Below are 71,380 nucleotides of genomic sequence, written 5' to 3' on the forward strand. Positions count from 1 at the left end.
GGGGCTTTGCAGTGAAAATGAGCACGTGAGAGAGGGTATTGGAGAGCAAGTGATGGAGGGAGGGAGTGTGGAGTGAATGGGGGATGGGGCCTCAGGAAGGGGCAGGGCAGTGGGTGGGGAGGGCTGTTCAGTTTTCTGGAATTAGAAATTTGGCAACCCTATCTGGGGTTTGCCTTAATCTAGGCAGTGGTGCCCACTGAGATAACAAGGGTTAGCTGTCCTTAATAGTGAGATTTACAGCCTCAAAGAGTAAGAATTTACAGGGTGTGTCAGGTCATTGCTTAGTACAGGGACTCTCTTTTTTGCTCCTTGGTGACATCCAATAGCCCAGGCTTTTAATCCAACCAGCACTTAATAACATTTTAAAATATACACTGCTTAATATTGCATCTGAAACACTTCAGTGTCCTAGCTCATACTAAAGTCTAGGGCAGGTGAGATTTCTCCATGCAATAAGAACATAAAAACGTCCATACTGGGTCAGACCAAAGGTCCATCAAGCCCAGTATCCAGTCCTCTGACAGTGGACAATGACAGGTTATCATCAAGTGATCCATGCCTTGTTACTCAATCCCAGCTTCTGGCAAACAGAGGCTAAGGACACCATTTCTGCCCATCCTGGCTAATAGCCACTGATGGACCTATCCTCCATGAATCTATCTAGCTCGCTTTTGAACCCCGTTATAGTATTGGCCTTCACAATACCCTCTGGCAAGGAGTTCCAGAGGTTGACAATACGTTGCATGAAAAAATACTTAATTGTGTTTGTTTTAAACCTAATAACCTATTCATTTAATTTGGTGGCCCCTTGTTCTTGTATTCTGAGAAGGAGTAAATAACACTTCCTTTTTTACTTTCTCTATACCACTCATGATTTTATAGACCTCTATCATATCCCCCACTTAGTTACCTCTTTTCCTAGCTGAAAAGTCTCAGTCTTATTCATTTCTCCTCATATGACAGCCGTTCTATACCCCTAATCATTTTTGTTGCCCTTTTTGAACCTTTTCCAATTCCAATACATCTTTTTTGAGATGGGGGCGACCACATCTGCACACAGAATTCAAGGTGTGAGTGTACCATGGATTTATACAGAGGTAATGTGATATTTTCTGTCTTATTGTCTATCCCTTTCATGATGATTCCCAACATTCTGTTCGCTTTTTTGACTACCGCTGCACACTGAGTGGATGATTTCAGAGAACTATCCACAATGACTCCAAGATCTCTTTCTTGAGTGGTAACAGCTAATTTAGACCCCATCATTCTATATGTATAGTTAGGATTATGTTTTCCAATGTGCATAACTTTGCATTTATCAACATTAAATTTCATCTGCCATTTTGTTGCCCAGTCACCCAGTTTTGTGAGATTCTTTTGCAACTCTTCACAGTCTGCCTGGAACTTAACTATCTTGAGTAGTTCTGTATCATCTGCAAATTTTGCCACCTCACTGTTTACCCCTTTTTCCAGATTGTTTATGAATATGTTAAAAAGGACGGCCTAGTACAGATCCCTGGGGGACACCACTATTTACCTCTCTCCATTCTGAAAACTGACCATTTAGTCCTACTCTTTGTTTCCTATCTTTTAACCAGTTGTCAATCCATGCGAGAACATTCCCTCTTATCCCGTGACTGTTTATTTTGCTTAAGAGCCAATGCAAATCAGTGGGTTTTAGCAATTATTTGCAGGTTGGAATAAAAACCTGGATGGTTGGAGAGCCCAGAGAACATGAATTTGTCCAGTATGGCTTAAATTTTGAACTGTATTTTCAGAACCCGCAAACTTTCAAAAGCCCTGCTTGGTTTTGGGGCAAACTTGTTTTCTTGACTATCAAATATTCACACACACACACACACCCCTCCTGCATAGTCTCCTCTCATGGCGGGCTTGTAGTCTCCATAGTTACCACAGTATGCAAGCTTGGAAAGCAGTTTTGCAAGTTCTAGGCCCAGTGCCTGAGGGCCCGGATGTATTGTTGTTTATTGCAGTGCCTGAGTAAAAACATTATCTATTTACTCAAAATGAATAAGATAAGCTTAGGAATGTGTGTGGAGAAAGAGATAGCATGCTAATGAGTGAGGCTCATACCCAGTGAGCGAGACTTGGCATGTCTGTGCCCAGCATCCCCAGCACATGGAATGGAGATTCAAGTGACTGAGCGCAGCAGGACACTGGACAAACACAGACTTTTGGCATCCCCCTGGTGGATGGAGGGACCCTGATGGGGCACAGCAATCTGTTCTCATTGCCACACATGGGGCTTCCCAGCAGGAATGGGCACAGGTAGAGTTACATGTTTCAAGTTCCAAAATAGAGGACACTACCAGGGGGAAAGGGGAAGGGGAACTGGAGGTGTATGTGTGTGTACCTGAAGGGAGGTATTTGGAAGGTGCATGTGTAGTGGGAGGGGGTATATGGGGTACTGAGGGGGTACCTGCAGTCTCATTCTCAAGGTGGAGGGCATGTCCAGGACACAGCGTCAGTCCATCAGCGCCTCCCTGCAAGGCTCTCCTCCAGGTGTGGAACCAGGGCCTGGCTCTTTCACCCCCGTCGGCCAGGATCTGAGGCCCCATGGCAGGACAGGCAGCCAAGCCAGAGGCAATGGTAACTCCGCTTGCCTGGCAGGCCAGGCTAGGGCAGGTTATATGCTCAGTACCACACAGGCAGCAAATTCTGACAGGGAGCAATTTATGTTGCTGGCAGCTGTGGCTGTATGGGAAGGAACAATAGGGACATGGAGACAGCTCTTTCTGAGCTGCAAGGTCTGCTCTGCAAGGAAAAGTCTCAAACATTGCCTCTTATTTGAAAATCCTCCCGAACACAGATAGGTAGATCAAAAAAAAGAAGTCATGTACAGGAAAATCCAGATGTAAAGCAGGGCCCGGGCCCAAGCCTGGCCCCCTACATACTGCAGGCTGAGGCAGGCAGCCTGCAAACGGGAACTCGGCCTGTTCAGGCCCTGCAGCCAGCTGCTCCCTTCCCCCAACATTAGCCTGTGCCGCCTTCGCAGCAGTAGAAACTTCCTGTAGCTCCTCCTACCTGCAAGTCACACAGAGAAAATGAAACTATCTGTGGTGCTTCTGCTTCGCAGGAAGCTCCTTGTTACTCTCCCTTGGCCACAGTAGCAGATAGACCGTCCCCGGAGCTCTGGCAGGAGCTGGCCGTGCATCCGCTCTCAATGCAGGTATTTTATCTTTTACTCATCTTTGGGTGTTAAGAGTGCCACTTGTTTCCCAACTACACAGAGGGGGTGGGGGAATTCCTACATGAGACTACCCCAGCTCCCCACTGTTTGGAGGCCATTTCTGGGAGAGACCCACTTTGGGGGCACGCTCTGCTCCGGATAGGATGGCGCAACAGTCATCAGCATTGTGGCACAGCCTCAGCACGTAACTGTCCTGTGATACCGGTCTGCCATGATGCGAGAGGGCAAAATGCTATGGTTTCATGCACCTCTGTATTTCTGGAGGGTCCCCTTAACTTCCTGCACATGAGGCAAGCAAGCCATGAATTTGGGACTATCCCAGAAATATTGAGAAGGCTGGATCTAGTGCCCAGGATAGGACCATGAAGTTAGCTCTCAGAGTTGGCATCCTACTTGTGCATGTTCCTCTATTACCTGTCTGCCTCCCTCTCTAGCTGATATCTCAAAGACCCAACCTGACAAAGTTGCATTGTAATTCACTTCAACAGGAACTGGTTGCTAGATTTTTCAACAACCACAAGCTGAAATGGGTCTGAAAAGCAGCACACACCTCTGAAAACAAACCCACACAACACCCCATAGGCCATACTCCACTCACCTGGCAACCCACGTCCCTAGGGCTAATATTCCCAGCAGGGGAGGGGCTGAAGTTTGCTCTGCAAATTTGCTGACAAGGAACAGAGACTAATTTTTTTGTAACTACTGCATTGCCAAGGCTGGAGCTTCAGCCCCATCTCCCACCCATCTGCACAGCAGTGTAAAATCCTTGTTGTTGCACTTGTTGGTGTGTCTGTTCTATATTAATTCTTATGCTGCGCTCATTGCCATAGTATCTGAGCACCTTTCAGAAGTGCATTAAGTGACTAACGTATGTCATGTGGTGTTTGAAGCTAATGCTGCCCTTCCAGCAGATCTTAATACAGAGGTGAAGAGACTCACACGTGGCATGACAGTATGCTCGGGCTGAAGGGTAGCATTACAGCCCTATCTGGACTGAGATTCCTTTCTGCTGGGAGAGATGGCTCTTCTCCATCTCCTACCACTAAGGGATAATTGGAGTCCTCCTCCAAACTTTGTCCAAGGCACAGAGTCCTGCCTCTGCTTTAATAGCTGGTGACTAGTTGGCAGACACAGTAGGGAAGAGGGGTGTGGTAAACGTCTGTCTCAGATCTGGACTTTAGCGTCCAAAATCTGGGTGCTTACCTGAACCTCCCCCAAGCTCACTACCAGCTTGGATTTTACTTCGCTGCCACCAGATAAGATTTAGGCTCTTATCAGCCTGGTTCCCCAAATACTCCTGGGGACCCCTCTGTGGCCTCCAACATTCTTGGGAAGACCCCCCGACTCAGAAATCTGAGTCTACTGTAAGAAGGAAAACCCGGCTCCGGTTCGGTCCTCTCTACCGGCGTCCTGCTCTTGAATGGGGGGAATTGAATGGGCGGATCTCCTTACATCACAATACCCCTCAGAAACCTTGATCTCCTTTCTCTCCAAAGAGACGTTTCAAGGCACAGGGAAAACTAAAAGTGATTCTTTCTCTCCTTCCCGTAGCCTGTTTCCGCCCTGCGGGATGATAGGAAAATAACCACAGCCTGGCTTTCCCTCTCTTTGCCATCACTAGGATAGAAACTTCCGACAAGTGTTTAAAAAGAATAACTCTTATATAAAAAGAACAGAAATTACAGAACAATAATTCTTGGCATTAAAGATCAATACAGGCTCTTGCTTATAAGACAGATATTGAGATAACCAGTCTGATTTAAAATTAGCCAATTCAGAGATCGAGTCCAGCAAATCAAACAATTCAGGTTAATAAACCAAATCAAAGGGGCACATCACAGCCGACTCTTAACTTTGTTCCCGGTTTTGCTAACTACACGACTTTTAGTAAATATTTGAGCGTAAGATGGGCTTAGAAGAAAAGTTGTTTTCTCACAAGCGAGGAAAACAAAGAAAGACAGAGAACAAAGCCAAAAACCTCCAGAGGTTCCCACCCTTACTTTTGAAAAATCCGGTTTCCTGATTGGTCCTCTGGTCAGGTGTTTGGTTCCCTTTGTAAACCCTTTACAGTAAAAGAAAATTAACCCTTACCTTACCTATCTACTTATGACAAGGGTGAGATGGTTTTGTGGGAGTTGGGGAGTTGTGAGATCTCTCCATATTAACCCCTGGGTGGCTTGGGCGAGTCACTGAACTGCGCTGTGTCTCAGTTCCCCATCTGCAAAATGGGGATAATAATTTTGCCCTGGCTCCCAGGACTGGATAAAATAATCTTTCCATGGTGAGGTTTTATACTTGAGGAGTGGGGACAGTGTAGACACCCAGGAGAGATAGGCATGCAGCCCTGCTGCATGCAATGTCACTGTGAACTGTGTTCTGTAATAAGCCAGTTTGCATGATGTTGAGGGCCATGAATTCGCAATATGTAGGCACAGACATATGAGTGCAATATTCAGGGGCAGGATCCAGCAGCCTCCCCTAGGCCTCTAGTCCTGGTCCACCCCATCACACAGGCCATATTCCACACAGCACAACATTTCATAGTTCCCTTTGTTCCCCTTCACCCTTCCTCAAAACACAGAAACAAGGGGATGCCTGGGGAAATTGAAAGGTGGCAAATTTAAAATGGATAGAACGGATTTAAAAAAAAATACACTACATGGTTAGCTTGTAATATTATTACTGTTACACAGAGACATCTCTGCCCTCCCCCTGCTCCGCCCTCCATCACTCACTGGGGCTCTCAGCAGAGCAGCACAGCATTGGTGACCCCCAGGGTCTCTTTCTCTCTCCCAAAGGTGATGGAGGAAGAATTTCAATTCCTGCTTTGCCAGCGGTGCCAGAAAGAACCCAGGAATCCCAAGCTCCTGTCCTGCCTTCACACTTTGTGCACCGACTGCCTGGAAGAGAACAAGCCCGTTGGCCACTGCCCCATCTGCCAGTCTCCCATCCCACAAGTCAGCGGGATCCCAGACCAGGACAACCTGCTCTTCGCCAATCTGCAGGCCAAGCTGAGCACCTACCAGAAGATTGTCAGCAGCAGCAACTTGGTCTGTGACCGCTGCAAGGATCTGGCTGAATTCTGGTGCTCTGAGTGTGAGGAATTCTTTTGCATCAGATGTTTTGAGGCCCACCAGTGGTTCTTGAAGAAGAAAAGCCATGAAACCAGGAAGGTGGGAGATCTGAAGGCAGAATCTTCCAAACAGTTTCTGCAGGGAGCAAGGAAGTCCAGAATCCTCTTCTGTTCCAATCCCACCCACAATGACCAGAACTACATTGCAAGGTAAGAACATCAATCTGCTATGGTTTATTCCCACGAAGTTGTGAGCACATTGGAAAAGGGTATGGGAAGGGAGGGTCTGTGGTGAAGCCAGGTCTGGGAGTCTAGGGAATTTAGGACCCTTTCTTCTTGCACCAAGATATGAAGGTAATGCCCATTGACTTCCGGAGGAGCTACTTGAGTCATGTAGCAAGAATATGGCCCTTGGGTTCTATTCTCAGCTCTTCCACTGACCCACTATGTGACCTTGAGCAAGTCAGAGCTGTGATGAGTTGGACCCCTCTTCTGGGATGCCGTCTGATGTACTGGGGTTTCACTGAGCCCTCCTGCTCCACCAGCCTGGATTCTCTCTCCCTGTTTTGTTGAATTAGGCTCTCCAGTCTCTTGCAGCACACACACAGAGGTAAGGCCACACCCAGCTGCAGACACAGACTGAAGCCAGCTCTGTGTGAGAGGATTCACCCAGCACTCATGTGCACACCCCATTTGGGGAATAAACCCAAAATAATATTGTCTTGCGCTGTATAGAAAGGTCTGCACAGCACAAGCTCTAAAAATTCGCCCTCTCCCTCAATGTGAAGAAAAATATGCACAACTTCTTGCCGTCTCCCTGTCCCCAGGTAGAAATTGTACAAACTGAGTTTAATAATAGACAAAACAAATGTATTAACTATAAAAGGCAGATTTTAAGTCATTATAAGGGATGGCAAACACAGCAAAGCATATTACTGAGCAAATAAAATACACATACTAAGTGTAAGATCTTAAAGAAAGTAGTTTCAGGAAGTAATTTCTCACTCTAAATGTTACTTTAGGTAAGTTGCAGAGTTTTTGTAGCTTACAGTTCCAGTTATTTCTTCTTACAGACTGGACCCCTGTCTCAGTCTGGACTCACCCCTGCCTTTCTCCTCAGGATAGTTCGTCTGTCCCTTCAGGTACTTTCAGCAGTCTTTCTTCTTGGGTAGGCAACGGAGGAGAGTCAAGCTCAACCCCCTCCCCAACCCTTAAAAAGGATTTCCCTAAGTTCGGAATCCTTTGTTTGATCCCCATCCCACTACAGTGGAAAAGTACCAGCAGTGTCCAAGGGGGTATTTTTCATCAGGTGACATTATCACCTGACCTTATAGTGTCAATGCAGCGTCCCAGGAAGCACCTCAGGAAGGTGGGAGATTAGTATCTTCAGAGTTCTATTGTCCTTCTTAAATGGGTCATTCAGGAGGATTGCCTACTGTTTGGTGGACGTTCCTCCCACTTACACACACAGATGTAATTGTTACATAGTCAATATTCCTAACTTTAGATACAGAAATGATACATGCATACAAATTGGATAATCACACTCAGTAAATCATAAACTTGCCAATGGTATATTACATGAGCTATCTTACATAAAGTATATCTTAGTTATGCCGTATTCATATCATAACCATCTTTCTATGCAGAATATAGGGTGTAACGTCACAACAACCTCTTCCTGTGCCTCAGTTTCCCCATCTGTAAAATGAGGCCAGCTCTTTTTCAAGTGGCCTTTGCACATTCCCACCCTTGCTTCAGGGTGTCAGCAGATCGCGACAGGGTCAGGCTTGAATTTGCATCCCCCTGCAACTCTAACAGTGTCCCAGGGCTGCTCTGCAGCAGGGACCTTTGGGGGGAGGAATAGCTCAGTGGTTTGAGCATTGGCCTGCTAAACCCAGAGTTGTGAGCTCAGTCCTTGAGGGGACTGTTTAGGGATCTGGGGCAAAAATCTGTCTGGGGATTAGTCCTGCTTTGGACTAAGTGACCTTCTGCTGATATTCTGTGATCTAAATTCATGAGCCCTTACTGCTTGAATTAAAAGACCAGGGTCTTTAGTCTGGAGGCAAGAGGAGACTCAAACTTCTACATGTGGTTCAGTAACAAGGGTGACAAAGTATGTGTCACACACCCCATTGAGCAATCAGCCAGGTACATTTTGGGATTTCCCTCCCACACACACTTCATCTGACACAGGGCCCATTGACCACTGCTGGAGGCACTGGCTTGACACACCCTCTGGGTTAGTATGAGAAAGCCTCTATTCCTAAAGATCCCATGGAGTCTTACAAATTCCTTATGCATGTGTCACATGGAAAGGGATATAACCATGGGTGGCAGGTACAATAGGCCAGGAGGGACTAAGGCTCCCCAGCGCAGCCGCTGCTGATCCTGCCACCAAAACCCTAGGCCATGGTGGCTCTACCTCTTCCCCTCACTGCTGGGAGTGGGCTTCTGCAGGAAGAGTTTGCTTATTTATTATGCACCATGCAAGTTCCCAGGCACCTGTCTGCTTCCGAGGTCCCTGGGACTCTCCAGGGAGATTACTGATGAACCCAGGAAGCTGAGTAGCAGATACTGCCTCCTCAGCTGCCCTGGAACTTGCATGGCTCATATAAAAGCTCAGCATTCTCCACTTAGCTGCTCCTCTCCAACACTCTCCGCCCCGCCCCATGCCACCACTCATACATTCCTCCTCTCTGCTCTACTCTGCTCAGCCCCCACTCCCACTCACCAGTCCCTCCTCTTCCCCTACTCAGCCTCCAATAGGAGGAGGGATGTGGCAGGGAGGTGGGTGGGAAGAAGAGGGAGGATGTGGTGAAGGGGTGAATGGGGAGAGGAGAGGAGGGATGCACAAGGGGATGGGGATGACTAGGGAAGAGGAAGGGAGGAGGGACCAGCGAACAGAGGTGGGGGGCCTAGTGGGGACAGGAGACAGAACCAGTGGGGCTGACTGGGGAGGAGGGGGGAAGGAGAAGAGGGTTGAATAGGGTGAGCAGGGGAGCCAAGAGCGGAGAGAAGGGACTGGTGAGCAGCGGCAAGAGGACTGAGCAGGAAGTGGGGAGAAAAGGGACTGATGAGTAGCGGCAGGGGCCCAAGTGGTGAGGAGGAGGGGGGATGGAGAGGAGGGATACCTGCAGCAGGGGAGGAGGAGGTGGGCCTGGGACAGAGTGGGGGTGCAGTGTGGGTGAGGCCACAGGCAGAAGAGGCAGGACAGGGAGCTAGCCTCACCGAGGGGAAGCTTCACCTGCCAATCTTGCATATAACACATGTGTAGTAATCTATTGTTGCCTGTACCAATCACTAATTAAATTCCCGGTTCTCTTAGAGAACAATGGTTTGATTATTCCTCCCATCTACCCAGCCCTGTTTCTTTGGTTGCCTGTAGCATTTTAAATCACACTTTGGGGTGGAATTAATTGGGATGCCGTCAAACTGAAAAGTGACAGGCATGAAAAGAAACAAGACTGGGCAAGAGGAGAGAGAATCTCACCTCACATTTCTCTGCACGTCTCAGATTTGCTCAGGCTCTAGGTGTCTGTATCCCAGACCCCACAGTTTTAACCTCAGAATGGGCCAGATTCAGATCCAATTTGCCCTATTATAAATGCAGAATGACTTCATTGTCACTGATGAGTTATGCTTGGCTTTATGCAACTCTAACAGAGATCAGAATCTGGCCTGGTGAGATTACTGCAAATGAGAAGCATGTGTTGCATAGACATCCTGGATATTCTGTCTTGCTTACTCACTGGGTGCAGCTGGGCTAATGACTGCCAGAACAGTGCAGCTGAAATCAGTGCTAAGATATTAGGGTAGATGAGACTAAAGCATTTTCACCACCAAGTCATGGAAATCTGCTCAGCATAACCTGCACGGTGAAAGTAATGACTGAGTCCTGGGTATGCTGCAGCTGACACCATTAGTACCATTCCTGCAGCTGCACCAGTATATCCTTGCAAGGAGGGCTGGTCCAGTGCTTAGGGGACTAGGCTAGGGTCTGGGAGATTGGCGGTGGGTGTCAAATCCCTGCTTTACCACAGACTGTGTGTGACCTTGGGCAAGTCTCTTAGCCTTTCTGTGCCTCAGCTATTAATTTAGCTGGTACCTACAAATAGTTGAGTGGGAGGAGAAATGGAATCAGAGAGGCAGGGATATACCGTTTCTCATCAAGAGCGAATTGCCAGCTTCTACAAACAGCTCCTAATGAATCACCTTATAGCCTCTGGGTGGCTATGGTGGGCTGCAGATTTTCTCCATTTGTCTTCTCTTTGCAGACTGTCCCTTTTCTGGACTCCCTGAAAAACAAAAGGCATCATCCTCAGCTGGTGTAAATCACCAGCACAACTATTCCCATTAATACCAGCTGAGGAGGATCTGTCCCAGAGAATCTCTAAGGAATTCCCCCGAATGGGAAGGGAATTTCCACAGGATGCAGCTATTATCCCATTATCTCTCTGCTCTTCTTCTCTATGTGCCAATAGGGAATGCTTTGTTAAGGATATGCCAATGGCCAAATATTTGAATCAACCCTCATAAGTCTGACTGCCAGTGGGAAACTTTGGAGATCTTATTTCTCCTTCTCCTCCTCTCCTCCACTTTTCACCTTTTCCCCTGCACCTCACATCACAATAGTATTGGGTGGAAATGGTTTTCCATTCCACTAAAATCTTTGAGAGTTTAAAACTTTTTCCACATCTGAATCAGGACATAAAGTCAAAATCTCAATGATTTTTCCAAATCAGAAAAGGTTTCTGTTTGCGTAAATCAAAACATTTTGTTTAATTTTTGACCTTTTCTTCTATTTATAAAGTTCTCTCTTTTTTGACTGCAATTAGCTTAATTTTTTTTTAGATTGTTTTGGATCAGAAAACCAGAATTTTTCATTTTGAAAATGTTGAAACTAACCCTTTTGAAACATTGCTTGACATTTTGTCGAGTCATGAAATTCATTTACATCGATCCTGTTTGTGAACGGTTTCACATGGGACTAATTGGCATTTTTTGATGAAAAAAAATTTTATTTGAAAAAATCCCAACCAGCTCTAATCACAAGGCTCAGGATGTGGCTACAACCAAAGGCCTTGCCCCAGCCCCAACTGTAGCCCAAGCAGTGGGTTGTGGAGAAGATGGACTTCTTAGTATGCATTCAAATGAAACTGTATTATGTTTGCATCAGTAGTATCTACTGCAGAGGATGTTTAAAGCCCCTCTGCTGTTCCTGCGCGCTCCTGGATAGTGAGCACTCAAAACTCTACTGCAACATCCGGACGGAAATCGAGCGGAGGCAGGAGGAGCTGGGGAGCCTGAGCGAAGAGCTGAAGAGGAAGAAGGCCCACTTTGAAGATGTCTATAAAAACTTGAAGGGCAAAGCTGACCACATGGACAAAGTGAGGACTGAAAATCAGGAGCTGATCCAAAAGAGAGTCGAACAAATGGTGAAGCTGATTCGAGAGAAGGAGCAGGAGCTGCTGGGGATGGTGGACAGGCAGCACTGCCTGGGGAACGAGGACCTGGTGGCGAAGCTGAACCAGATGGAAGCAGTGCTCAAAAGGATGGGGGCTGGTGAGCAGCTAGTGGAGAAGATGCATCTCTACGCGTCGGACCAGGAAGTGATGGATATGCAGCCCTTCATCAAGGAGTCCTTAGAGGAGCTCATGAAGCTGCAGCCTCTGGCAGTGGGAGCCAGTGTCCAGGCTGGAGACTTCGCCAAGTGTAAAGCCAAACTCCAGGCTCTGTTTGAAAGAGTGACTGGGGAGAAAGGTAAGACGCTTTCACAGACCTGATCTATGTGGCTCCTGCTGGAGTGAGATGGGGTGGTGCTGGGTGGGATGGAAGAATGGCTGCATGATGCCATGTCTAATTGATGGTCCTCAATGTACCACCTGCCCTGCCTTGCTACCTACTAATTACCCTACCTTGAAAATGGCGCAAACTATTTTCCCTCTTGCAAAATGCGCCCTGTGAAATCAGAGGAAGATGTTACACTTTGGGACAGCTACGTTAAAACCCACAAAATATCAGTGTCTCTCAAGTGTCCGGAAGTTCTTTCCTCTGCATGATTGGCTCTCATTCAGCTAATGGTGCTCTAACTTTCAGGGTTCAATCTCAATCCCATTCCCCTGATTCGCCATCTCCCCATGCCATGGGTCCATCATTCCCACCAGTGCAAAGTGGGTGGCAACAGCTCCCTTTCTGATTCCCTAGCCTTTTGCATCTACTGATGTAAAGGATGGCCTGAGGTGCTGGACAATGGAGAATCCAGCCTGTGCGCTCCAGTTTTGGGATTGCAATCCATAGCACTCCGACGCAACTGGGCCCGCCTGTCAGCTAGTTGGATGACTTAAGAGCTAGGAGTTGCCCCTTCAGAATAGGAAGCTGTTTCCCAAAAGCAGGGCTTCAGTGTCTCGAAGGACTCAGGACCGCCTCCTCCAGTTGAGGCCATTCCCACATCACTGCAAGCCAGGTGGCAACTCTCTGCTCTGTTCAAAAGCAGGCGGCCAGATTCACCCCTGGTGTAACTCCACTGCAGTCAGTTCCACTAGCAATGAGGTTGGTCTACAGGTAGCATCACTCAGTGGTTTCTGCCCCCTCTCCCCATGCAGATATGAAGACTGTTAGCGAGGATTTTATGACGTGCTGGTTTTACTGCTGTGGTTCTGCTTGCTGGACTCCCAGCTAAGATAGCAGGCACCTATGTCCCTGGCTTATCCAGAACCTAGCAGTCAGGCTTCTGATGAGAGATAGGGAATCAGAATGAGAAGCAAGCCAGTTCTTACTGTTACAGGCCCTTCGCAAAGGCCACTCCAGCTCAGCTGCTTGCAGAGCATGGGGACACTCTGCTGACACTGTATTTTCACTGTCTCTGAGAACAGCCCCACCTAGCTCAAATCTTTCTCCTTCGTAGATGCTGCCTCCTGCGCTGCCCCAGCAGCTCCAGTGACTGAGATGTCTTCAGCTAAGGACTGGGTGAGAGGAGCTATTTGCGTTTGCCCTTATCAAAGGGGTAGGGAGAGCTCCTCCCATGCCAAGGGCTGGGGGAGGCACTGATTCTGTAGTTGCTTCCACCTGCCACACTGGCTGAGTTTACATGTGTGATGGGGGGTAAGGAGTGCTGAGCAGGACTAGGAGTGTGGGGGGGACGTGATTCTGCAGTGATGGGAGCATGGCTGCTGCGTCCCTCCCACCAAGTGCTAGGAGGGGAAAGGCCGAAGGAGGAGAGCATGTCTCTCATTGTGCTGAAGCCTGTGGGTGAAATTCTGTCCAGACACCTAATAACAGAGATCCCCCGGGGACCTTCACCACCGTGCAGTTCTACTCTATGACATTCTGTCCTTGTCCCCATCTCCCGCTCTTGGGGACAGGTCTGTTTCATGCTGCTCCCTTCATCTGGAAGAGCCCCCCATTCTGCCCACATTCAGAGACCTCTTCCTCTTTTCTTCCACATCCCTTCTTCCCACCTCATTCTGTCACCACCCGCCACTCGCTGGCCAGGTGCTGCTATGCCTGCTCCACCTCTCACTGGTTGGTCTCTGTAATGGCGTCACACATCCTATACTGAGCCTAGACAGAAAGGAGAGGATAGTCTTTCCTGCTTACAGGCAATCAGCTTGATCACATACCTGCATAGCTGCCAGAACTGCCAACCCTGGAGACAGGCAGCCACACCTGTGACCAACAGAGAAAATGACCTGGTATAACAGGGAGAGAACAGAGAGGGAGAAAGAGGCAGAAAGGCCTGAGATAGCCAAGGGGCTACAGACCCACACCAGGCAGCCTCTGAGAAAGCATCCAGGAGACAGAAAGAGAGTGCATACTCTGGAGTTGAAAGGCTAATAGAGTCAGTTTAAGGAGGGAGTTCATGGACTGATCTGATTGAAAACAAACTGAAGAGGGTCTGTTAGGAGAAGCTGAGACCCCTAGAAAGGCCACACAAAGAGGTGGTAACATCCCATAAAGGCTGTAACCTCCTTTGGACCCAGACCGTGGCCTGGCTTTGTGCTTCACAAAGCACTGTAGCCCAATGGTGCCCCTATAGAAACAACTAAGGAGACAGAGAAGCACATTTGGATGGGTGGTCCATGAGGTTACATCATGCCTTCATAATGTCAAGGAGAGGTACTGTGGCCTAGTGGGTAGAGCAGTGGATGGGGATTCAGGAGATTAGGATTCTATTCTTGTTTCTGTGGCTGGGTGACCTTGGATATGTCATTTTCTCCTTTTCGTGCCTCAGTTTCCCCATCTGTAAAATGGAGATAATGCTCCTCTGTAAAGAGCTTTGAGATCTATTGATGAAAAGCATCGCATAGCAGCTTGGTATTCTAATGCCATTGACTTCAATGGGTCCAGAATGTCACCCATAGGATTAAGGCCTGCAGAGACCATTGGATCATCTCATCTGACCTCCTGCACAGCCCTGGCCAGAACATTGTTGGGGCCTGTGCCAGCCTGTTATTCCCAACCTCTCCAGGGCTGCTTGCCGCAGCACGTGCTCCCCACAGTTGAACAGGTACTATGGCACATATGCCCCCTTTGTTCAGCCAATCACCATTTAGTCCAGTGCCTAGTAGTTTCTCACTATGACTCTAGCCAACTCTTTAGTGGTTGATCCCCTCTAGGGGTGGTGAAATGTCTAGTGACGCAGGATGCTGATAACTATAGAAAAGGGTCAGCCGTCTCCAGTCCCTTGGGATTCAGACCGCTTTAAACCACAGCATTTAACCCCTCTGCTGGGGTGTGTAGGGGAACCCAGACCCACCCACTCCTCTTGTTTCCAGTCCATGGACCCTATACGAAGCAGTTAGAACTGGTTTCTCCCAGCTGGCTTCCAGAAATTAAAAGAAACAGTCGCAAGAGTGAAATGTCTTCAAGCTGCATGGATACTATTTAAAAACACCATAAGAGAGGTGCAAACTAAATGTAGACCACAAATTAACAACAACAAAACAGTAAAAGGATCAAAAAAGTGCCACCACGGCTAAACAACACAGTAAAAAATGTGGTAAAAGTTTAATTGAACAGGCCAAAAAAGAAATTGGCCTGTTCAATTAACTAGCAAAAGACACAAAAACTAATAGCAAAAAAAATCTTAAGTACAGGAAGACTGCCAAACAATCAGTGGGGCCACTGGATGATCAAGGTGCTACAGGAGCACTCCAGGAAGTCAAGCCCCGTGTGGAGAAGGTAAATGAATTCTTTGCACCGGACTGCACTGCAAAGGATGTGGCCTCCCACACCTGAGCCATTCTTTTTAGATTACCAATCTGAGGAACTGTCCCAGATTTCAGTATCAGTAGAGGAGGCTTTGGAACAAATTTTTAAATTTAAAGTAATAAATCACCAAGATCAGATGGTGTTCACTCAAGAGTTCTGAAAGAACTCATATGAAATTGTAGAATTTCTAACTGGGTATGTAACCTAATGCTTAAATCAGCCTCTGTACCAGATCACAGGAGAATTGCTAATGTAACACTGAGGTTTTTTAAAGGTGCCAGAGGTGATCCTAGCAATTATAGGCCTTTTCTACGCTGGCAAGTTACTGCACAGTAAAGCAGCTTTCTGCGGTGTAACTGCCAAGGTGTACACACCGCCAAGCCACTTAGTGCACAGAAACTCCTCAGTTGCAGCGTTGCAAAAAACCCACCTCGATGAAGCTGTGTCTACACTGCCACTTTCAGTGCTTAAACTTTAGTCGTTCAGGGATGTGAAAAAAAATAACCCTGAGCGACAAAAGTTTTAGTGCTGAAAAGCACCAGCATAGACAGTGCTTTCTCATCCGGAGCCACCTTCAGGGTGGGGTTTTTTTATTACCAGGAGAGCTCTCCCCTGGTAATAAAGCATGACTACACAGCCCATGTCATAGCGCTGCCTCGGCAACATGGGTAGTGTAGACATATCCTGAGAGTCCTAAGCCTTAAAGCACAGAGGCCCCAGCACTGTATTGGCAGTGTAAACACATTACAGTGCAGAAAGCAATCAGTTGGCCTCCGGAAATGTCCCATAATCTCTCAAATGACCACTCTGCTCATTGTTTTGAACTTGGCTGCCCTGGAGACATGTGCCCCTCCCCTTTCAAAGCTCTGTTTCTGGCAGCCATTGCATGCTGCGCTGATCTGCTCTGGGACACAAAGCAAACCATTGATGTGGAACACTTGTGCTGTTGAACACAGAGGCAGGTTGGGAGGTGTGTGTGTGTGAGAGAGAGACAGAGACAGATTGCTGTGTGGAGAGCTGGGGAGGAAGGCAGTGGCTGATGGCGGGGGTTCCCCCTCGCCCTGCCTCAGAACTTGTTCCTTCCTGCCGCTGTCTGAACTTACAAGACAGCAAGCTGACACACTCACTGCCCCCCAAAACACACTGTCTCTCCCCCCTACACACACACACACACACACACACACACACACACACACACACACACACTTACTTTCCCGCTCCACCCCCCACTTCAGTTGAAAAGCAGCTGGCAGTGTAGTTGGATGCCCATGGAACAATGGGATTGGGAAACCTGCATCATGTGATGCTGTGTCTGCCCCATGAAGCATTGTGAACCCTTCCCAAAGCACTCTGCAGCTAGTTTACACAGTGGGATAGCTACAACAGTGCACTGCTCTCTTTGCCATTGCAAGAGTTGCTAATATGGATGTGCTCCACCGTCACAAGGAGCGCAGTGTGGACACACAACAGCAGTTTAATTTCAATACTTTAATAAAAGTGGTATACCCTGTTGCGCAGAAACTTTCCAGTATAGAAATACCCACAGGCTTGTAAGCCTAACTTCAGTATCAAGCAAACTGGCTGAAACTATAGTAAAGAAGAGAATTATACATGAACACAATATGTTGGGAAGAGTCAACCTGGCTTTTGCAAAGGGAAATCATTAGAATTCCTTAAATGTATCAACAAGCATGTGGACAAAGGTAATCCAGCTGATATAGTATACTTGGACTTTCAGAAAGCCTTGGCCAAAGTCCCAAACCTAAAGCTCTTAAGCAAAGTAAACAGTCATGGGATAAGAGGGAAAGTCCTCTCATGGATCAGCAACTGGTTAAATGATAGACAACAAAGGGTAGGACTAAATGGTCAGTTTCAGGAAAGAGATACATAGTGGGGGTCCCCTGAGGATCTGTACTAGGACTAATGCTGTTCAACATATTTATAAATGATCTGGAAAAAGGGGTAAGCAGTGAAGTGGCAAAGTTTGCACACAATACAAAATTACTCAAGACAGTTAAATCCAAAGCTGACTGTGAAGTGTTACAAAGAAATCTCACAAAGCTGGGTGACTGGACAATAAAATGGCAGATGAAATTCAATGTTGATAAATGCAAAGTAATGCACATTGGAAAAACATTGTCCCAACTGTACATACAAAATGAGGGGAACTAAATTAGCAGTTACCACTCAAGAAAGAGATCTTGGGGTCATTGTGGATAGTTTTCTGAAAACATTTGCTCAACGTGCAGCAGCTGTCAAAAAAGCTAACAATGTTAGGAACCATTAGGAAAGGGATAGATGATAAGACAGAAAATATCATAATGCCACTACGTAAATCCATCTTACTTGGTCACTCATCTCAAAAGGAGATTAAGAGCTATGGAACAGCTTCTGTATGAGGAGAGATTAAAAAGACAGTGAGTGGTTGCCTTAGAAAAGAGATGACTAAGGAGGGATATGATCGAGGGCTATAAAATCATGAATGATGTGGAGAAAATGAATAAGGAAATGTTATTTACTCTTTCACATGACACAAGAACCTGTGGTCACCCAATGAGATTAACAGGCAGCAGGTTTAAAACAAACATAAGGAAGTACTTCTTCACACAATGCTCAATCAACCTGTATAACACGTTGCCAGGGGATGTTGTGAAGGCCACAAGTATAATGGGATTCAAAGAAGAATTAGATGAGTTCTTGGGGGATAGGTTCATCAGAGACTCATAGACTTTAAGGTCAGAAGGGACCATTATGATCATCTAGTCTGACCTCCTGCACAATGCAGGCCACAGAATCTCACCCATCAACTCCTGTAACAAACCCCTAACCTATGTCTGAGTTATTGAAGTCTTCAAATTGTGGTTTGAAGACCTCAAGCTGCAGAGAATCCTCCAGCAAGTGACCCGTGCCCCATGCTGCAGAGGAGCAAAAAACTCCAGGCCCTGCCAATCTTGCCCTAGGAAAATTCCTTCCCGACCCCAAATTATGCGATCATTAAACTGAGCATGGGCAAGCCTCACCAGCCAGCACCCAGGAAAGAATTCTCTGTTAGTAACTCAGATCCCCCTATCTAACATCCCATCACAGACCACTGGATCTCCTACCTGCTGAATCAGGAGATCAGTTGCCAAATTAATTGCCAAATTAGGCTATCCCATCATACCATCCCCTCCATAACTTATCAAGTTAGTCTTAAAGCCAGATATGTCTTTTGCCCCCACTACTCCCCTTGGAGCTGTTCCAGAACTTCACTCCTCTAATGGTTAGAAACCTTCGTCTAATTTCAAGTCTAAACTTCCTAGTGTCCAGTTTATATCCATTTGTTCTTGTGTCCACATTGGTATTAAGCTTAAATAATTCCTCTCCCTCCCTAATATTTATCACTCTGATATATTTGTAAAGAGCAATCATATCCCCCCCTCAACCTTCTTTTGGCTAGGCTAAACAAGCCAAGCTCTTTTGAGTCTCCTTTCATAAGACAGGTTTTCCATTCCTCTGATCATCCTAGTACCCCTTGTTTGTACCTGTTAGCCAAGATGATCACGGATGCAATCCCATGCTCAGGATATCCCTGGCCTCTGACTGCCAGACGCTGGGAGTGGATGACAGGGGTGGATCGCTTGATAATTGTCCTGTTCTGTTCATTTCCTCTAAAGCATCTAGCACCAGCCACTGTCAGAAGATAGGATACTAGGTGAGATGGACCATTGGTCTCCCCCAATCTGGCCATACTTATGTTCTTATTCCTTCCCTGGACCACTCCCTACCTTGCCACTCAAGTCAGCTGTTTCCCAGACTCATGTCCCGTGATCCTCTTCCTCTGGAGGTCCAACTACCTGGGCTGCCTCACACCCAGGCCCCTGCACTCAGTGGTTCCTCAGCCTCTCTCGCAGCAGCTTCTCCCTTTCTCTCTCCCCAGCTGTAGCAGGCCATCAGTCAGCCCAAGCTGAGGAAGCAGCTCCACAGGGTCTTTGGATCTGGCCCCTGTAATGTTCAGATTAGAACTCCGAAAAGCTGACCTCAGATACCCACTGGCCCTTATTAGCCCGAATGCCAAGGGCTCCTTTTAATTGCTCCTTTGTGCTTTCTCCAGCCAGGGGAGTTCACTCAGCTCAGGACTCGAGAGCAGCACCCGGTTCCCATGCTTACTGGCAATATCCAGGAGACACACCTGGGCATGGTAAGTTTCCTGCTGATTATGGAAAATTGAGCTCTGGCTTGCCAGTGACCCTCCCTCCCTGATCCGGACCTGAGCTCATGGGGGAGGAGCCCAGCGGCCAGCAGAACAATTGGACCAAAAGGTACAGCAGATGGTTGGGTTGTAGTGAGAAGTTGTCAGAGCTTTCTGATTCACACCAGTACGTTGTATCTATTTGATTGCCTCCCTGTAAGTCTCTGCCTTCTTGGCCTGTAATCTCGTCAGGGCAGGGATTGTGTCTCCCTAAGTCTATGTGCAGAATGAAGCATACGGGAACCTGTCCCTGGTATGATGGAGGTATTTTTCTCCTCCCTGGGGTGTATCAGGGTCTCTGCCCCTTACGCCACCTGCTGGAGGCATCCCCCAGGGACCCTCTAAAAATTGGACAAACCCAACACTTCTGGTGGTCTCTGTAGGGCAGGGCGGGGTGCAAGCAGGGTGGAGGAAACTCGCACGACTGCCTCCTGCCCAGAGTCTGTCCTGTGGGTTCAGAGAGGCTGGCACTCGGGCCCCAGATTCACTACAGCGCTCCGTAAAGTGCACAGGGAAGAGAAGAGGGTGTCACTGGTTGTAGCGCAGCAGCTTCTAGGTCCCAGGCACAGCCCAGAAGCCCACTGTGCTACATAGGCACTGTACAAATGCAGCGCAGAGACATGGCCACTGCCCCAAAGAGCTCACACTCAGTACTCTAACCATGTAGAGCTAGACTGCCCTTTGCACTCACCCTGAACTAGTGGTCGTGTGCGCAGGTTACTATCCCAGCAGTACCCCCGGGGCGTCACGGTCCCTCCCATAGCCCCCTCTCTTTTACCACAGCCCTGAGTAAGATGCAGTTTTCCTTCCCTACTGCCCTGGGAGCCCAGACAGCACCGACTGGAGCATGTGGAGTGGGGCAAAGGAGGGTCATAACTCCGCCCACTCCTTGTGCACTCCACCCACCCCCTGCAGGCAGCATGTGGCTTCGGAGCCCAGACCCAGGGAGACAGATGACAGAGCAGAGACTTCACTTCCCAATAACAGTCCAGCCCTTTATATTTTACTCTGGACCTTTTGAGCAGTAATTGGATTTTAAAGAGTCCCCCACAGCCAGGCTGGGTGTTCAGAGGACCGAGCAAACCTCTGGCCCAGCACACTGTCAGCCTGCCCCACAACACTCCCTGGGCAGGTACCCATCCCCACACTGCTTAGGGGCTTTTCTCCCTCCCTAGGCTCCCCTGGGGAAGAGGAAACCAGGCCAAGCAGAAAAAGCCATCCAGACACCTCCCAAGGTGCTGAAGCTTGAATCTCCGCCCAAGGTGGTTGAGAGAACCCCCAGCAAGTGTGACCAGGGCTTGCTAAACTGGGCCCTGGAGCCTGGGCCCAGCACCTCAACACCCAGCACAAACTGCGGAGGGGCTCCTGCAGCGAGGGGCGCTGTGCTCTCACAGGAGCTGGGAAACACCCACTCTGAGCCCGGAGATCAAGGTAGGAAGGGCCAAGTGGGAGCCTTGTGGGGAGATCACAACGGGGCATCTGGAAAGGGGAGCTTGGGCCAAAGTAGCTAGACGTAGCCATGAGAAGGGTCCTGAAAGGAACGTAATGATTATAAAGCAGAGGTCAAAGCCTCACCCTCCAGATTTCTGGCTTTGTAATTTGCACCTTCCATGCTCATGTAAGGAGCAGGGCAAAGGCAGTACAGCCTAGTAGATAGAGCACAGGACTGGGACCCAGCTAGGGTTGCCAACATTGTAGTTCAAAACAAATATTTGGAACTGTTTTCTTAGCACTCCCATCTCACCTCTCCTACTGCTATTATTTATTATTATCAAATAAGAAGAAGAAGAAGAAGTGGGGATTCTAGAAATCTGTTTGCCAGGGAAAACGTGGAATTTGTGTTTTTACAGAGAATCTCTCGTTTTTACATTTTGTTAAAAAATAAGAACATGTGCAGCGGATTCTCTGATCTAATTGGGACTGGGGACAGATCAGATAATCAAAAATTTGGATAATCTGGAGAACAGGCAGAGCTCCGGCTGTCAGCCCCAGACAGCAGGGCTCAGACTGCTAGCTTAAAAACTGTAAATAGATCAATCAAACATTGTGTTCAGTGGATACCTGTCTATACTGTGGCTGGGGAAACTACAGTTCAGCGTTTCCTTTTATCGTGGAAAAACACAGATTTTTATGTTTTTTTATCAGAGAATTTTGTGGGAGGTTTTTATCATGGAAAACTAGAATCTCTGGAGGTGTATGAGAGAGGTCAAGTATCACACAACATCAGCAAGTATCACACTGGGCCACTTAGCAGACTTGTGAGGCCACAGTGCTCGGCAAGGCAGGCACAGGCACAGTCCAGCCAGGGATCAAGCTCTACCAGTCTAAAATGCAGCCACAGCCTTGCCCAGATAGTACTGGGCCCTTCCCCAGCCCTCCAAGCCAGATCAGTGTCCCAGCTGACAGACAGACAGGGCCTGCAGGGAGGACATCTGGTGGATACTTTTAAAAATGCAGCCTCCCATGTTTTCCATAGTGAAGTCCTGAGAAGAAGAGCTGAGAGATACAGCTACTGATCCAGGAAAGCTCTTCGTTTGAGTCACAGTGTTTAAATTTAAAATCTTTGCTAGATCAGGGCCATAGGCCACAGAGACCTCTTTTGAGAGATGAAACAACCCCCTCTGGGTGAACAGGGTGGCAAGGCGGAAAGATACAAAAAGGCTTTTTCCTGCTACAAGGAGCTGTGGAGGAGAATGCTCTTGTACCAGCCCTGGGCAGAGAGCCAATTAATGACCCACAAGCAGAGGGAATGGTGAGGGAAGGAGAAGAAACACAACATCCATCAGAGAGGATGGACCATATCCATGGAGGGAGGCAACTTCTCACTGGAACCTGGAATACAGGGGAGCTGGTGGAGGAGCTGGAGAAGGCAGTGATGGGGCCACACTTCAAGGGTAGGGGTGAGCAGGCAGGTAACAGGCCCTGGGAGAGGAGTGGCATCCGTGGAGCCAGATGGGGAAACACAGGCTAGCAGCAGTAGGAGGTTTCAGCGTTGGCGTTGGCTGAGACTTTAGTACCTCCACATGTACCCAGCCATCAGGTAACATCACCTGGAAGGCCTGCAGGGGTCTGAATGGGCTGTAGTGACATGTGCTTAGCCAAGACTCCTTATCCCAGGGTAAAGGGTTGGGTTCCCTAATTGTCACGGTAGCCCAGTGAAAATCAAATGAGTTGGAGCTTCAACATGTAAAACCAATGGCCATTGATAGAGACCTTACCGTTATTGCAGAGCAGCTGGCTTCTCAACCTCTTTCATGACATGACCCCAAGTTACAGCACAAAAGTTCAGAGACCACCCCCACTTCCAATAATTTTGGGACCCCTCCCATATAGCCATAAAGAGAAGTCCCACCCACCACATCCCCAAATTGTTAGTGAGCCCCTTGCCAGGGATCTGGACCACAGGTAGAGAATCCATGATCTATAGCTACATTTAGTAATCTGGGCTTTCCTGGTTTCACGTACAGACAAACAAGGAACTGTTCTGAAATGAGTGACTGAAAATAGTGAGGGAGTTGAAAAGGTTGACTGAGGAGGAGATGGAAAAGGCTAAGTTCAATGTGGCTAGACAGTGATGCAGAGAGACACAACCACACAGCCTCAACACCAAGGGAAGAAAGGAATGGCAGCAGAAGGTCTCAGGAGTCGAACTGGGAGTAAGGGAGGAAAATAAGAAAGGAAGGAATAGAAATGCCAGGCAGATTGGAGAATATGATGCTGGAAATGATTCCCTGAAGCACTAGACTTCTTGTAGCAGATCAGGGCAGGGGGCATCACAGAAGTGAAATGTATCTCAGCTGGGATGAAAAGGAAAATGGGCACATGCAGCAACAGAGGAAACTGCCTCTCTGTAGAAGCTCTCGCTGCTATGCCCCAGCCAGTGGAGAGGACTCTAACTGCAACACTCATCAACCAGTCGACTATGTGGCCCTTACATGGCTTTGGCAAGCACTACGTGGCTGGGGAGGGACCCACGTTGCTTTGCCAGTTTTTCCTCTGTCCTGTGCTCCTTTCTGCACAAGGCTTCGGTGGCTTTCACACTACACCTGTTCAAACTGGCACTTGACTCCCTATCTTCTGTTTTCAGAAGACTTCAGCATCATAATAAGCAGTTCTGAAGATACTGACGAAGACACGATGGTGAGTGCAATAAGAGCCCAGGATCCACAGTAACTGGGATGCAATATCGATAGTGCCAAAATGCTGAGAGTTGCTGCTGCTCACTCTGCCCTTGTAAGATCAACAGCAGTGAATGGAAACACAAGCACGCTATGGGTTGGGACTTTCAGCCACCTGCCTTAGCGTTACAATTCTCGTCACATGGTTCAGTGAGGATTCTGAGACCATGCACTAAAGGTTTGGCATGTCCTAAGGATCCACATTAATCTGCCAGTCGCATACCTTTTGAGATTCCTAGGTGTGGGCAAGAAAACCTCTCCTTAGTTGGATGAGAGTCATCAGGCAGGTATAAGTTTAACCTTCTCCTCCGGGACTGTTTCTGAATGAGTAACCACATTATCTGTTGGCTCCTCTCCCCATACCTTGGTCAGATTCCAGCAGAAGGAATCTGCTGAGATGTTTCAGAACATTCTTCCACCACCTTGATGTTTGTTCAGCAAGAGTTCTCATCGTCTGCTCGCTCACTTTCTTCTCCTTCAGTGACTCCGTGTCATTTCTCAATGCACCACAATGGGTTGAGCTGTTGCTTCTGTAATAGCAAGGTTAGGTCCTTAGCTGCTTTCTGATTGCTTAACGTCCCTTCCAAAATGAAGCCAATTGTGGATTTCCCCCCAGCTGATGTTCCCAGTGGTCTAGACACCCCTTCTCTCTTTCCCAGATAGGCACATGCCTCCCCTTCACCAATGGCATTATATGTTTGACATATCTACTTACTGCTCCTAGACAGTGTTTCCTAGTGGTAGGGCACAGGACTAAGACTCAGGAGACCTAGGTTCTATTCCCGGCTCTACCACTGGGCAAGTAACTTCAGCACTCTGTGCCTCAGTTTCCCCACCCGTAAAACGGGAATAACACTACTGCCCTCCTTTGTAAACCACTCTACAGATGACCATGCTAGCTGAGAACTGGGTATGGTTATTCTACAATGCCTCTCTCAGGAGACTGGTATCAGAGACTATCCTGAGTAGGAGTAGATGGCTGCTGACTGTACACAAAGTCACAGGCAAGCATGAGTGCAACTCGCCCAACCACAATGCTGTAGACTGAGGGAGAAATGCATTGCTTAATGCTACCAAAAGAAAACAAAAGGAGACAAATTCATCCCTGCTGTAACCCCCTTGAAGCCCAGAGAGCCACACAAGTAATACCTGGTTCAAGGTGTTGTCCCATCTCAAACATGCCCTGTTCATTGACTACGAGCATGGAACGAGCAAATCAAGTCCCCTCTCCCTTCCCAGTACAACCAGCACGGGTAGCTCTCACCCGTTCTTTGGTGATCTCCAGCTGTTGGCAAACCCCATCTGGACTCATATCCTTTAGCCCAATTGCTGCAACTCCAATGTGGTGAGCTAAGTGGCTCCACCAGGGGCTGGATTTGCCACTATGTCTTGTGATGTCACTCACACCTGTGCAAAGAGGGCATGAACCAATAGCATTCGGATCTGCTCTGCTCATGCTGCCTAGGTGTAATTGACTATCCGGGGTGCAGGGCAGTGGGGAACCTGGACCCACATGTTTCATGAATGCCGCTGTAACTCTCAGGCATTTTCTTTAGCAGGGGATGTGCCAGCAAGTACTTTGAAATGGTCTCACATCACATGCAAATATAGCTTTGCAGATGGCGCTGCTGAAATGACCCTCTCAAGTCAATCTGTGTGAATGTCCCCCTCTCTCAGGGAGTTCATTTCCTCCTTTGTGGGTGTTTTCTTTTCCTGGCCTGTAAGAAACATAAGTGATCATAAGCTTAATTAGAGATGGCCCCAAAAAAGTAAAGATCTGGATTCAGGTCCAAACTTTGCATCTTTCCTGGGATTTCCAAAGGAGTCTAAGGGAACTGCTAAATCTCCTAATAAAAATCCTTTTGCACATTTCTATACTTAATATTTCCAGTCATGTCCAGCCCACAAATTCTGCCCAATTGGTATTTTTTCTGGAACTCAAGCACTTTCCTACATCATTCTCATTGAGATGTTCTGGTATTATTCTTTATTGATTGATGACACTGCTATAAAAATTAAATAGGAGGAAGTATCCTTTATAGAATTTGGCAGTATGATTCCGAACTAGTTTCTTCTAGCTTAACTTGGATAGTGGTGCTATGGTACATGACAGAATGAAATGCACGAAAATCATTTTTTATAATTGGTGCTGGTAGCATGTGATCTAGTTAGGACTGATTTCCAGCTTGCTCTTTCAGAGGCTCATAGAATCATAGAATATCAGGGTTGGAAGGGACCTCAGGAGGTCATCTAGTCCAACCCCCCGCTCAAAGCAGGACCAATTCCCAACTAAATCATTCCAGCCAGGGCTTTGTCAAGCCTGACCTTTAAAAGCCTCTAAGGAAGGAGATTCCACCACCTCCCTAGGTAACCCATTCCAGTGCTTCACCACCCTCCTAGTGAAAAAGTTTTTCCTAATATCCAACCTAAACCTCCCACACAGCAACTTGAGACCATTGCTCCTTGTCTGTCATCAGGTAACCGTGAGAGCAGTCTAGATCCTCTTCTTTTGGAACCCTGTTTCAGGTAGTTGAAAGCAGCCATCATAATTTACACAGACAAAATTCAGGCTTCAATTTTTTTTGTCTCAGCCAAAAAAAGAATTGTTTGAGCCACTTCCATTTGAGCGTATTGGTGACTTATTGGAGAATGGGGGAGTGTTGGCGAACAATTAATTTCTGTTAGTCTGCATTAGGAAAGTGCTCTCAGATGACTCCAACTATAACTAAACTGTAGAGGGTTCTATTTTCTGTCACTTTTACATTGCTTCAGTGCGCTCACTCTTAGTTACAACCAAGTAAGTGAGAGGAGAATGCCCAGAACTTCAAACTTGTCTTGTTTTTAGATTCTCACTCAGATTTAAAACAGAGGCGATGTCTGCAGGCTGTCGGTTCAGATGGTTGAAGTTTTGGAATGTTGGAAGTCAGGCATTTTGTGTGTCGCCCATTAGAACTTTCCTGGTGTTTACTCGTTTTAAGGATGACTTTGTCAAGGGGATGCCCACCATGTCCATGACCACGCCGCACTGTCAGAGTCAAAAAGGAGTATCTCTGATTGAAGGAACTTTAACCTATTCTGCTGAAGAAATAGCAGAGCTTTTAAATCTTCAGACAAAATAGCGTGCGAGTATCAAAACTTACAAGAACAGTTAGCGATGGACTAATTAAGGATGTTATATTTAACAATATTTTATTAAGACTCTAGGGCTGAAGTTGTGGGAATTTATAACCTTACAGGGAGAGAATTTTTAACATAGGCCAAAGATAAAGCAATATGGCAGAATTGTCTGTTCCAAACTGAATTGCCCAGTCAGGGCAAAGTTAGCGTGTGCTGCAAACAGTTGACATCAGTGGAATCTTTGCAGGCTGCGTGCAAGGATGTTTTGCGCCCTTAGGCAAAACTTCCACTTGCGACCCCCCCCTGCCCTGAGGCGCCCCCCCCACGCAGCAGCCCCCCTGCGCCCTGAGGCGCCCCTCCCCCCCCGGCAGCTACACCCCTCTGCCCTGAGACGCCCCCCTTGCGGCAGCTCCCCACCCTCCACCCTGAGGCAACCCCCTGCCCCAGCTCACCCTGCTACAAGCACGAGCACACCATGGCTGCTTCACTTCTCCCACCTCCCAGGCTTGTGACGCCTAAGCTGATCGGCACCGCAAGCCTGGGAGGCAGGAGAAGTGAAGCAGCTCACCTCTGCCCCACCTCTTCCCCGAGCATGCCACCACTGCTTCACTTCTTCCGCCTTCCAGGCTTGCGGCGCCAGTCAGCTTAGGCACCGCAAGCCTGGGAGGTGGGAGAAGTGAAGCAACCACAGTGTGCTCGGGGAGGAGGAGGGGCAGGGGTGAGCTGGGGCAGGGGTGAGTTGAGGCAGGGAATTCCCCTGCGTGCCGCACCCCCCATACTTGCTGCAGGCGGCCCTCCCTGTGCTCCCCTGCCCCAGCTCCCTCCACCTAAATGCCTGCGGCGACCGGGGTGGCTGAAGATCCGGCCACTGCGCTCGCTGCCAAAGGAAATGGCGCCCCCCGCAAATCCCAGTGCCCTGGGCAACTGCCTAGGTCACCTAAATGATTGCACCGGCCCTGAGTCTTTGCCTTGCCTTCCTTGGGCTTTGGATCACCCCTTGAAGCTTTGATACATGGAAACATTAGCAAATGAGGTTTTCTGTAGTTTGTTTGTTACTGTTGTGTCAGCATTAGCAATTACCTAGGTCTATAAAAATGGGACATCTTTCATGCATGGGATAGGAGATAAACTGTTCAATGTGTAGAAACTTTAATAGTAGTTGTGTAGATAAAATTTCATGTAACACTTTGAAAAGGTACTGCCTGTCCCTTGCTTTGAAAACAATATTAAAAATCCACAAGATTAATGGTATATTTAACCACATGGCAAATCCCAGTGGCCGATGCCCTTAGAAATAAAGAAGCAGTTGAATTGATGGGGTGGGAAGGGACCTGTTTTCAGTGAAAGGAATTGGATATAAGATTGGGATGGGGGCCATGGTTTTGGGGAATGTAACATGGAGGTGCTTTTGTATGGGATAATAATGCAGGAATGTAAGTCACTCTTGTTACTCTCAATAAAACTATTTCCAAACTAAAAGCAACCCACTGCCATCTTCCTTACCTGTTTTCTTTGCAATTTCTCTTTCCTTCTTCCAGTGGTGAACTGAGCCTAAATGGGAACTGGATCCAATCCAACCAAGGGACTTATTCTCATGCCATTCCTTCTTCCAGTGCTGCCTCCTGCACCCCTGTCCCTCTGGTAAACCCTAATGCCTTTTGGCATTTTCTCCCACAGGCAGCATGGTCTGGAGGAACAAGCATGGAGTTTGGAGTCACAGAGGACTGGCTTCCAATCCTGGATTCACTGTGCGGCCTTGAGTGACTCACTTCACCTTTCATTCATGTTTCCCCACCTGTCAAATGAGGATGATGATACTCCCCCTTCCTGCCTCACAGGGGTGCTGGGAGGATTAATTAGAGTAGTGTCTGTTCAGTGCTTTGTACACACCTCCCAGGCCCATGTCTGCGTCCGTGAATCCTCCTTTTATCTGTCCTTCATCATAGCTTCAGTAGGTCAGAGTGTTTTGACTGACCGTGGAAGTCATTGAGCACCATTGCTCAGAGCCTGCTTTCACTGCACTCATGGCTAAGAACATCCAGGAGCATGTTATGCTTTTCAGACACCTGACTCCCTCAGACTCCTTTGGAAATCCCAACTACCAGATGTAGAGTGAATTGGGACAATTATTAATCTAGCTACCCTTTTTGCCTTGTAAAGAGCTGCTGTCTGGCTGTATTGATGGGGGCCCCCCAGTGGGTATCTCCATGGGATGTCAATGTTAGCATGGAAAGGAAGAAGCAAGTAGCCCGAAGGACCAGGCACATGTGGCCACTACCCTGAGTCAGCTGATGCCATCAACAGCAGTGAAAAGGGTAGCAGATATAAGAGAATAGCAGAGCAAACCCAAGCCACAGGTAAGGATAAGCCTGCTCAAATAAATGGCACTCATCTCACCCTGTAAGCAGCTGGTGAAGGACTCCAAAAGATGCCCTCTAGGTGAGTTTTACCACCAAGGACCCTCCACAGGGAAAGTCCTGTCCCCAGCCCCATCCAGACTGAACCTAAGGACTAGGAATAGTTCTGCCTCCCATGAATAGTAACTGATAAGCAGAGACTTAGGTCAAGAGACCATTGCAAAAGTACTTACGAGTTTAGAGTCGTCTTCGAGTGGTGGTTCCTATATGTATTCCAAATGTGGGTGTACATGCACACCATGCGCCTGAGCTGGAAAGTTTTCCTAGCAGTGTCCATTGACCCACACGTCGTCTTGTGCTTCCAGCTGAGGCTATATTATGCTGGATGAGTCAGCGCAGCGCCAGTTCCCTTTTACTGCCGCATGACTGGAGTCGAAACCCCTGCTCCTCTGTCATCTCAGTTTTTCACAAAGAGAGCACTTTCGACTGTTGTATAGAGTTCTTGTTTGTTGTTTGCTTGTATAGCATGGTAAGTACACATAGTAGTTAGTGTAGTTAATTAGAGATTGTTTACCCTGCTCGCGGTATGTTTTCCCTTCCCTGGGGACTATGCCCCATATTCCGGGGTTTAAAAACTGCTTTGTGCCCCTACTTGTTCTCAGTGAATTACAAACACCAGCATTATCTTTACTGCCGTGGGGAGGCTCATATCATGACTCATTGCAAGATCTCTAAGTCCTTCCTGCCACGGACTTGGGAAGTGTGGGAACTTTACCTCCAAAAGTTGCTTATGGAGGAGCCATGAGACCGCAGGCATGCTCTCATTCGGAACCGTCACTGCAGCGGTGGTCCATCATCAGTGGTGAGTGCTCCTTCCAGCACTTCCCACACCTCCCATCTGACAGTACCAACAGTCAAGGATGAGCCAAGACATGAGGGTACAAAGCATTCTAATGGGCATCTGAGCAAGGCCCCCATTGAGGGACACCTCCAAGCGCAGTGTTCCGTTCCTGAGCCAGAGCAGGTCAAGTGAGGAGTCATGTGCCAACACTGCTGCACCAGTGCTAAGCTTCCCCATACCGAGAGTGAATTGAAGCACAAGAAGGATCTGGTGATACTGCTAGTTGTCCCAGCATTTGCCTGCCCTGACCGGTCTCCAGCTCACGTACCGCCCATCCACCCACTGCCTTTGCGCCTACCAGTCTAACCATCCCCATGAATACCACCTCGGTTCTCCAGGGCTTCCAGAGACATCCCTCAGACTCCTAGCCACTTGGAACCTCTTCTCCTGATGGAGCAACTGCAGCTGCCCTACCTGCCTTCTCCATTGCTTGCCTGTGAGCTACCCATACCAGTGAATGAAAAGGTTCCTACTGACTCACTGTGGCCTATCTGATGAGATTCTCATTCCTCCCTTTCTATGGCCCCAAATGACCAAAAGCAATATCTGGTCCAGTTATAGCAGGTAGCTGAGGATCTGGGCATACCGTTAGAGGAGTCCAGGACCAGCACCATCAACTGCAGGACATACTCCAACCACAGGGACCATCATGGCTGGCACTGCCCATTAATGATGCTATCCTTCAGCCCACATGGACAGTGTGGCACACTCCTGCTTCCTTTACCCCCACACCAAAATGTGTGATGTGCCAGTACTAAGGGGATATACTTTCTCTTCTCCCACCCATCCCCCAGCTCTCTGATTATGTATGCAGGAATGGAATGGGTGCGCCAGCACACACAAGTCCAGTCCACCAGACTGGACGGCCATGTGCCTAGACCTTTTTGGGAAAAAAGGCTACTTGGCAGCATTGCAATGCCAAATTGCAAATTACCAGATTCTGCTGGCTAAGTATGATTTCAGCAGCAACACTGCTCTAGCAAGAACAAACAGTTTAATACCGTGGTGGAAGAGAGATGCCTGGTGGCCAACGTGGGCTTCCAACTGGCAGTCGATGCCACGGGCAGGTCTTCGCGCTCCCTTGCCATGGGTGTCGTCATATGACAAGACTCCTGGCTGCAGTCCTCTGGCTTTCCTCAGGAGGTCCAAACCTCTCCTTTGATGAGAACAAGTTGTTCTCTGCCAAAACAGACTAGTCCCTTCACTCGCTTAAAGACTCTGGAGCAACTTTGCACTCTATGGGGATCTATCCCCTAGCCCTCCAATGCAAACAGCAGCACCAATCATTCCATCCCCAGCCTACCTGGCCTAGTATCAGTGACACACACACACACGTAGGCGCCACCAACCCCAGTGACAGCCGCCCACAGCATCTGTCATGGCCACCTCCTCCACCCTGGCCCACCAACAAACCAAGACATAGTTTTGACATCATAACTGAGAACTGAGAACCGTCCCCGTTGCAACCTGCGGCCCCCAGGTCATCTTTGGGGGCCAGCTTGCCCTGTTCGCCCACAACTGGGGCAAGATCACGATGGACCGTTGGGTATTGGAGATCATCCACCAAGGATACTCCATAGAATTTCTTTTCCTTCCCACTGCCACTACCCCCACTTCCCGGGGATTCTTTCCAGCAATGCCTACTACAGCAAGAAGCAGATGCTTTTCTTGCAAAGTGCACAGTAGAGCCCATGAGATCTCTCTTCGCAGGCAGGCAGTTTTACTCCCTGTACTTCCTCCTTTCATAGAAGGGCAGAGTGCACCTCCCCATACCTAATTTTCAGCTCCTGATGACACAGGCATCTATTATCTCCTCCCTTTCCCACAGGGCCTGATTCACAGCTCTTGACATGAAGGACGCCTATTTCCACATTGACAGTCACCCATCTACTTTAAAATTTCTCCATTTCCAGGTAAGACGACACCAATAACAGTTTGGAATGCTCCCATTTGGCATTGTGATGGCAGTGGCAGCGCCGATGTTCCACATTGGCCACTTAATGTACCCCTACCTGGGAGGAGAAATCCGTGCTTGTACCTACTCAGACAATCAATTTCAGTGGGGCACGGCTTAAATCCATTGTGACATGGGCCTTCCTTCCAGCAAATGCTTTGGGATGTTGACAGCCATAGTTGTGGACTTACGCTGTAACCCTCGCACCACGGTCTGCCATTTACTCTCCCTCTGCTATCACATGGCAGCCTGCACCTATGTGACACCACATGCATGTCTGCACATGTGTTGACTCCAAATGTGGCTCCTTTCCATTTACAGACCCTACAAGGGACCAGCTGGATGCCAAAATCATTGTCCCAAAGATGGTTCTGGCCTTCCCTCACCTGGTGGACTGACCCTTCCGAGGTCCTGGTCTGTACCCCCTTCATTCAGCACCATGCCCCAGGACCTACTACTGAGCTAAATGTAAATGCTTCACCTCATGTCCTCATGACCATCACCATCACGTGAGACCAATACCCATACCCACCTATCATCCTTAATTATCTCCTCAAACTCTAAATGTTGGGTCTTGCCCTCAGCTCTGTATAAACCCACCTGGCCACACTCAGTGCCTTTCCCCGCTGTGGATGGCAGCTCGGTGTTCATGCACGCTACCACCGTTCATTTCATAAAAGGTCTCCTCAACAGTTTCTTCACAGTACTTAAGCCCATGCCCCCAGGGGAGCTTACCCTTCTTCTACCTGCCGTCACGAAGCCGCTCTTCAAGCCAATGGCAACATGCTTCCCTCCCACCTCTCTCCATGAAAGCAATATTTCTAGTGGCTACTACCTCGGCTAGATGGGTCAGCGAACTAGCAGCCATGATCGCTGACACCGCCCCCCCCCCCCCACAGAATTTCAAAAGGATAAGATTTACTGACAGCTGCGTGCTAAGTTCCTCCCATAGTTGGTTTTGCAGTTCCACCTCAATCAGTCTGTTCACCTCCTTGTCTTCCATCCCAAACCAACATGCCGCCACCTGACAGAGTTACGGTGCACTCTACGCAAGTGCAAGCAACCACATCTGCCTGCCCGATGGATATCTTCTGGCAAGTCACATGTTGAGCAGCGACATGGTGCTCCATGCACATATTCACATCCCATTACGCCATTGCCCAAGAGGGGGCTGACGATGCGTCAGTGGGATGCACCATACTACACTCTGCACTGCCTCTCATATTCTCACACCCCTCTCCACACTGATCACTGCTCAGTACTTACTCATGTTTGGAATAAATATAGGGACCATTACTCAAAGAAGAGGAGGAGGTTACTTACCTGTAACTGGAGGGTCTTCGAGAAGTGTGCTATACATGTCCTGAGTTGTGGACTGCACTACTCAGTGGTAAGAATGTCACTGGAGTGGCGTCAATCCACATGGCTTAATATAGCCTCAGCTGGGAGTACAAGACAACACACGATGCATATGCATGTCAATGGACACTGCTAGGAAAACCTTCCAGTGTATGGCAGGCATGCTCACCCACGACTGGAATACAAATAGGGACCATACATCTCAAGGAACCTCCAATTACAGGTAAGTAACTTCCTCTTATGACTGTGTCCTGAATCTCCTCATTTACACCAGTGTAAATCAGGAGTAACTCCACCATTATCAGTGGGGTTACATCAGTGTAACAGTGTAAGAGGAGAAGCTAAGACCTAGAATTGTTGCCTTTAGTGTTTAGGCTAGCAACAGAGTCCGGGTGTGCTGTGAATTCTCTAACTAGAGACAACTGACCTCACATACAGACTGTGTAGTTCACAGATTACTCGATCTTAATCTCTGTCGCGGTCATTTGGTGATTCCCTCCCCCTTAACTCCCCTGCCCAAAATTATCAACAGCGGGTTGGTTTGGAAACAGGGGAACTGGACCCCCAAGTCAATGCCCCAACTAGAACATGATCCAATGGCTGGAAGTTGAAGCTAGACAAATTCAGACTGGAAATAAGGTATACATTTTTAACAGTGAGAGAAATTAACCATTGGAATAGTTTACCAAGGGTCATGGTGGATTCTCCATCACTGATCATTTTAAAATCAAGATTAGATGTTTTTCTAAAAGATCTGTGTTAGGAATTATTTTGGGGGAGTTCTCTGGCCTGTGCTATACAGGAGGTCAGACTAGATGATTACAATGGTCCCTTCTGGCCATGGAATCTCTGAAACCCCACCCCCAAACTTTAGGAAAGTTCAGATTCAGCTCTTAATCCCAATCAGGGGTTGAATTTTCAAAAGTTGCCTAAGTCCCATTTTCAGAAGTGACTTTTTGTCACTCAGGCCCAAATCCTCAAAGATATTTTGGCATCTAACTCTCATTGATTTCAATGGCAGGCACCTAAACATCGTGGGGGACCTGGATTTAGGAGCCTATATCCCATTAACAATCAGTGGGGTTTAGGTTCTTAAGTCACTTTTGTAGATGGAATTTATGTTCCTAAGTCACATAGGCACTTTAGGAAATTTTCCCCCAAAATTTCGCAGCTTGGGGCTATCTCCATGTGTTACTACTCAGTAACAATGTGCAGATGTGCTAGGCTCAGCTGTAGCAACTGTTAACAGTAAGAGAGTTTCCATGAGTGGTTTGTTGTTCCTGAAGACATTGGGGATACTGTGGCACTGACAGGAAATGTGACTGGTGGGGAGAGGGGCCAGCTGCTGGGTTTTTGTGCAAGGCCTCCTCCATATCCTGTCTGGCAGGGAGCTGAGTTCATGCTCCCTCACTGAGCAAACAATCTGTTCCACTAGTTAAAAAATGACACATCAGAAGCCACAATTTCCTGTGAGCCCTCTGATTTGGCAGGAGAATTCCAGTCTCACAGAAGCCCCCCAGATTCCAATTCAAATTCAGTCAGCAGCAGCCACCATGGCAGTAATGCGGAGCACATTTCCAGTTCATAGCACTGTACATATAGTACCTAAGTAACTCTCTCAGCAGCCCTGGGACATAGGCACAATTATGGCCTAGGGACTAGAACCGGAGATATAACTGGGCATTTTAGCACCTGAGGCGAGCAAGCATATTTGTGTTCCCTGCCAATTTTTTTCATCTTTTTTCCACTCACAAGCGACAGGGATTGAGGTGAGGGGTACATGGGATTGTTTACCCCAAAAACAGAATTTGGGTATCCTGAGATGACTAATCTGTTCTCATTAGATATGGGTCTCCAGGGTGGTTAAGGAAAAATCTTAGAGGGCATGGATACAAGCTGTGTTTTAAACAAGGCACCCTTTATTGATGTTATTCCTCACAACAAGCTAAAGATCACCCTTTCTTAATGTTAACACCTCTTATAGATGTTATAAACCCAATCCCTGGCACAAATCCCTTATTGATTTTATAAGACACAAATCTCTTCCACAAGTTAAAGAGCACCCCAAACCGTATTGCTTTACAGTAGAAAGTGGTGCTAAGTGATGTACCCTGATTTTGGAGTTCAGTTGTTCACAGGTCACTGACACCAGTTTTTAAATACATTTTTAAGGTCCTACATGTAGAAATTCCTTTTATAATTACCACATGCAAATAGATCTTTATAAACCCATCCACACACATATACACTAACACTATACTATACCAGAACTAGAACTTTGACAGACTTCACTGCGCTGTCTTGCATGCTCTCTCTCTGCCTCTGCTTCTTATCTCTCTCTCTGTCTCTGCACTCCAGTGGCAGGGCAGGGCTCCCTCTGCTGCTCTTCTCCTCTCTCTGCCAGCTTTCTCAACCGTCAGCTGTCGACTCCCACCAGCTCTCAATCCAACTCAACTGACACACTGACCTTTATACCATTCTGTCAGAACTTTCCATACACTTCTGTTAATACCTTCCTGTTAGATCCTTCTTGGACACATGCCAACTGTCAACATTCTAAACTGTCAGATCTGTTTTAAAACTGGGATCATTATTTACCTGACAGTGGTATGATCTTCTTCTATTTTTAGCATTGTTGTTCATCACCTTTTCCCCACCAATTTGGTTTTCCCACCAATTCTGTTTTTCATGTTCTGTGACCTTCAGCTTCTAATGGTGGAGTGACTCTTCCTTATTCAAAATGGAAACCAGGAATATAAAATGGAATCTGGGAGCCCCCCCCAAATAAGGTGACCAGGTGTCCAGTTTTTGACCGAGCAGTTAAAAGTCTGGTTGGCGGCGCTGCAGGGATAAGGCAGGCTAGTCCCTCCCTGTTCTGGCTCTGCACTCCCTACCCCTGCCCCGAGCACTGGCTCTGCACTCCCATTGGCCAGTAACCGCGGCCAATGGGAGCTGCAGGGGTGGTGCCTGTGGGCGAGAGCAGCGCACAGAGCTGCCTGCCGCACGTCTGCCTAGGAGCCAGACCTGCTACTGGCAGCTTCTGGGGCACAGCATGGTCTGCGGTGCCAGGACAGGGAGGAAGCCAGCCTTAGCCCCCCGGCGCCCCAGCCCTGAGACCCCCCCAACCCAGAGCCCCCTCCTGTACCTCAAAGCCCTCCTCCCCCACCTTACCCCAGGGCCTGCACCCCCAGATGAAGCCCTCACCCCCCCCCCCGACTCCAACTCCCTGCTGAGCCCAGAGCCCCCCCCACATCCTGAACCTCCACCCCCCCCCCCAGGCTTGGATCCCCCCTGCATCCAAACCCCTCATCTATGGCCCCACCCCAGAGTCCTTACCCCCTCTGCACCAGCCCAGAACTCCCTTCCATATCCTGAACCCCTGTGCCCCAGCCTCACCCCAAAGCCGCACCCCCAGCCAAAGCCCTCATTCCCCCCTGCACCCCAACCTCCTGCCCCAGCCCAGTGAAGTGAGTGAGGGTGGGAGAGAGTGAGCTACCAAGGGAGGGGGAATGTAATGAGTGGGGTGGGCCTCAGGGATGGGGAAGGGCAGGGGCATGGCTAGGGTATTTGGATCTGTGGGATTAGAAAGTTGGCAACCCCAACCCCAAATGGAATTTCTCTGCTATCAGTCACATGCCCCCGAGATCTTTGCTACCCCCCCACCCCCACAACACAGACAGGCTGGATGGCCCACTGAGGAGAGTCAGGGGCTGGAGATGGCACTCTCTCCCTAACACTGGTGTGTGGGGCTGGCACTGAAGCCTTGCCACCTGGGGCTTTACATGTCACCTCTGTTTCTGCCCCATTTTTCCTTCTCCACAGCTTTGTGGCCTGGGTGACTTCCCATTTGCCCTGTTTTGGTTACAGCTCTGGCTAGAGCACTGGACTGGGACTTAGACTCATAGACTCAAAGGCGAGAACGGACCATTGTGATCATTTAGTCTGACTTCCTGCATGCTGCAGGCCACAGAACCTCACCCACCCACTCCTGTAATAGACCCTGAACCTCTGGCTGAGCTACTGAAGTCCTCAAATCATGATTTAAAGATGTCAAGTTACAGAGAATCTGCCATTTGCACTAGTTTAAACTTGCAAGTGACTGCATGCTGCAGAGGAAGGCCAAAAACTCCATGGCTTCAACCAATGAGACCTGGGGGATGGGAGGGGCAGGAGTCCTTCCTGACCCAAAATATGACAGACTGTTGGACCCTAAGCATGTGTGCAAGATGCACCAGCCAGACACCTGAGAACAAATTTGCTGTAGTAAATCAGAGCTCTCCCCATCTACTGTCCCATCAGCAGCCATTGGGGATATTTACTACTAGCAGTTGCTGATGGGCCACATGCTATTATAGGCAGTCTCATTATTCCAACCCTCCATAAACTTACCAAGCTCAGGCTTGAAACCAGTTAGATTATTTGCCCCCACTGCACCCCTTGGGAGGCTGCTCCAGAATGTCACTCCTCTGATTGTTAGAAATCTTGATCTAATTTCAAGCCTAAAATTGCTGATGACCATTTCATATTCATTTGTTTTTATGCCAACATTGGCCCTAAACTTAAATAACGCCTTTCCTTCCCTAGTATTTATCTCTTCTCCCCGTGTGAGAGATGGATTCTGTTTGTGGCTCTGCCATTGGCCAGCTGTGTGACCTTGGGACCTCAGTTCCCCTTCTGTAGAAAGGTGGTGTCAATAATACTATATAGAGAGCAGAAGATCTCAACGGTCAGTATCAGTGTCTCCATTGTACAGATGGGAGGGAAGTGGCTTGCCCAATGTCACCTTGCAGTCCCATGGCAGAACCAGGAATTGAACCCACATTTCCTGCAGCACAGTAGAGTGCTTAAAGCCATCGATGTCCATTTGCAGGTGGGAAAACTGAGACACAGCAAAGGACAGCAGTTGTATCCCGACACACACAAGGCACCAGTGTCAGACCCAAGAGACCTGGGTCTGACCCCTGGCCCACACCTCTGTCTAGATATGACGCAGCAAGGGCTAGTTTGCTGTGAGCAGTTCATGGCACAAACTCTGGGATCTTTCATATGCAGGATACCTTCTGTGGAAAAGTGGAAGCAGAACAACTGATTTTTCATTCCAGGGGAGTGGCAGCAAGACCTAGCCTCTCAACTGCTGTGAATAGAAAGGAAAAGTCAGCACAGTGCTTTTTGACCTTGAGTAACTCCATTGATTATGGACTTCCTTCTGATTTATACCAGTGTAAACGAGAGCAGAATCAAGCCCTGATATGCAATGTGTTCCTAGTATGCAAAGGAGAGAGAAGAATTGTTTCAAGGGGTATAAACTTGCATGAATTAAATGAAAATAAGCAGAAGATTATGTAAGCTGGACAGCAGGCAATATTTCTGTAGTCTATTGGAAAAGGGGGGTGTCCCTTTAAAAAGCTGATGAGCCCTCCAGTGGCGTTCACCATGTTCTAGAAGCCACCAGAGCCCAAACAGCCAGCTGTGTGGAGCGTAGCCCTACCTATTAAGATATATTTAGTAACCACAATTATTTGGGACCTGACTTGACAGGGTATTTTTGCAGATTGTGTTTACAAGACACAACAATTTCCTAAGCTGCAGATCTATTAAACTCCAGAGGAGTCTCCCAAGCAGAATGGCAGAAGTGCAGGCACATCTGTAATGGAAAGAGAATTGCAGAATGTCACATAGAAAGCAACTGTTCATTTGTCCAAGGAGTACAGAGGCTTACAGTGCTTAGTCTGAGTGCTTCATAAATACCAAGGAGGTGAGAGAGACAAAGAGAGGAGAAATTATCAGAAATGTCTCAAAATTCTGCCCAAAACATTTCTAATTTTGCTGAAAACCAAGAAAAAACAATAAATCATGGAGAATTTTTTCATTTCAAAATCTGTGCCCCCATTTTTCAACCAACTGCAAAGTAGGTCAACATATTTCACGTCAGATGAGATTTCAGAATTGTGTGGTGCTAGAGAAAACTTGGAGAAAAAGAATATGAAAAGGAAGCGTCATCCATTCCCATCTGCTTTTTTGTTTTTCATCTGTCTCCCACATCATTAGAGATGAGCATCAAGAGATCAGACAAGACCATGGAACAAGACTTTTCTGCCTCCTGCTTCTCCTTTCCCTTTGGGGAGGGAGAACGGTCCCAAGCTCACACCAGGGTCAAGGTGGTTACCTAGACAAACATTAGAGCGCAGACTTTAAACTCGGCCACTCCTCTACCCTCCGGCTCGGCCACCTTTGCCTAGCCTCCTTTTCCACCTCTCAGCACATGCACAGGGCTCCCTCCTAGTGCAGGTGAACCCGGATGATTCTTGGCAGTAGTGGAGCTTGGTGCATTCTCTCTGGTTTTCTGTTGCAGCTGTCCAGCATGCTAGAGGGCAGCAACGACTCCTCCTCATACCTGCAGTTCGAATGGGAAAGCAGTGCACCAGGCTTTGGGGTTGTGGCCAGCGCTGGCTTTGGGGGAAGCACGCTGGTGTTCTTCAACATGAAGGTCAACAAAGACAGTGAGTCTGCTTTGCTCATTGAGAATCCCTATTAGCAGATAAGCTGTGTGGTATGGGCAGGGGATAGGAGCTTCTATAGTAGCTCCTGCTCCGCTATTAACTAGTCCAGAGCAGATCTTCCTTCTGGAGTTCCTACAAACTCCCAGGGGCAGCTCCAGGCCCCAGCACATCAAGTGCGTCCTTGGGGCAGCATGACACGGGGGGCACTCTGCAGGTTGCCGGAAGGGCGGCAGGCAGGGTGCCTTTGGCGGCATGCCTGCGGAGGGTCCGCTGGACCCACGACTCCAGAGGACCTCCCACAGACGTGCCTGCAGAGGGTCCGCTGGTTCTGCGGCTCCACCGAAGCCGCGGGACCAGCGGACCCTCCGCAGGCACGCCTGCGGGAGGTCCACCAGAGCCCCAGGACCGGCGGACCCTCTGCAGGCACACCTGCAGGACATCCACCGGAGCCGTGGGACCGGCAGACCTTCCGCAGACACGTCTGCGGGAGGTCCACCAGAGCCGCGGGACCAGCAAGCGGCAGAGCACCCCCCATGGCATGATGCCGTGCTTGAGGTGGTAAAATGTCTAGAGCCGCCCCTGCAAACTCCAAGGCCTGTTCAGGTTAGACATGTGCAGTCATACAGGGCTTCACACAAATCAGCCCCCAGCATCAAGAAAATCCTAGGCCCAGGTCCACTCCCTCTTTGTTTATCCTTCTACCCATGATATTTCTATAGTGCCAATCACTAAGGGGACAAAGTGTTTTACAGAGCAATCCAGTGACTATTGTAATGACCATAGCTGAGTCTTCACTGGACCTGAGCCATCCAGCTCCAAAGCACAGGCCCCTGCCACTTGCACTAAAGGACTAACTCCATTAGCAGGAGGCAGCAGCAGGGCTGATATCCTCTTATATTTGCCTGCCACTAGAGGGACAAAGAAGCACACTTTGCTAGTGTGTTACATCAGGTGAATAAATAATTGGAATCTAAGCCTTCTCTGATCAGGACCTCGCTTAGCTCCAAGCACAAGCATTCTCATCTACTTGGAAAAGAGACAGCAGGATGGACTAGCTGGGAACTGTCATAAACAGATAGCTAAGGGTTAATGTTTCTTTTACCTGTAAAGGGTTAACAAAGGGAACCAAACACCTGACCAGAGGACCAATCAGGAAACCGGATTTTTAAAAGCTCAGGGAGGGAATGTTTGGGTCTGTGTCTTTTGTCTGTCTCTCGGCTATGAGAGGGATCTTTCTATCTTCAAGCTTCTAATCTTCTGTTTCCAAGTTGTGAGTACAAAGGTAGAAAAACAATAGGCTTTTATTGTTTTTTTGTATTTACATGTGTGTAGTTGCTGGGATGTTTAAATTGTATTTCTTTTTGAATAAGGCTGTTTATTCATATTTTTCTTTTAAGCAATTGACCCTGTATATTGTTATCTTGATACAGAGAGCATTTTTATGTCTTTTCTTTCTTTTTATATAAAGCTTTTCTTTTTAAAACCTGTTGGATTTTCTTTTCTAAGTGAGGCTCTAGGGGATAGAAATCCCTGTGCCAGGATTACGGTCTCTCTCAGGGAAAGACTGGGAGGGGGAAAAAGAAGGAGGGGGGAAGGTAAATTGCCCTCTCTGTTTTGTAATTCAAGGAGTTTAAGTACAGTAATCTTCCAGGATAATCCACGGAGGGGAAGCCTGGGGAGGAAGTAAAGAGAAGACAAGGGGAGGGGGGTTATTTCCCTTTGTGGTAAGACTCAGGGCTTCTGAGTCTTGGGGTCCCCCAGAGAAGGTTTTGGGAGACCAGAGGGAGCCAAGCCCTGGAATCCTTGGCTGGTGGCAGCGATATCAGATCTAAGCTAGTAATTAAGCTTAGAGGGTTCATGCTAGCTTCTCAGTTTATGAATGCTAAGGTTCAAATCTGAGTAGGAAGCTACGACAGGAACCTCCTCCCCCAACGCTGCCTTTACACCCAGCCATCACTTACAGAAGGCAAAGATCTCCAGCTAGTAGGCAGGGCGTCCCTACAATACCAGAGTTTGAGAAGAACTAAGAGATCACTGGGCCCTCTGACCCCTTTCTCTCAGCTCCTCATATCCCAGTTCTCTCTGCATTACTGATGCTGAATGATGTCTCTAAAGTTCCTGATTCTGCCATTTTCCTACTCTAGCACAGATGATCACTCAGCTGGCTGCAGTGAATGACGAAAACAGCTTTAAGGTTGTGATACAAACCCCAGAGTCTGTGCTCAGTTTGATTTCACAAGGTGTCTCCCTTGAGACAGGGCTAGAACACTTCCTCTGCTACCTCCGCTCTGTTCCCAAGCCCATCTTAGTTGTATATAGCTTCTGGACATCAGAGCTCACCGTTCTCTTTAAAGCCTTGGATTCTTTTGCCAAGAAATGGGACTTCTGCACAACTGTCTGTGGTTACCTGGACACCCTGCCTTTAATTAAGGAAAAGATTCCCACGTTTCGTCTTTATAAAATGAAGAACCTGGTGAGAATGTACTTGCACAAGCCTCTGAATGACAGCAGCGCTCTGGCGTCGGCGAAGGCCCTAAGGGATCTGTGTAAACTTCTGGAGATCCACACAGATCCAGATCCGAGGCCTGTACTTTCTCATTGCAACCTCGAATCTTACACTTCCCTCCAGCCTTTGCTGCAGGAGAAGTTGCTCACCAGGTCTGCCACAAAGACTCTGGCAATGCGCAATATGGTCCTCTGTGAACTGCAGGAGTTGTAGCAGGAGAGAGGGCTTCCAGTGACTTCAAGTCTCTTCGTCATCAGCCTGAAGCTCTGAGTGATAAGATATATTATTCTTCAGTGCTGCTGCTGACAGTTGATCTGCTTCTACTGGTGCCATCAACTGTCAGTGTATCTGTGCTATGGATCGAGCGCTGCATTCCTGATGCGCACCTGAGAGGAAGCTGGTAAACAGCTAAAAACAGCTCTCCCTTTTCTTAGCAGGAGTGCAACAAACTGCAGCTTGAGGCCATTACTGAGCTACCTATCCCTAGGTGCTTTTAGCATGTCAGTTACCACCAGACTGTCCCAGTGCTCTATCTGTCATGTATGATTAAACTACTTTTAAAACTAAGAAAGTCTTTAAGATGTTCTTGCTTGTAATCTAACCCATGTCACAGCTGTAGAGGGGCCTATTTGCTACACACGCCTTTGGAAATCTGGCAGGATCAGCAAAAGCCATTTTCCCCCTAGACAGACTGCCACTCAATTGAGATATTCATATCACTCCACTGCTGCTTCCAGGAGCTGCTTGAGGTAAGCCCTGCCCAGAGCTAGGTTTTAGACTAGCACTTGTCATTTTTTTAGTAAGCGCAATATGAAACAACAGGCTTTTTCAGCAAAGCCATTGTTAACAAAAACAACCTCAGTGAGTCAGTGGATCACAGAGGAGATGGCCAGAACATAACAAGAAAGCCCTAGGCCTGCTTTTTCTTAGTCAGGGTTTAGGCCAGAGGTGCTTCTGCATGCTTTTTTTATTATTATTGAAACACTCCTGTAAACAAAGGGCTGTGTCTTTAGGTAGGTTTGTCTTTTCAAGTGTTCATCAAGGCCTTTAAAAAACTTTCACCTCTGTTTATTAAACTAAATATTTTCCTTTTGTTATGTAAAGAAGGCATTGCTTTGTAAGTAGTTTTATTCACAAGGTAAAATAAAAAAGAAATTACCTTAGGGTTAAAGCCTCAGCCAGCTAGTTTATAAAAGTAATTTGTTAACAAATAGAGGTTAAAGTTTTGTAAAGGCCTTGTTGTTTCGTATTGGGCTTACTAAAAAATGACCAATGCTAGCCTAAAACCTAGGGGAAACTTTTTTATCACTATACATTACTTTTATAAACAGGCTTTCTGTGTTTTTAACTCGGGACTGTTTCTGCAAACTCACATGTTACTAAAACACCTATGCCTAAGGGGCTAAATGAAAAAATTGTGTCTTCAGATAACCCCTTTGAAAAACAAGGCTTTCTTCTTTTCTAATTCACTACCTTCAAAAGGTTATTTCAAGTTGTTCTCACTAAAAACCTTGGGGAAAAAAATTTCTTAGGGTTTAGGCCTGGGGTGCTTTTGTCTGCTTTTTTTATTACAACACATACAGAAGGGCTGTGTCTTCAGATAGGTTTGTCTTTTCAAGTGTTCATCAAGGCCTTTACAAAACTTTAACCTCTATTTGTTAACAAATTACTTTTACAAACTAGCTGGCTGTGGCTTGAACTATGAGGTAATTTCTTTTTTATTTTACCTTGCAATAAGATTACTTACAAAGCAATGCCTTCTTTACATAACAAAAGGAAAATGTTTAGTTTAACAAGTCTTTGGTATCATTTTGTTTTAAAAGCAGGCTAGGGCTTTCTTGTTATGTTCTGGCCTTCTTATCTCTATCACAGCCTGGTCTACACAACGAGTTTATTTCAAATTTAGCAGTGTTAAACCGAATTAATGCTGCACCCATCCACACAACGAAGCCCTTTATTTCGATATAAAGGGCTTTTAATAGCGATATCTGTACTCCTCCCCGACAAGGGGAGTAGCGCTGAAATCGGTATTGCCATTTCGGATTAGGGTTAGTGTGGCTGCAATTTGATGGTATTGGCCTCCGGGAGCTATCCCACAGTGCACCATTGTGACCGCTCTGGATAGCAATCTGAACTCAGATGCACTGGCCAGGTAGACAGGAAAGCCCCGCCAAACTTTTGAATTTCAATTTCCATATTTGCCCCAGCATGAAGCGCTGATCAGCACAGTGACCATGCTGTCCCAGAATCAAAAAAGAGGCTCCAACATGGACCATACGGGAGAATACTGAAACTGATCTCTGTAATGGGGAGATGAATCTGTTCTATCAGAACTCCGATTCCATAGATGAAATGCCAAAACAATTGAAAAATCTCCAAGGCCATGATGGACAGAGGCCAACAACAGGGACTCGAACAGTGCTGTGTGAAACTTAAGGAGCTGAGACAAGCGTACGAGAAAGCCAAAGAATGAAATGGACGCTCACGGACGGGAGGAAGCGACTGACAACTGTAGCTATCCCACAGTTCCCACACTGGTCTGAAAACCATATTGAATTCTTGGCTGAGCTCCCAAAGCTGAAGGATCAAAAACATGTCACAGGTGGGTTCAGGGTTAGTATGTCGTCAGCCAGCCCTCCCCCCACCCCACCAAACCCCCATGAAACCAAAGGGAAAAAAAATAGTTTCTCGCCTTTTTTTCAGTGTCACCGTATGCTCGTACTGGATGCTGCTGGCAGACACGGTGCTGCCAAGCGCTACACGGCAACATCCCTTGCCCTCCCTTCCGGACGGCAGATGGTGCAGTGTGACTGTTACCATCCGTTATATCCGTAGGTGCTCCTGGTTGGCCTTGGTGAGGTCGGCCAGGGGCAGCGCAGGGCCCTGGGCAAAATGGGATGACTCCTGGTCATTCTCTTTTTTTGTCTCCTGGAGATTCACTCCTGCCTAGAATATCATAGCAGCTGGAGTGCTGCCCTCCCTCCCGCCCTTTGATCTCGCGTTGAGAGGCAATAAGTCAGTGTTGTTTCTTATGGTGCAACATTTTTATTACTCGTCACACAACTAGGGGGATAACTGCCATGGTAGCCAGGAAGGGTGGGGGAGGAGGAAGAGACAACAGGGGTGGTGTTGCGAGGGCAGCCCTAAGAATGACATGCCAGCTCATCATTTCTGCAGGATGTCTGGGGCTCTGACGCAGAGGGGCCATTTGCCTCTCTGGCTCTTTAGTAGGGCTTGCTGATATCTAGGCAGGACTGACTCTCCTTTAGACAAAACTTAAAAGAAGAGAAAGATTTGGGGAGTCATTCCCATTTTTGTCCATGCGCCCCCAGCTGATCTCACCAAGGCTGGCCAGGAGCACTCATGACAGCAGCAGACGGTAGAGTATGACTGGTAACGGTCATTGTCAACTTGCAAGACAGCAGACAGTACAGTAAAGCTGGTAACTGTCTTTGCTAACTTGCAAAAGGCAAGGGGATGCTGTTGTGTAATGCTGCAGTACCGTGTCTGTTAGCAACATCCAGTAGACATACAGTGACAGTGAAAAAGGCTGAATGGGCTCCATGGTTGCCGTGCTATGGTGTCTGCCCGGGCAATCCAGGGAAAAGGGCACGAAATGATTGTCTGCCATTGCTTTCACAGAGGGGGGATTGTCTGACGACATTTACCCAGAATCACTTGCAACACTGTTTTGCCCCATCATGCATTGGTATCTCAACCCAGAATTCCAATGGGTGAGGGAGCGTGCGGGAACTATGGGATAGCTACCCACAGTGCAACGCTCTGGAACTCGACTCTAGCCTTGGTACATGGACACATACCGCCAAATTAATGTACTTAGTGTGGCCACGTACACTCGACTTTATACAATCTGTTTCCAAAAGTCGGTTTCTGTAAAATTGGAATAATTCCCGTAGTGTAAACATACCCACAGAGGCTGTTTTTGCTAACAGTGGCTTTGCTGAAAAAGCCTATTGTTTCATATTGGGCTTACTAAAAAATGACCAGTGCTAGTCTAAAACCTAGGGAAAAACTTTTTTATCACTATACATTACTTTTATAAACAGGCTTTCTGTGTTTTTAAGCCTGCCTGCTCTTTTTTATTGAAACACCCCTATAAATAAAGGACTGTGTCTTTAGATAGACTTATCTTTTCAGGTGTTTATTCCTTTACAAAACTTTCACCTGTGTTTGTTAAAAAGTGGGGAAAGAAGCAGCCTTCTTCTCTCTAATCCATGGTTTACAAAATAAGGGCTATATAAACTGTTACTAAAAACATGGAGTTTTAAACCTGGGGTGCTTCTGCCTGCTCTTTTTTATTGAAACACTCCTGTAAATAAAGGATTGTGTCTTCATTTAGGCATGTTTTTTCAAGTGTTTATTCCCTTAAAAGCCTTAATATAACTTTAACCTCTATTTGTTAAAAAGTGGGGGAAGAAGCAGCGTTCTTCTCTCTAACCCACTGGTTTACAAAATAAGGAGTATATAAACTTACTAAAAACCTGGGGTTTTAAACCTGGGGTGCTTCTTCCTGCTCTTTTTTTATTACAACACATACAAAAGGGATGTGTTTTAGGTTTTTCTTTTCAAGTAATTATACCTTTGCAAAACTTAATGTAACATTCAGTTGTGTTTGTTAAAAAGCAAGTAAAGAAGCAAACTCCTTCTCTGTGATCCGCTGACTCACAGAGGCTGCTTTGCTAACAGGAGCTTTGCTGCAAAAGCCGGTTCTGCTTACTAAGAAGTAACCCGTTAGTCTAAAACCTAGAAAAACACCTTAAAAATTGTGTGTTACTAAAAGCTTATGGTTTTAACTTTTATAAAAACCCTTATGTAAAGGGACTATATGGCAGGAAAAATACTGGGGGTCTGTTTCTTTAGCAAAGAATAAGACAGTTAAAAGGGGGAGAGGAGAGGAGGGAAAAGAGGAGGGAGATGGCTCTTGTTTAAAATCTTGGGACTCTAGGATTGGTTCAGGAAAATGAATTCTATGATGCTGTTGTAGAACAAACTCTGGTCTGATCCAAAGGTGGTGATAACAAGTCAGAGGGTCTGAAACTGGGAAGTTGCCTCATTCTACAGAAAGACTGGAAAGGTAAGAATTCTCTCTCTCTCTCTTTCTGATTCAACCATGTGCTCTCTATCTTTGCCCTTTGCAAAGAGGGCTCTCTTTTCCCTTTTTTTGTCCTGTTCTTTCTTTTAACCTCCCTTTTTTCTTAACCTACACTGGTATTGAATAGTTTAAATGCATTTTTATTTACTTTTTCTCCATGTGCTTACTAAACAGGCTTTGCCTTAGTAAATTCCCTCTTTAAACCTAGTTTTCAATATTATTTAACTTTTTTTCTTAAACTAAATATTTGCAATCATCTCTCTTTACTCAGTCACCTCCAAATAACCTTTCTTTCCTTTCTTCTCTAAACTTTACTCAAACTTTTTTCCTCTTTAAACTCTCTCACTCTATTCTTTTAACCTTTTTCTCTCGATGTACCCAAGCACAAACACACACAACACTTCCCCTATTCAAACACACACCAAAAAAAATTTCAAAATGGCCGACAGCACCAAACTTCAGTGCCAATGGCAACGGATTGGGAAGGCGGGACATAAGCCCTAAATGGGGCGTGGAAACCTGTCAAAAATGAATGGCGATGAACGCTATCAAGCCATACTGCTCTCTAACGGAAGGAGAGGAAGCTAGGCAGGATGGTCTGCAGAATTGCAGTCAGAGTTCCCCTCCCTGGGAGAATATTGCACTGTAAGGAGATCCCATCCAGTCAATATAGGGCAGAATTAGCAGGGGGGGCTGCAGGCTAGGTTGGAGGTGCATTTGGTAGAGCTGGGGGGTGGGGATGGGAAAATGTAGGCTGGGAATTGCAGGGGGGCTCCACCACTACTTCGGGGATAAAATTGTGGGCAGGAAAAGGGATGGTTTTGACAAAAGTTTCAGAATAAAAACTCTAGTTTCAGTCTGAAATGATTTTTCCAAACATTAGTTAATTTACACTAAAAGGATAGGTCCATCAATAGCTATTAGCCAGGATGGGCAGGGATGGTGTCCCTAGCCTCTGTTTGACAGAAGCTGGGAATGAGCGACGGGATTGATCACTTGATCATTACCTGTTCTGTTCATTCCCTCTGTGCCCCAGGCAATTGGCCATGGTTGGAAGACAGCATATTGGGCTAGTGAGCCCATTGGTCTGACCCAGTATGGCTGTTGTGATGTTCTTTTAAAAGGCTAAAAATGTAAAAGATTGAAATCAAACCAAAACATTTAAAAAATGGTCAAAATGAAATGTTTTGATTGACCTGCCCTGAAGCTGTTGTCAGAACATCGGGTCATGGAAAAATGTGAGGTTTCAGCTTTTATCCCAATTTGCGATGGGAACATTTGTTTTTTAAAATCTCAAAGAGAGCAATTTCCCACCCAATTCTAGAATGAGATGCACTGGCTGAGCTGGGGGCAGGGTTGAGTCCAAGACTGGGATAGCAGCCAGGTCTTCAGGTCAGCAATGATATGGAATGGCACAGCAGCAAGAGCACCTGGGGCTGGAATGGCAGGGAGATGCGGGTCAGGATTGAGTGGCAGCAGCAGAACTGTGTGTGGGGAGGGTGGAGTGGGCTAGAATAGCGGTGTTGAAAGTTAGAACTGACATGTACACCGAGAGCAGGGGCGGTGGAAAGGTGCAGCACATCAGCACTGGGGGAATATGAGTATTTATGGAAGTTTATGGAAGGGATGGTATGATAGGATAGTTTAATTTTGGCAATTGATCTTTGATTATCAGCAGATAAGTCTGCACAATGGTCTGTGATGGGATGTTGGATGGGATGGGATCTGAGTTACTGCAGAGAATTCTTTCCTGAGTGCTGGCTGGTGAGTCTTGCCCACATGCTCAGGGTTTAGCTGATCGCCATATTTGGGGTCGGGAAGGAATTTTCCTCCAGGGCGGATTGGCAGGGGCCCTGGAGGTTTTTCGCCTTCCTCTGCAGCGTGGGGCATGGGTCACTTGCTGGTGGATTCTCTGCAGCTTGAGGTCTTCAAACCACAATTTGAAGACTTCAATAACTCGGACATAGTTTAGGGGTTTGTTATAGAAGTGAATGGGTAGGGTTCTGTGGCCTGCCTTGTGCAGGAGGTCAGACTAGATGATCATATTGGTCCCTTCTGACCTATGAGTCTATGAGTCTATTAACAAGAACTGAAAACAGAGTCATGTGTAGAGAAATAAAACACTAAGACAAACCAAGAAAGCCACTGCCCAGCTGCAGTGAGATGTCCTTCCTGGCTTCAAACCACAGCCAGTGACCCTGCCATACTTCCTTCCGTTGCACAGAGACAGGCACACTTGGTTGTTGGCTGCAACAGAGGTCACGAGAGAGCCAGCCTAGTTCTCCTGTTCAGTTCCCAGTGGCTGGGGAACAGGGAAGGAGATGGGGTAGCTCCATCTGAACCATCATGGATATTTTGGAGAAGTACCCTCAAGCGGAATACAGAACACAGCTCACAGCTGGGACGGCCCAAGTGCATCCAGCAGCCCCCATGTCATGCTGGAATCAATAGCAGTTGAAGGTTCTCAGGAGTTCAAGGATCGGGCCCGAGATCAGGGATGGGAAAAGGCATGATAGGGGGAAGATGGTAGGTCTCATTTGTAATGCATTAACACCCAAGATGAATCACTAGCAGGCCCAGCCTAGCCTTCCTGTGGCTGATTAAAATGAATATTGAACCAAAATCAAAACTGTCAAGAGGCGCAGATAGGCTGGTAGTAGATTAATTATTGCTCCCCTTATCAATTTCACTCTTCTATTTCCCTCATCTTTTGTAGGTGTTGAAATCTCAGCACAGACAAAGACAGAGTTAACAACACATATCATAGCCATTTGATAACCCCGACAATTTAATGTCAGTCATTGACGTGCAGAAAGGAATCATCCAGAACCATGTCACTGTGAGAGACAAATAAATACCCCTTCGTTCATGACTGCCTGTGATATATAAAGAGGGCGTAGCTCCCTTCGATGGACACTCAGCCAGCCAGTTAGCTGTAAAATCCCTCTTGATAACTGTTCTTTACTTGCTTTACCTATAAAGGGTTAAAAAGGCCCCCAGGTAAAGAAAAAAAGTGGGCACCTGACCAAAAGATCCAATGGGAAGGCTAGAACTTTTTAAAATGGGGAAATAACTTTCCCTTTGTCGATGTTCTCTGGGCTGCAGGAATGGAGCAGCAATGTTATAAGCAGAAATGCTGTGTAAGGTTTGAACCAGGTATGAAAAAGTATTTTCCGTATCTAGAAGGAATAATTTGGATAGGAAATGTTTAGTTAGATGCTGTCAGGTTTATTTCTTATTTTGGCTTGGGATCTTCTCTGTGCTAACCTCTGATCCTTTTTTTTTTTGCTTGTAATCTTTAAGATAAACCCCCAAGATAGCTAGTTTGGGCAGGGCCACCCAGATGATTCAGGGGGCTTGGAAACTTCGGCGACAGGGGCCCCCCACCATCAAATTACCGCCAAAGACCCGGCACTCTGGCGGCAGGTCCTGGGGCAGAAGGACCCCGCCGCGGGTCTTCGGAGCACTTCGGTGATGGGTCCTGGAGCGGGAGAAGCCCCTGTCACCGAATTGCTGCCAAAGACCTGGAGCGTTAGAAGCTCCGGGGGCCTGGGCCCCGCGAGAGTTTTCTGGGGCCCCTGGAACGAGTGAAAGACCCCGCTGCAGGGGCCCCTAAAAACTCTCATGGGTCCCTGGGGCAAATTGCCCCACTTGCCCCCCCTCCCGGGTGGCCCTGAGTTTGGATGCTTAATTTTTGGAATTGCTCTTTTAAAGATATAGCAAATGCCTAAGTTCCAGATGTATTTTCTTTCTTTTTCTTTTAATAAAATTTACTTTTTTTAAGAATAGAATTAGCATGTGAAGGAGAAGTCACTCTCCTGTGTAGCCTGATTTGGGGTGGGTTAGTAGGGTTGGTGTAGTTTAACCACTTAATTTAATTTAATTTAATTTGATTAATTAATTTTAATTAGTAATATTAATAATTATTATTGGATATTAATTAGTATGGTTTGGCTCTCCAATATATTTGATCAGAAGATAAAGTTCGTCCTGAATCAGGCTTCACAGAGTTTATAAAAGGAACTTTGGGGTATATGACAGGAGCTTACACTGAGACAGATATAGTCATACAGACCTTTTTATTAAAATTAATGAAACAATAAGTAAATGTTAAAACAGTTCAAGATTACAAAGTTACAAAATATCACAGTTCTTTAAGAGATATATTTATGATAATACACTGTTATAAGCTCACTCTGTGTAGCACTTTGGGTGTTTTTCACACCTCTGATAGAGGAAGCCATTGTATGCATTTTGGTTTTAACCCTACATATACTAGATGCTTTAGAGGGTAAGAATGAAGCAGAAGGGAAGTTAGATTCCTTTTTACTTACAGTTATGAAAAGGAATAATACTACGGCCTATTAATAGTTAATAGCCTTCGTAGATGGGTAGCATCGATACGTAGATGGGGTGGAGGCGATGAAGAGTAGACAGGAACAGATAGATGGGTGTATCGCCTATCTAATGGTGATTTGTTTCACCTTTTATAGGGCATTATTCGGAAATCCTTCCTCCTATGGCCAAATTTCATCTTTCCCCCTTGGAAATGTTAGGGTACACCTGCCTCATAGGTTAACGTGTGTGCGTATGAATGACAGTTATGTACACATTTGTGGTGTACTTGTTAGATTTGTGGGCAAAAATCCCTTTTTCCACCCTTTACTGTTATTGGTTCAGTTAAAGGTCTCCAGACATCTGTGTAGGTATTTTGTCTTATTACTACTTTTCTGAGTAAGGGTCCCAAAGGTTGCCTTAGCGTCATACAGGCTGTCTGACCTGTAAGTATCTTGCATTTCAGCTATTGCAAATCTATAAATCTATACACCTATTACATACTTACATTTTTAAAAAAGATATTTTATATATACCAACAGATTAATCCTCAGGGCTACACCTGTCCAAGGAGATCACAACCTGGCCAACTTGCTCACTGCATAAGTCTTGCTGGAGTCCAGCCCTGCCCCCTTCCCTTCCCGAATGCCAAAGGGGACAGCCTACCCTGGATGGAGCTACGGGGCCCAACCCTGACCCTGATGATGCCAACTGGATCCTTGTCCCCCAATGAGGCTACTTTTCTAGCACTGCCCCCCTAATGTTACCAAGCTCCAGCCTGGTGCACCTGATATTTGGCCCAGCTTACCCCTCTGTGAGGCCACTGGAGATGATGGCACTATGCCCATGAGGAAGACAAGCAGGATTTGGGCCCCGGGCTGAGGAATCAGTGTTCCTGTTAGAAATCAGAGGGACCCAGGAAGCCTAAAGCATTCTGAGTCTTGCTTTAAGGTAAAAGGTTTGGTCAACTTGAACATGAGTGAGGCAAGTCCACCCAAGTGAGTGCCCATTAACCCCACCTGCTGCAGCACTCTGTCCCATGTAACAGGCACATCCCATGCAAGAGCTATGGGAACTGTGGCAATATCATTCAAAGTAAAGAGCAAACATGCAAATAGCCCCGGTACATTACCAGACTTAATTTCATGATCACATGTTAATTTCTCAGCTAGTATAACATTTTGACTGTATCTAGTAATGGGGCTCTTAGAAGTATCCTAGCTACAGTATCTGAGCAACTCACAATCTTTACTGTATTTATCATTGCACACCCCTGTGGGGCAGGGCTGTCATCCCCATTGGGCAGGAAGGGAACTGAAGCACAGAGAGTCTATGTGACTTTCCCAAGGTCACACTGCAAGTCTGCAAGGGAATGAAGTATTGAACCTCAGTCTCAAGTTCCAGGCTAGTGCCCTGCCTATAAAGCCATCCTCCTTCTCAACTCCAATCTTAGATACTCTCAGCAGTACCCCTCACCACCATGTGCCTTCCAGGATCTTTACCTCCAGCATCCCCTGTTGGTCTCCTCATTGTCCCTGTGAAGGCTTGTTCTTGTGCACAACCCAGCCCTCTGGCTCAGCGATTTCTAGTCCAGGCCCCTTCTGGGGTAACAAAGTACAATTAAACGTTCAAACATCCCAAGAGGTCCTGCCATCCATCTGGGGTTGCTCCTCAACCTGCCCTTCGGGCCCAGTCCTCAGACTCACCTTGGGCTCAAGAGTCCTTGTGCTGGGGCTTTTACGTCCCTGCCTCTGGACTGGGAAGGAAACTCAGACACACCCTATGCTCTGGGGTCCAGCCCAGGGATCCAATGCTCAGCAGCTAAGCCTACTCCTTCAGATACGCTGCTGCTGCTTCCCTGAGCCACGTCCGACCTCTCAGCCTCTTGCCTCTGGTTCCAGGCCCTCCAAGCTCCTTCCTTCCCTGCAACACCAGCCCAAAGGGTGTCTCTCCGGCCTGCCCCTTTTGCTGGACACTAGGGGGACTAACTTCAGTCTTATGGCTCTCTTTAGCCTGCCTGCCCCCAGGGCCGACGAGGGGTTGGGGGGAAGCTGGTACAAATTACTGGGGCCCAGCAGTCTGGAAGGGGGCCCGAGGCCCGGTTTTCCCGCCTTCGTTGACCCTGTTTAGCCAATCTGCCCTTGCTGGGGGGCCCAAAAATTTTTTTCACCGAGGCCCAAACCCACTCTCAGCCGCCCTGTGCCTCAGGCCCATCACAGAGAGCAGCACACCCCAGCCTCTGTCCTGGGTCTCCTCCTGACTGAGCTCTGCACTCGGGAGTTCTCCCTGTCACAGCTGGGGTCACTAACAGCAAATGAGTCCAGTCTAGACTCAGCTGGGGGATTGCCACTGGGTCACAGACAAGGCTGAGACCGATGCCTCTTACAGGACAGCTGCCTGTAACAAACACACATGGATAACGCTGCAGGATATATTTGTTTCAGACTAGTTCACTTGCACTTAGCTCACTGTTATAACAGGACAAGGTCATGCAGGCGGGGCTGGAAATAGAACCCAGAGCCACAAAGGTACTTTGGCATCTAACTCCAAAGGGGATTGAGGCACTTAAATACTAGTGCAAATCTTAGCTCAGGTCTCCAAGGTGTCAGAGCCAAGACACAGACGCTTTCCATGTGTGTGCTGTGCCTAGCATGCGGGAGAGCTGAGCTCTGAATGGAACTCTTGCATGCTACTACAATACAGAGAATAAGAAAGGCACAGTATGGTTTTAATGACTGAAGGCAGAATTTCCAAAGAGACCTACTGAAAGTCAATGGCAGTTGAGTACCTAACTCCCTTGGGCCCCTTTGAAACCCGGTCAGGCACTGCATATGGTACATTCTGATAGTTGCCATTTTCAAGAAGCACCAAGGTCCCATTGACTTTCAATGAGGCTTGGGTGCCTAAATCCCTTAGGCATTCTTGAAACTGTTACATGATCATGATCCTTTAGCGATAATAGGTAACTGTCCATATACCACATCCCTAATCACATTTCCCCCTCTGCATCCAGAAGGATCTCTGCACAGTCCTTTAGCACTAAACAGTCAACACTATATCTCTTGGAACAGAATTAGAAAATGTGTGTTCGTTTCCCATGTCATAGTTATGCAGGTGTTTAGCCCAGATTTCTCTTTTGTGTGACCTATCCCAAACTCTGAATAGTAGGGGACCAGACAGCTTGGCAGGAAGATCCTGTAAAATTATGGGCTATGTTTATGGTCTGTTGGAGCAGTTCTGAGGATGGTCTCCCAGCTCTGAGCTGCTGCAAAGCCAGTAGATTCAGCCAGGAGACAGTTCTCCATGCAGAGGGGAATCTGCACTGGTGCAGAAACCACTGCAGTAACTCCTGTGCCTCCCCACTCCTGCAGAAAAGGGGATAGGGCCAGGGTGATCCCCACAGCTTCTGCTTTCTGTGAATAGGCTTGTGGCTTTCCCCTCTGGTATTATCTGGACCAATGATTCCAATCCTTGACTCTGGGAGCCAGCCTTACCCTGCTCTGCTGTGAGAACCCTCACTCCTGGGCTGTTCACGCACAGCATCTGGCATGTAAGCTGCTTCTTGGATTGTGCAACCAAATGACACTAGCCAATATCTCCAGCCCCAGACACAACCCTAGGAACCTCCATGTTGTTGTGTCCAGTTATGCCTGCGGGACACTGCAAGCTTATATGAGTTCATCAGTTTAACAAAGAAATTGATATGTACCAGGATTGTTATCCCAAGGGGAGTCTCTGACACACTTCAAATCAAACACACTGCTTCAGGCAGAATAAACAAACAGTTTTACTAACTATAAACAGTAAATTTTAAGTGACTATAAGTCAAAATATAACAAGTCAGATTTGATCAAATGAAATAAAAGCAAAATGCATTCTAAGCTGATCTTAACACTTTCAATGACCTTACAAACTTAGATGTTTCTCACCACAGGCTGGCTGGTTGCCTTTCAGCCAGGCTCTCCCCTTTGATCAGCGCTTCAGTCGCTTGGTAGTGATGTCTGTAGATGGAGGTGGAAGAGAGAGGAAGACCATGGCAAACGTCTCTTTTATCATGTTCTTTCTTGCCTCGTGGACCCAACCAACCCCCTGCCCCCTTCACCGTGAGCCAGCTGCACGACTTGCAGCTGGTTCATTTCCAGACCGCACCAAGGTGAGTTCCCAACCCACATTCCCAGGCCAGCAGGGCTTGAGCTTAGAAAGATTGTCAGAACAGCCACCATCATGAGTTGGTGGATGCACTCTGAGGCCACCAAAAATGTGTCGTGAGACCACCTTGTTTAGTTACTGCTGTGGCCAATAGAGAATAAGGAGAAGCAGAAGTGCCACCGCTTCTTTCATTTTTTCTGTATGACCTGCAGGGAGGAAGAGCTGCTGGAAGTTTCCACTGCTGCCAAGGAAGGCTGAGTCAGGATTGAGGGAAGGGAGCCAGGATTGTACCAGCCACTGGGTGCAGTGAAGTCTGCAAGACCCGGACATGCCCCCCTACCTATCCTCTGCACACCTTGCCAGGCAGCCCCATGTGTGGCAATGAGAATGGATCTCTGTACCCTATCAGGGTCTACTCCCCCTGACCCCAAGTAGGAGTAGCATGGGATTGAGAGACTGGAGAACTGTGGGGGGCAAGGATGGGGCTGGGAAGAGCATGGGGCACTTCAAGGGGGTGCGAGGCTTGCTGGGGGGAGGGCAGGAGAAATCAGCTAGGGGAGGGGGTAGGAAATCTTGGAGCAGCCCCTGCTTCCCATTATTCTCCCTGTCCTGTCCCTGTCCATTCCAACTCTTGACCCCCATTCTGCCCCACCTCAGTCTCTGCACCCCCCCTCTCCTCCTGCACCCCAGGCCCTTTCCCTGAAAAGCCAGCGTAAGGGAGCATTGAAGCAGCTGGCTACAGCCGCCACTCCCCTCCCCATGGCTGTTCCCCATTGGGCCAATCCAGCACAGGGAGCAGCAGGAGTGAAGGTCACAGGCCCCTCTGCCCCAGTGCTGCCCTGCTGACCGACCAGAGACACAGCTGGGCGATCCCTGCTGCTCGGCTGGCAGCGAGACGTGGCTAAGAGCAGGCATGGCAGGGACATCACATGAGATTGTTGGCAGCCCTGCAGGGGGACCTGCCCCAGGGCACCAGGCCCAGCAGCCTCCCCTCCACAAGGAGAGCTCATGCAGCAGCTGAGACAATCCCTCCATCGGCCCAGGGGATGTCAGGAGTCTGCGTTTGCCCAGTGTCCTGCTGCACTCAATCACTGGAACCTCCACCCCATGTGCTAGGCACTGCCTGTACTAAGGCAAACTTCACATGGGGCCCCATAGCTCCATCCCCATGCTGGATCCCTAGCCCCATGCCATGGGAGGGTGTCATGGGGAGCACCATTCTCTGCTTGTCTGGTGCCTCTTCCTGGTCACTCTGGGGATTAGCGCTCAAGACCGACATCCCTTCCTGTGGGTGCATGCCATCACACCATCTCTCTCTCAGTCTGTAGCTCCTTTCCATCCCAGGAACTACAGCGTCCTCTCTGTGAGTCAGCCCTCCAGCCATGTCACTCAGCGTTCCCCACTTCTGGGGTATATCAAAGTCTGTCCTTCAGCAGCCCCAGGCAACTTTCCCATTCACTGCCTCAGGGGCCACTCTCTCAATGGTGGGTGGGGGTACCCAGCCTGCTCTCTGCTCTGGATTCCTGTGCAGAGACCCTACACCCAGAAGTTCTGGGCTGTCCTCTCCCAGTCCTCACTGCTCTTTCCTTGTACTACTACCTACCACCCTGGTTCCCCTCCTTGCCCAGGGTGGACCAGTTCCAAATCCTCCTACCTGGGAGAGACTGCAGCCTGTGCATCTCTGCAGCCTCCAAACACTCCTCCCTCTTCCTAGGGAGTGACTGCCCTTTCCCAGCAGCAGCCCATCTGTTGCCAGCAGTGAACTTAGAACAGCAGCTGAGGTGCACGGACACCTCCCATTGTGAGAGGAGGGATTTAACTGGTGTCTCTGATGCTGCTGTGCAGTGAGTGTTGCCAAATGTCTCTTTAATGGTCACTAGGACAGGAAGAAGAGATTAAATGAGGACTGTCTATTTAGGTACTTCTCAAACCCTTGCCCTAGTATATGGGCACCTCACAATCAATTGTATTTAGCTGCACAGCCCCCATCAGTGGTTGGGCAGTGCTATTATCCCTAGTATACAGAGGCACAGACAGGTTAAGAGACGTGCCCAAACTCAGACAGGAAACTTGTGGCAGAGCAGGGGGTTGAAGCTGGGTCTCCTAAATCCCAGACTATTACCCTAACCACTGGATCATCCTAACTCTTAGAACAGGACTCACAATTCCACTCTCCTCTGTTTGTATGTTGTAGCAGGTTAATATAATACCCCGATACCGTGGGAATTCACGTGCTGTACATGTGGCCGATACAGGATGGATGGACAGGAAGGACTAGGGGACTCCTTTCTGACCACTCATCAGAGCTTTACTGGACAGTGGCTTGTGGATCCCTGCCACTCCAGAGCTGACAGCTAACTTCACCCCAATCAGCCTGGCACCCCTGAACCCATCTCTACACCTTTGTCCACAGCAGACAGCGTGGTGACAGTGAATGAGGCAGAACCACCAGCTCCTACCATCACCACCACCACTAGCAGCAGCAGGAGGAAACCTAGCCCTGAGGAGCTGCTGTCAGCTGTGGAGCTGTTCCTGTCTGAGTCCTTGGTTAGTGCAGTTGGAGCTTCCTACCTGTTCAACATCATACTTCTGAGTGGTGCCTAGAGCACCTACTTCATAGATCACACTGCAGGTCACTGCCATTTATTCTCCCTGTTTTGGGGGGCACTTTGGTGGGATTGGCGACTCACGGGAGGGACCAGCTAAAGGGGGGACACGTGACCTTCCCACATGACCACCCCTCGTGACTCCACCCTGCCCCCTGTCCAGGGCCCCGCACTTGCCCCATGCCCTCCTCATCCCATGTTACCTCGGGGGGGGGGGGGGGGTCTGTTCTCCTGTTGCACTGGATAGTGATTTCAGGATACCACTTTGTGTCACCTGGCTGCGGTCTGTACATGCCACTGGAGGATGGGGCTGCAGGCCGTACCGGTACAGCCATGCCGGAGCAGCTGCCTGGCTCCCCACACCAGCAGCTCCTCCGGTGCAGCTGTTCCAGTACCTCCCGTAGCCCCACCCCCAGCCCTGTCCTCCCGTAGGGCTGTACAGACCCCAGCCAGGAGACTCAGCTGTGTGGAAGGGCTGGGGGCAGGGCTGGGGCAGTACAGCCATGCCGGAGGAACTGCCAGCTGCCCCCCGTTCTACCCCTTTCACTGCTGCTGTTCCCTGCTGAATGTGCCCCCTGGCATCTGGGGAGGGGCATGTGACCCTTCTTGCCCCTCCCAGGCATCACCAACCCTACACATAGAGCTGAACTCGTTAGTAGAGTTGGATGGGAAATGCAGGTGAGGGGAAGTTCCATGCTCTCTCTCTCCTTCCCAAAGGCGATGGAGGAAGAATTCCATTTCCTGCTCTACCAGGGATGCCAGAAAAAAACCCAGAAATCCCAAGCTCCTGTCCTGCCTTCACACCTTGTGTGCCAACTGTCTAGAAGTGAACAAATCCATTGTCCAGTGTCCTATCTGCTGCGCTCCCATCCCAGAAGCCAGCGGGATCCCAGACCAGCACAACCTGCTCTTTGCCCATCTGCAGGCCAAGCTGAGCACCTACCAGAAAATTGTCAAAAGCAATGACCTGGTCTGTGACAACTGTGGGTAAGGGGGAGCATTCTGGGGCTGACTGTGAGGAGTGCCTTTGCATCAAGAGACTAACAGATGTATTCACCCATGATAACTCATGCTCCAATACGTCTGTTAGTCTATAAGGTGCCACAGGACTCTTTGCTGCTTTTGCATCAAGAGGTTTGAGATCCACCAGAGCTATATAAAGTGAAAGAGCCATAAGGCCAAGGCAGTGAGGGATCTCAAGGTGGTATCTACCATGGAGTTTCTTGGTGGCACCAGGAAGCTCAGTAACTTTTCCTGTGCCAATCCAACCCACGCAAACCAGATGCTGAGGTAATGTTCACAACCTGATCTGTTTTCTGTGCAGTTGCACCCAGAGTCTCTTTCCAGGCTTAGCTTTCTTCTTCATATGTAGACAAAACACCAAAACAGTTCCTCAGCTCAGCCTGAGTTCCAGCTCCCAGCCCCATTCCGTCCTTCCTGCTGCAGGATTCTTCTGTCCACTCTTAGGTGAGCACCACCTCCCACCTCACCCCAGAGGCTCCCGGTCCCCAGCAAGTTCCCACTGCCTCCCCTCCAGGGAACTAGCTCTGCTCCTGCTCCCCCTTCTCTCCTGACAGCCAAGCTGGGTTCGCTGACTGTGAGCATGTAAAAAACAGCTGGATGTCTGTGAAAATGCTTGTGAATCCTGATGGCCCTGAACTTCCACTCTAATGAATTGTTGTTTGAAAAACAGTGCTGGAAAGAGGGCAGTTACTTACTTGGTATTTTACTAGTTTCAGTTATCTACTCAGCGAGTGCAAATGAAAGCATGTGGCTTAGGTGACAAATCCTACAGCAGGAATCATCAACAGTGACTAGTCAATATGAAACGTTGGTGAACGAACCATGATCTGAAATGTTTTTGTCCAGACTCTTCAGTGACTATTGATTCTGCTGGTTATGGCGTAGGACTGGGCCCACTGGCATCAGTAGGGGCAGGGTTGGGCCCCATAGCTCCATCTGGGGTAGGCTGCTCCCATTGGCATTAGGGAGGGGAAGTAGGCAGGGCTGGACTTCAGCGAGATTTGTGCAATGAGCAAGTTGGCCAGGTTGTGATCTCTTTGATACTAAAGCCACAGGACAGGACAGTGACTTCTTCACATGCTAACTCTGGTGTGGTTAGTGATTCTTGTCTGTAAGTAGCACAACTGGAATCTCTGCAATGCTGTTGACTGGAATGCCCCTTGGAACACTAAACTCCCGATCCACTTGCTAGCCATCAAACCCACCTGGGACCCTCTTCCCCAGTTCAGTTTTGTTCCTCCAATGTTTCCAGGTGTTGTCTTGGAGGGGAATGAGTCCTAGTCATGATGTCACTCCCACCTTATATAGGTTTTTCCATAAAGTAGGAACCCCTTTGTTCCCAGCCCAGTTTGTGGAAAAGTACAGGTACCAAAATGGAGTTCAGTGTCATGTGATCTGGTCACAAGCCCTTGCTTGCTGCCAGTGAGTCATGGCAGCCATTGTCCATAGGCTGACTGAAGGAGGATAAGCTCTTCCATGGTCCATTGTCTTTGTTGATGGGCCTTTAGTACTATCTACCTTCTTCATTGTTGTACCTGAAAGGCTAGTTGTGTGTGTTTTCAGCTTCATAGAATCATAGGTGACTAGGGTTGGAAGAGACCTTAGGAAGTCATCTAGTCCAACCCCCTGCTCAAAGCAGGACCAACCCCAACTAATCTCAGCCAGAGCTTTAAAAACCTCTAAGGATGGAGATTCCACCACCTTCCTAGGTAGCCCATTCCAGTGCTTCATCACCCTCCTAGGGAAATAGTGTTTCCTAATATCCAACCTAGATCTCCCCCACTGCAACTTGAGACCATTGTTCCTTGTTCTGTCATCTAGCAACACTCAGAACAGCCTAGTTCCATCCTCTTTGGAACCCCCCTTCAGGTAGTTGAAGGTTGCTATCAAATCCCCCCTCACTCTTCTCTTCTGCAGACTAAATAACCCCATTTCCCTCAGCCTCTTCTCATAAATCATGTGTCCCAGCCCTCTAATCATTTTCATTGCCCTCTGCTGGACTCTCTCCAATTTGTCCATATCCTTTCTGTAGTGGGGGTGCCAAAACTGAATGCAATGCTCCAGCGGTGGCCTCACCAGTGCAGAATAGAGAGGAATGATCACTTCCCTTTGATTATTGCTGGCAACGCTCCTGCTAATGCAGCCCAATAAGCTGTTAGCCTTCTTGGTAACAAGGGCACACTGTTGACTCATATCTAGCTTCTCATCCACTGTAATCCTCAGGTCCTTTTCCGCAGAACTACCACTTAGCCAGTTGGTCCTCAGCCTGTAGCAGTGACTAGGATTCTTCCATCCTTATTGGATGACTCTGCACTTACCCTTGTTGAATCTCATCAGATTTATTTTGGCCCAATCCAATTTGTCTAGGTCATTCTGGACCCTATCTACATCTCCCCCCAGCTTAGTGTCATCCACAGACTTGGTGAGGGTGCAATCCATCCCATCATCCAGATCATTAATGAAGATGGTGAACAAAACCAGTCCCAGCACAGACCCCTGGAGCACTCCACTTAGCACCAGCTGCCAACTAGACATCAAGCCATTGTTCACTACCCATTGAGCCCAGTGATCTAGCCAACTTTCTATCCACCTTATAATCCATTCATACAATCCATATTTCTTTAACTTTCTGGCAAGAGTACTGTGGAATACCATATCAAAAGCTTTGTTAAAGTCAAGGTATGTCATGTCCACCGCTTTCCCCTCATCCACAGATCCAGTTATCTCATCATAGAAGGCAATCAGGTTAGTTAGGCATGACTTGTCCTTGGTGAACCCATGTTGTCTATTCCTGATCACCTTCCTCTCCTCCAAGTGGGTGGCACAGCCTATGGCTCATGATCTGTCAAGTGTTTCTACTCCTAAAGGCCTTAGCTGGCTGTGTGGAAGCAGGCCCCATCTGGAGACTCAGCAGGCCCAGGTTGTAGCCCTGCCACTCCTCACAGTTATGCTGATTTATACCCGCTACAGCTCTGGCTCATTGACTCTAGCAGGGACACAATGATTTACGTCAGCTGGGGATCTAGCCTGCCTATTTCATTAGAGCTGCACCATTCACACCAGCTGGATATCTGGCCCACAGTCCATCTTCCCCTTGGTTTGTATCAAAATCAGTGTTTTTCAACCTATTTACTATTGTGGGCCACATCCACACAATATATGTATTACTTATATAGCCCTCAGGCTGTCACATGGGCTGCAGCTGTGTGATGATTGGGCCACAAGCAGCCTGTAGGCCCTACATTGAGAACCATTGGTCTAACCGCATTTCTAAAGCTTCCACGTGATGAGAATTCTAGGGTGCTCCCTGAGATGGGGCAGCAGGTGACTGTAGGGCATGTTTCCAGTAGGAGAGTCCACAAGCTGTCAGTGCAGCCTCTTTAATTATCACATGTGGCACCTCTCCAGAGCTTTCCATCCCAGGAGCTCATAAAATGGCCCAAACCAGGTCCTCATGAGTCTCATTTTACAAATGGGGAAACTGAGGCAGAGGGTAGTAATGTGAATTCCCAAGGTGAGCCCCATGGCAGAATCATGAATAGCAGCTAGATCTCCTGACTCCCAGGCTAATGTTCTGTTCACCACACCACACTGCCAGCAAACATTCACCCTTTGACCTTCTGTATGGTTTGACAGCTTGTACACACATTTTCATATTTATAGTTTCATTGCATCCAGGATTTTCTTTCCTCTCCCATAAAATAGCAGACTCAGATGAAAGATGTAGCTAGGAAAACATGGAAGCAATCGCACAGTCCATCCACCAGGAGGCGCTTTTGCCATAGGTCAGTATAGAACTGAAGTAAAGAAATAAAGAGTATCAGGGTTAGAGAAACAGGAAAAATTACCCTGATCTCTTGACTATCCAAGTACAGATGTCTTTTCCATTACCTGTTTTTAGCATCAGGATACCACTCCCCATGCACGCAGTCACCGGAACATGTCTTGAAAAACACTGATCAGTGTTTCAGCACCTTGTCTCTGGTCACAAGATGGACTATGAAGTCTTAGTAGGAGGTAGAAAAGGGGGCAATGAATTGCAGTAATTTTCATCTGGGTGAGAGCTCATCCTCTAGAAAGTCTCATGCAAAATTGCTGAGGATCCAATCAGCAGGGCATGGTGTCACCTTTCCAAGTCCTTGCCCAATGTACTTGATAAAAAGATGTACATAGTAATATATGGACTGCTAGCAGTAGATGCCTGGGTCTAGTGCTGGCTTTCCACACAGGGGTGAATTTCATCCCAAAGCAATACAGGTGGGGTCTTGTTCAGGAGTTCCACAGAGGAGATCTGGTAACCTCATCTGCCTGGGCAACTCCTGCATAGACAAGACTGCCTTGGACTCCTAAAATAGGTTTTGCCTGAGCAAGGACTGCAGGATTGGGCCACAAAAGGAGAAGGCATCAATAATTAGAGTGGAATTCAGTTCTTCATTGGTGCACTATGGGGTGGTGTTGGGATATATATATTCCAACATTACCCCCTCTCGATACATGATTATGCTGTTAACTATTGTATCACGTTATAATTTTGCAAACAATTCAATTTTATGCATCACTTGCTCCAAAACTTCTTGTTGCTTTCTTATTCGGCAGTATAAATATAGCACAATAAAGGTTAACAAAATCATTAATGCAAATAATATCACAATAGGATGTTGCATTAAATTTAGAAGAGCTGTGACACTGGGAAACCATCCTTTAAAACATCATACCAATAAGAAATTACCAATTATTCTTCTTTCCCCAAGTTTAATATTTGACCATTGTGGATCAAAATGTTTATTTTTCCCAGCTGAGGAGACTTAGATACATCTTTTGCATATTGCCTGATTTTTTTTCACTTCTCTCAATCAGTTTTTCCCCATTTTTCCCTAATGTATTCCCAGATCAAAGGACCAATCCACATCTTTTTGTTCCCAAACAATTTCCTTTTTTAAAAATAAAGGACCTCAGTAAATAATTCCATTAATAATGACCTCTGTTACATTTCATTTACATGATTCAGTTGGGCCTTTCTGTCATACTTCCCCAAAATACATGTTTTTTCAGTGGTTACCACACAAATACATCCATTGCCTAAATCAAACACTCTTGTGCCATTAGAGCCTAAATATTGCATGGTACATTGTCTACTTGAATGGTTCAAATGACATCCTGCTAGGGACCAAGTTAGTTGTAGGGATGCCTATTTGCCTCTTCCCCACTCTTCACAATGTTTTGTTAATTGTGGTAATTTATAATCCTCTTCCTCTTGAATCTAGTGTGTCTCACTTATTTCTATTTGCCATAACTCTGCATTAATAATTTTTGGCAACACTCAGGCCATTGCTGCTTTTCTTTGCTTCCCTGTGTTGTAGAACAGCATTCTGCCTTTCCATTCTCCCCTCAGAGTGGCTTCATCCCAATTAAATTCCATATATTGCTTCCATCTGTAATTCATTGATTCCATATATGAGGATCTTTGAACCATTAAAAAGACCATTGTCAATTATGTAACAGATTAACCATTCTCTGTATGCATTGTATCCCATAGGTTTGTATCTGTACACATCAGTATTGCTAATAAAGTTTTATTGTCAATTTCAGACACACCAAACAGATTTACATTTAGAGATGTTTTCAAAGCTTGGGCTTGTTTCAGCTGGAGGTCCACACTTCTTATTCGTTGTTCCTATAATGCACCAAAATTGTGTGTCACATATCTGTATAGTCCCCAAAATCTTACCCAAAGCTATTTTCCCTTATAAAGTCCCAATATCAAATGAGTTTAAAACTCCAGCTGCAATACTATCTACAATATATTCACCTATACCTCTCTTATTTTGTATAGTCCTGTCTCCCAATTGTTGTTGCCATGCTTGTAACAGAGGCAAAGCATACAGCATACACTCTGGATTTGTGCACTTATGTTTACTTGCACTCCTTCCAACCAGATTGTTAGATCCACAGTAGCTGGGTCTTCAGTTATTTCTTCCCTTTTATATTGGGACTCATCTGCCATGATTCTTTGTGCAATCTTGTTTACTGGTATCTGATTAATAAACAATAAAAACCCAACCATATCCCCGAAAATATATTCTCCAAATATTCAAAAAGCATAAAAGGCAACAGCCATATTTCTACCCCTTTCTCTTGACTCCCTCACAAGTTCTCTCCATACCAAATATCATTAGAATCCAAATCCAAATCTCTCTCTTTTTGACACTCAGCTGCAACTTGTAGATTGCTGCTATAGTTTTCTGGCACCAGCTGTGAGAAATGCTTAGTCAAATCTCGAAATAACTGTTTCATTCCTATGACTTGATAGTCTAATTTATCTTTGCCTGCTTTAATCTTTTCCCAATCCATTATTCTTTTCTCCAGTTCCCTATTTTGTTTCCCATTTGTTCTGAGTTTGCATTATCTGTGCCTGCCTCACTTCCCTTTACAAATTTTTCTGGCAAGTTTTAAAATGCTCTTGTAATGTTTAACTCTGCACAGACTTCCCCCTTATATGCAATTTCCTTTTTTACAACTTGCCACAACAGCCATACTACTGCCCTTTGCTTTTTACTAGCATCAGGCTTGTACAGTTATACACATTTCTCAAACATGTTTTCTAAGTATCAAGTGTTGCATCCAGTTCCATCGCACCTTCCATTCAAGGGCATGTTCCAAATGCAATAATCTTCTCTAGCAGACTTTGGGCTCTGGTATAGTATGTTTGGGATGTGAATGTGTATGAGTAAAGTTTGTTTTGTAATCAATAAAGATCATTTAGAGTATTATATATCAACACTGTGTTCAGTATCTGCTCGCTCCCCACCCTGTAGGTTGGCCTCTATTGCAGGTCTAAAAATGAGGCTATATTAAATCCCAACTGCACCACCTGCCCACACATCTGTGTGTTGGTCATCTTCTATCCCACCTCCCCTTGCACCTCACCCATCTAGGTACCTATTTGTATAGAATATAGGTATTCTGGTGGTACCTAAGGGCCAGCCAAGAGAGGGAACCCATTGTGCTTGGTGCTCTAGAAACACCCAGTAGTAGATGGTCCCTGCCCCCAAAGAGCTTGCAGTCAAAATAGATAAGACCATGACAGGTAGAGGACATCTGGGAGGAGATACAAGAAGGAGAGAGGGGGCCAGGAATGGAAGCTAGATCTCCTCAGTAACAGGACAGAGCCTTATCTGCTAGGCCGTTCTTCCTCTCCACCACCTTTCGTCCTCCTTCCCCCACCCACTGAGGACAGAACCCAAGCGTCTGACATGTGTGAAAAACCTGCCATTGGATTTAGTGAGCTTTTGATCGGGCCCTTTGCCCCTCCCAGCCCCAAGACCAGCAGTTGGAAGGACAGAGCCATGTTTTACTGCAGACACTTGTGGAATTGCTGGAGTGGGTTAGAGCCATGGGCCAGCTCCCTTAATGTCCTGTCTCTAGCATCGCGGGATGTGATCATTAACACTAATGAACGCCACTGTTTCCCGGTGTGAAATGGGGCCCTGACCACTGGGCACCAGCGCGTGCCTGGGGCCGCAAGCCACGGGAGGCGCCCTGCCGGTCCCTGGCTCTGGCCATTTCGCCACCCCAAGCACGGCGGCACGCCACAGGGGGCGCTCTGCCGCTCGCTGGTCCCGCGGCTCCGGTGGACCTCCTGCAGACGTGGCTGCGGAGGGTCTGCTGGTCCCATGGCTCCGGTGGACCTCCCGTAGACGTGCCACCGGAGCCACCGGCCGCCCTCCCGGCAACCGGCAGAGCTCCCCGCTCCCCCCCCCCGGCATGCCGCCCCAAGCACGCGCTTAGCGTGCTGCGGCCTGGAGCCGGCCCTGCTGCCAGGGGCGGCAAAAAAGCTAGAGCCGCCCCTGCTGGGCACAAACCATTGATGGGTTGCACTACTGCTCAAGCAGGTCACTCGTTAGCCGAAAACCGCCCCCAGCCTCTGTTACGAGTAACAACAGTTACAAGGCTGTGATCGCCGAGAACCAGGCATCATAACGCGGAATCTTTCATCCCCTCCGTCCCACCTGGATACCAGTTTAAGACAAAACAAAGGCAATCAGGTCATCAGGCTGCTCGGAGAGACAGCTCAACCACCAGCCCGTCAGGGTGAGAAAGAAATTCACTCCTCGATTGCTTGTGTTGTGGCGGGCGGGAGCTGTCTGCTGGTTCCTTCGGTGCAGGCTGCTTTAAGCAGCAGCAATAGGAGAGACAGTTGGTAAAAGCTTGTAACACAGCCCGGAGAGCTTCCTTTATTAAGCTGTTTTCAAAAATAAATAGCAGGTCCCTTAATGCTGACAGAGCTCGGGGGGCTAGGAACTGTCTGTCTGGCACCGCGGAACAGCTGAGAGACGGAGGCATTTCGCTGGTTAGTGTTAAAGAAAAAGTGATGTCATCAGCACCAGAGGAATTGAAAACAATCCATGTCTAACTAGCTACAAATCAGCCCTAGTTTTGCTTTTCTAATCCCAATCGACCTGCAGTTCTCCTACAATAAAGCACTGCACTGTTAAGGAACCAGTGTCCGGGCTGGAGCCACGTTAGTGCTAGACTCTATCATAAGCAGGTGTAGATTTCCCTGAGTAATTAGGGGAGGATGGGACTTTGGAGCCCAGAGGCAATTAAATAATTAGACTTGTCTTTTTGCTGCAAAGTATTTTCTTCACCTGCTTTTCCAGTCTATTGCATCTTCTCTACCGCCTCACCCCAGATTAGATCACAAAAGGCAGATCCAGTTATAGGCAGGGCAATCTGTTGAATCCATCATCTCTATCGCGCCCTAAAGTCCTCCAGAGTGGACTAAATAGTCTAAATAGGCAATACAGAATTATTATCTTCATTGTGCAGATGAGAAAACTGAGGTCAGCAGGAATTAAATGACTTGCCCAAGGTCACACAGGGAGTCAGTGGCAGAGCCAAGAATTGAACCCAGCTCTTCTGCGTCTTAATGCAGCACCTTCCCATAACCACAGGACCATGCATAACCCTCAGGGCAAGAGCTCACCTTCTTTCCAGAAGTTACAGGCTTGCTCAGGAGATAATAACAGATTTTGATTTACCAGACTTTCGAGATCTGCACGGAAAGGCAGCAGCGCGCCAGCACCAATACTTGCTGTATGTTGCCAAAGATTATTTTACTTTTGTCGAGCTGACACCAGTCCCACGCTGGTCACTGCAGCTCGCTCTCTCTGCTCTGCTCTGCTCTCCCCAAACTCCAGCCAATGACAGATGTCCCCTGCAGTGGCTTTATACGGTTTAATTTGCATCATCACGCCGTATACCGTTCACCTTTGTACAGGCTGATTTGTTCCCCCAGGAGCTGCATGCAGATAAACTTGAGGAGCTGGGACACTATGCTGAGCATCTGAGCACAGCAAACCCTCCAAGTGGGATCAGAGCAGGTAGACAAATTTGGATTTGCCTACACAAGGTGACACCAATTTAACTAAAGGTCTGATTTTAATCGGTTTTATTAAACCAGTGCAAAAGACCAGGTGGAATGGTGGGTCTTATTTCAGTTTAAACTAGGCTCATTTCGGTTTAGTTTACTGTGATTAGAAACAGGTTTAAACTAAACCAAGATAACCAATTTAAGAGGGTCTACACAGGCATTTGTGTCAGATTAATTAAACTGGTTTAAGTAAACCCGTTTAACTAAAGTAGTGCAAATGTCTGTGTAGATGAGGCAAAGAAAGAATGATGAGTTTTAGAACAATTTCAGGGGACGCTGTTTGTTTAACAAAGCACTGTGCTCTGTGGATGTTAATATTTAATTTTAAAAGCTTCTTCCAAAGCAGAGGACCCTTTTCAGAGGTTCTTTTCAGATACTCCCTCGCCCTTTTGGCATTCATTTAAATGCTAGCCATTAAAATATGTATGAGCATGATAGAAGGTATTGATCTTATTAGAGACACCCGTCAAAATTGGATAAACCCTTATTCATTTACAGAGGGTCCCGCCACACCCAAACTTGTGTGGGGTTGAATATGTAGACACATGTCGCATATATTCTGTATATAATGTGTTTATATTCCCTGCACTGGTAAGTAAGTGTGTTTGTGTGCTCAAAATGTATCAATATATATATGTATGTGTGTGTATGATGTTTATGTATATAGATGTACAAACATGTAATGAATGTCCTGTATATGTTCATAAGTGACTGTATATAATATTATAGAGGGTTTACGTGTACACATCCATGTTTGATGGATGGATGTATTTGTACACACATCTAGTTAAGAGTTTATACCCACACGTGAAAGGAATCTATACCTATTACTATATAGTAACATTATATGGACGCACTGTGCACCAAAATGTATATTTCTTCCTGCATGTGAGTTTTCCTTCATCAGGTCATTTCTCCCTTAACACAATAGATCTGAGAGTTTATAACTCTCTGATTACATACATACAATGGTGATTCAACCCATTTTAAATGATTTTGGGGTTAAATTTTTTCAAACATCCATTTGTGTACATGTTGAATGGTTAAAACTTAACAATAGTTTTATTGTTTCCCCTCTTGCCTCATTGAATTAAAAAACAAGCTCAGCAGCGGTACCATCATTTCCTTCTTGCGTTCAGGTGCTGCAGCTGTCTCCAGAATTACTTGGAGGAGGGGGATCAATTCTGCAAATAAAATCAATTATTTATTTTGCTTAATATAGTTCAAAACCTAACGAGCTCTGGGCGGAAAGGACTAGCAGAAACAGATCGAGAGAGATGGAGCTAAAAGACTTTATGCAAACACATGCGTGGAGGTGAGGTTGATCACGATCGGTTCTCACTGAGGCTACATCAAATCATCTGCATGTTTATTTTTCTTTTAAAAGAGTTTAAGCCATTCAAAACAGCAAACTCGTCTCAGATAATCTAGTCCAGCCCCCTCCTTTGTTTCTCTCCACACTGAAGTGCTTAGAAGCTATTTGCATTCAATTAGTGCACAACAAATAGATTCACTAAACATGGAATGTGGGGGAGGAGGGCGGAGAGTTGAAAGATGGCACATGGACAGGGAAACATATTGACATGATAAATATTGCATTGGGTTTGGTGGGAATCCCTACAGCTTTAACACACTCAGAATATGCAGGAGGTGGGAGAGGCTAGGCGCGCTCCCTGCCGCATCGGGAGCGCGCACTGACTCTCCAACCCAGCAGCAATTTTAAAAAGGGAGGGGGCTGAGGGGGGGATCAGGCATCAGGATAGTGGGACTCGCAGCCTGGGCAGCTCAAAGCTCAAAAAATGTGTGTTGCCTCTGCGATTGCAAAATTAAAGCCAGACACCACCAGAAGCAACAGATCCACAGCTGTCCACCCATCTCTGGGGCTCCCTGTACTTCCCAACTAAATGCCTGGAGTTCAGTCTGGCTTCTGCAGCTGGGTGCTTTCCTGGAAGCTGCCCCCATAGATCTGCACTCCAGATCCCAAGCTGAGCAGGTAAGGCTGGGCAAACTTCACCTGGGCGTAGGACGTTAGCTGGAGGAGATCCCTTTCCTTTTTGGCTTTGGGAGCTGCTTGCAGTTCTGCCGATTGTGGTAGCTTTTGTGTGCCACGCGTGGCATGGT

The 71,380-nt window shown here is 47.4% G+C and overlaps 2 protein-coding genes across 6 annotated transcripts in view; both read left to right on the forward strand.

Moving 5' to 3' along the window:
- The first annotated feature begins 3,038 nt into the window (after positions 1-3,038).
- PML (PML nuclear body scaffold) lies at positions 3,039-43,171 on the forward strand. Of its 3 annotated transcripts, none has more exons than XM_075069311.1 (9): positions 3,039-3,190; positions 6,010-6,494; positions 11,464-12,047; positions 13,192-13,253; positions 19,591-19,677; positions 20,904-21,159; positions 23,816-23,868; positions 39,947-40,094; positions 42,239-43,171. In XM_075069311.1, the coding sequence occupies exons 1-9, from the start codon at positions 3,185-3,187 to the stop codon at positions 42,811-42,813; spliced, it is 2,256 nt and encodes a 751-aa protein (XP_074925412.1). In that variant the 5' UTR covers positions 3,039-3,184; the 3' UTR covers positions 42,814-43,171. The 3 variants fall into 3 exon arrangements, with proteins under 3 accessions (XP_074925412.1, XP_074925413.1, XP_074925414.1); XM_075069312.1 differs by having other exon boundaries at positions 23,819-23,868; XM_075069313.1 differs by lacking the exons at positions 39,947-40,094; positions 42,239-43,171 and adding an exon at positions 38,647-39,940.
- A 25,148-nt stretch (positions 43,172-68,319) lies between these two features.
- The window catches only part of LOC116820317 (immunoglobulin superfamily containing leucine-rich repeat protein 2), a 7,369-nt gene continuing 4,308 nt past the window's right edge, over positions 68,320-71,380 (forward strand). Inside the window, exons 1-2 of one of the 3 annotated variants that reach the window (XM_032772667.2) lie at positions 68,320-69,259; positions 70,482-70,574. In XM_032772667.2, the coding sequence (XP_032628558.1) occupies positions 70,537-70,574 (38 nt within the window). In that variant the 5' untranslated portion in view covers positions 68,320-69,259; positions 70,482-70,536. Of the gene's footprint in view, positions 69,260-70,481; positions 70,575-70,875; positions 71,253-71,325 lie in introns of those variants that run through there. The other 2 variants (XM_032772669.2, XM_032772668.2) reach the window with 2 other exon arrangements.

Source organism: Chelonoidis abingdonii, chromosome 9 (genome assembly GCF_003597395.2).
Source record: "Chelonoidis abingdonii isolate Lonesome George chromosome 9, CheloAbing_2.0, whole genome shotgun sequence".
Lineage (NCBI taxonomy): Eukaryota > Metazoa > Chordata > Testudines > Testudinidae > Chelonoidis > Chelonoidis abingdonii.

What these genes read in the sequence shown, in the direction of transcription:
- PML (XM_075069311.1), top strand. An exon ending in AAGAGTGACTGGGGAGAAAG is followed by an intron (nt 12,048 to 13,191) that starts GTAAGACGCTTT and finishes TCTCCTTCGTAG; the next exon opens with ATGCTGCCTCCTGCGCTGCC. An exon ending in CTCTGAGCCCGGAGATCAAG is followed by an intron (nt 21,160 to 23,815) that starts GTAGGAAGGGCC and finishes TTCTGTTTTCAG; the next exon opens with AAGACTTCAGCATCATAATA.